At 42.4% G+C, this 60,948-nt stretch overlaps 1 protein-coding gene and 1 pseudogene across 1 annotated transcript; both read right to left on the reverse strand.

Moving 5' to 3' along the window:
• Positions 1 to 12,157: 12,157 nt before the first annotated feature.
• SEPTIN14 (septin 14) lies at positions 12,158 to 54,883 on the reverse strand. Its single transcript, XM_062179779.1, has 9 exons — positions 54,824 to 54,883; positions 44,937 to 45,057; positions 43,579 to 43,774; positions 33,144 to 33,330; positions 27,804 to 27,965; positions 18,389 to 18,485; positions 15,704 to 15,872; positions 14,380 to 14,512; positions 12,158 to 12,337 (listed from the first exon to the last, which is right to left on the reverse strand). Exons 1-9 carry the CDS (start codon positions 54,875 to 54,877, stop codon positions 12,158 to 12,160), a joined length of 1,299 nt encoding a protein of 432 aa, XP_062035763.1. The 5' UTR covers positions 54,878 to 54,883.
• LOC133751026 (serine/threonine-protein kinase LATS2-like) lies at positions 20,861 to 23,435 on the reverse strand (annotated as a pseudogene).
• Positions 54,884 to 60,948: the final 6,065 nt, after the last annotated feature.

Here is a 60,948-nt window from a genome sequence, read left to right on the forward strand (position 1 = left end):
TTATTTCCATACCCCTTGGAGACCTTAGTCATCAAAGTCAAAAAGCTAATCATATTCTTAAGAAAGTCCTGGTGAAGCTTTGCCAAGAGACCTCAGAAACATGCCTTAAATTCTTACCTATTGCCCTCAGGATCAAAGTGGCACCTAAGGCTGCTTTAAAACTGCCTGACTAAAATGCTATATAAAAGGTCTTCTTCACCTCTGACACCTTCTTTCACTCAGGGATACAGGATCAGATAAAAGTTTATTATTAATCTTTTTCCTATACAAGAGGCTAATGGACTGTGGTAATAAAATTCTCACAGTGCCAGGTTCCAAACGTCATGAACAGCCTGTCCCCAGGAGACCAAGGCTTAAGAGACACTTGGAGCAAAGACTCTTCCTCTGATCAATTGCAGCCTAGATGAAAGGGATCCTACCAGGTGCTACTCAGCACTCCTACTGAAGTCAAATTCAGGGCATCCCAAGCTGGGTACATTTGTCAAGGGTCTCAGTTCTACCTCTTTAGTCTTCACAGGTGCACACAGAGAACAAGTCTGCTCACTCTTGTGAATGCACCCAACATCTCGAATACATCTTCAAAGGGCAAAGGGGTGAGTAAAGTCTTTCCTTTTATCATATTGCACCTGCTACACTTAGTGGCACACATATTTTGCCTATCTTTTATTCTCTCAGGAGGCTGCTGTTGTGAGGAAAACTCCATAGTTCATAGTTCTTGTAGTATGATAGTAGGAGATCCTGCTAAGCCATAGAAAACCATTTAAAAATCTGTTTATTGTGTGGGCCAAACTAGAGCCTACACTTCAGGCCAGATTTTACAGCAATTACTTGAGTCTGTAGGTGCTCTAAGACAGTCATGGACAACTAGCTGGCCATAAAATGCATACTGGCAAAACCAGGAGTGTGTGCAGTGATTAATGGAATCTGTGGCACCTACTCTAACAGTTGTATATTCACTGAAAAGGATATTACCAGTCTTTATGGCTATGCTAGATGGTTTTATAATCTGGGCAAAGACAATCTATCAACGCCCATGTTTTGGGAAACAGTGGAATATACTCCTCCTATCTTGAAGGGGATTCAGCTTGCAATTTATCTGTTTTCCAATTATGCTCATCCTGATTGACAAACTTTTCTGTTTCAGAATTCAACAGCTTCTCAAAATGATGATGACCATGCAGGGGCAACAGCGATTGGCCGTGACAGATGAAAATTTCCCAGCTCATGAGATGGATCGATTAGATGAGCTAAGAAGAGGTTTCCGAACCCTGGATAGGTAGGGACAACGCCCCTGGCCAGCAGGAAGTAGCTACAGAAGACGGATCATCATCCTTCAGCACCCCCTTAAGATGAAGGGTCGGAAATCTCTGCGGGGGGATGAGATGGGATAAGGCAGGTAGCTAGGTTAGGGCCACAGAGCTGGAAGTCCCAAGTCCCAAGCCCTTGCCCCCATGTAATTCTATCCTACTTGTCCAATAAACTGCCCCTTCCTGGCGCATCTTTCCTTCTGGGTGGGGCACGTGCCATGTGAATAGCCACCACACTTCTACCTCAAAAGCAGCCAGCACTGGAAGAAGTGTGTCCTGCTCTTGGGAGACGGATGCTGAGGTGCTGTCTCTCCACTTCTCCTCTCACATCCGTTTTCTCCTGGCCCACTCCCCACCCATGCTCACGTTTCCTTTATGATCCCTTAAATAAATGTTATCGTTTTGTGTACTGTACATGTTTCTGTGCTTCAAATGCTTCTCTAGGTAGAAGGCAAAGACCTGGAATACAATTAGACCCTACTTCAGGGTTAAGGTTCTGTCTGCAACAGAAGGATCCCATATCAGAGGGCCAGTTCAAGTCCTGGCTACTCCACTTCCTACACAGTTCCCTATTTAATCACACCGTGGGAAGGTAGCAGGTGATGGCCAAAGAGCTTGGGCCCCTACCACATAGGAAAGACAGATTGAATTCTGGGATCTTAGCTTCATTTTGGCCAAGCTTGAGCCATTGTGTCCATGTGGGGAGTGAAACAGTGAATGGAAAATGTGTGTGTGTGTGTGTGTTAGAGAGAGAGAGAGAGAGAGAGAGAGAGAGAGAGACTCTGCCTTTCATATAAATAACAACAAATATTTTTAAAAAACAGATTGTACCAGGAGGTGGGGATCAACAGTGGCTATCTAAGAGCCTGCCTACACAATTCAGGCCATGAATGAACCTAGAATGTTCTGTGTGGCACCTGAAACATGTAAATCATACAAGCAGGAACAAACTCTATGGACAAGGTGCCCTCCAATAGGTTTTCTACCTAATTTAATGGGAATATTGAGGCTCAGTGGTGAAGAGAGTTGACAAAGTAAGATGCTACTACCAGTGAAGCAAAACTGAGAACCTGGGCCCATCTCACACTAAACACAGGCTTTTTCCTTTGCACTTCCCTTCTCTGATTCTCATTAGAGTGGTGTAAGATACACACTTGGGGGTGGGCATTTGGCTTAGAGGTTAAGACGCTCCTTGGGACATGCATGTCCCATATCGGAGTCCTTGGTTTGAAGCCTGGCTCTGCCTCAAATCCTAGGTTTCTGCTAGTGCACACCCCGGGCAAGCAGCAGATGATGCCTCAATGACATGGGAGACCCAGATAGAGTTCCAGGCTCCTGGGTGTTGCCTGTCATGGCCTGGCTCTTACAGGCATTGGAGATTGAGCCAGCAGTTGGAAGATATCTATGTCTCTCTTTCTTATAATAATAGTTATAATTATAATAATAAATGAATAACATAATAAAAAGCCTAAACCCTGACACTGAGCAGGTGTTGGCAAAAGTTCATTCCTAGAAATTCAGCAAACAGTTACCACAGATACAGGCAATGACACCTATGCTTACATTGTCATCTCTTCTAAAACCAGCCTGGAGGCTTCTGGGAAACATCCCAGCTCAGTGAGTGGAGGAAATGAGCACCCAGTTGAGCCCAGAAAAGCCAGCTGGGTGGTTAAAGTGAAGGCAAAGCCAGGATGTTGAAGCTGCCTCCTCCACTTCTATCACTTGTCATGTCACACATGGTGTAACCACACTGGCCCTGCCAACTCCACAGGCCATTTAGGTTTACCTATGGGGCAGGTGTTTAATTGGAGTTTAAGAAGACCATGTCCCACTCTGGATTGCTTGAGTAAAGTCCTGCAATTGGATCTTGACTCCAGCTTCCTGCCAATACACAGCCTGGGAACCAACAGTGATGGCTCAAGTGATTGGATCCTTGAACAGAGTTGTTGGCTCCCGGCTTTGGCCTGGCCGAGCTCTGGTCGTGGTGGGTATTTGGAGAGTGAACCATCAGATGAAAGCTTGCTGTCTCTCTGCTGTTCAAATAAATGCCTACATGCAAAATGTAAGTGAAATATAAATTTGCCCATAATATTGCTAGTAGGTACTTGCTTTAACCCAGGGATACAGTACCAAGCAAGATGTGTTTAATTAGGGACTTGTGTTGTGATGCAGCATGTTAAAGCACCACCTGTGATGCCAGCATCCCGTGTCAGAGCACTGGTTCAAGTTCTGATGCTCCGTGTCTGGTCCAGCTGGTGTATCTGGGAGAGCAATGGAGTATGGCCTGAGTGCGTGGCTCCCTACCACCCACATGGGAAACCCCAGTGAAGTTCCTGGCTCCAGGCCTAGTTCAGCCCTGTTTTAGCCATTTGAGGAGTGAACCAACAAATGGAAGATCTCTCTCTCTCTCTCTCTTGTGCGCGCTCTCTCTCTCTCTCCCCTCATCTCCTTCTTTCTCCCTCTCTCTCCATTTTAAATAATCTTTTTAAAAAAGATTCAGTGATCCAACCATCATCCCTAGATATGTATGTTGATTGCTAAGCACTCACCACCAACAACAGCTAGAGGAGCTGTGTGATTTGGCAAGCTTGCAGCCTTGCAAAATAAAAGTCGTCACCCCCATTTTACAGAGAGGGAAAAAAGACAGTCTGACACTTGCCATAGGTGAAATTGGCATAGAGAGGGCCCTGCATCCAAGTTTAGCCTGATAGGGCTGCCAGATTTAGCCAAGAAAAAAACAGAAGTACCAGAAACAATAACACCCAAATGCCCAGTTCCATTTGCATTCCAGATAAACATTGAATGACCCCTTAGTGTATCATATCCCAAATGTTCCATGGAATGAAATATATTTGTTATGGTTTTTTTCCAATCATCTGACATGTGAATTGATCTGGGTTGATCAGAAATGCAAATGCATCTAAATATTGCATAGAATGTTTAAAAAACTCACAAATTATGCATTGGTCACCTGTTGTGAAAATTCAGCTTGCAGTCCTGTATTTTCCTTTTTAAAAGATATTTTAAAGATCTATATATTTATTGGAAAAGCAGAGTGACAGCACAGGAGGGAGAGACAGAGATATGTTCCATCCACAGATAGACTCCTGAAATTCTTGCAACAGATGGGGAAGGGCCAGGCTAGAGCAGCAAGCCAGGGCCTCATTCCAGATCTCCCATGCGGGTGGCAGGAACCCAATTACTTGAGCCCTTGGCGTTGCCTCCCAGGGTCTGCAGTAGCAGGAGGCTGGAGTCAGGAGCAGAGCCGGGCATCAAACACAGGCACTCTGATGTGCAACAGAGGCAGGGAAACTCCACTTTTTGAATAAGTTATCCTTTCTTTTTTTGAATTCCCTGTGGTACTGAGTAAAAAAATTCAATTGAGCATATTTGTGTGTCTATTTGGGTTCTCTGTTCTGTTTGTCTATGTCCTTTTCCCAGTGTCACCAATTCTTGATTACTGTATCTACTTAGTGAGACTTGACATTGACTGCAGTGAATCTTCCCACTTTGTTCTTCCCACTCTCCCAAGACTGTCTTAACTATCCGTATGAATTCTAGAATAAGAGCACCTAGGCCTACAAAATCTTGCTGAGGTAGTGATGGAATTGCATTAGAGTTGTTTACTATTTTGGGGAAACCAGCACCTTTATTACATTTATCCTGTAATCCATGGGCACAGTATGGTTTCCAGTTCTTTAGATGTAATTCACCTTTTTTAAAATCAGTATTTTGTTATTTGGAGTGTACAATATTATACATATTTTGTTAATACTATACATAAGCATTTCATTTTCTCAGATTATATGAAAGTGGTATAGTTATTTTCAGGTTCTACATCCCCATTGTTAGTATTCAGAGAGAGAATCAAATTTTTCATGTTTTTAAGCTGGAAAACATGCGAGAGAGAGAGAGAGAGAGAGAGAGATTCAGGCAGCATGGCCCTTTGCAGTAGCCAGGAGAGGCCAGGCCCACACAGCTGGGACCACCTGTCCCCAAATCATCATGACATGAAGAGAGCAAGTCCCACTCACCTGGACCTGAATCCATCCACGTGTCCTGAACTTGCTTGCTGCCTAGAAAACAAACTCCAGCTCAGCCGGTCACCTGACACACAAGTGGCCTCTTACTGCTGTAGAATATGGAAGGAGCAGTGCTTGGCAATGGTGACATCATGGAGCACAGTCACAATGGCACCCTCCTAGATCAGCAGGTCTCAGGGTCAGGGTTCCCAACCCCCTGGGGAATAAGAATCCCCTAGCAGTGGGGCCTGTGGTCTCTATGGGATCAAGAGAAAAGGGCACATGTGTGGGAGGTATGTCATGGGCTCAGATATCCTGGTGCCCTCTGTCACCCAAAACACATAAAAATCCTACAGATATTATTTAGATATTTAAACCAAACTATGATTATAGTAAACACATTCATTGATCAAGTACAATACATCAGAATTGTGGCTTAGAGACACTACGAACACAAATATAGGTGCAGCTTCATCGATTTTTATTAATCTTCTACCATAGCCGCCCTAGCACTGTCTTTGTGCACCCATTCCACATATATGGTAGTGCAGCACACATCATACTGAAGACTGCTTCCCTTCATTACTTAGCCATTTATATATGTTACTGAAAAACAGGCCAAAATTTAATGCCAGTGAAGACAAAAATGTAAAATTAAAACAAAATCTTGAAAATACATTCTAATTTTTTTTTAACTTCATGAGTGCTATTTCATCTTAGGTAGCATCAAAATAAGCAATAAAAATTTAAATAACAAAAAAGATGATCAACTGTTCCTAAAATATTCATAAATATTTTCAATAAAAATAAAAGCACTTTGTCAGTAAAGAAATAATGTCATATCTATTGCCAGTTTTAGGTTGCCAGAGATTTGAAGATAAATGTGCAGCATAAAATATATATATATATATACACTATAATATAAAATGTGGTGTAAAAATTGTAAACAATATTTTAAAGGGATCATCTAGGTAAACATAGTATAAACAGCAATATATTTGAATGACTAAGGTTTGTTCACACTGTATAAACTACAGCCCGTACTCACACGGTTTACCTGGCACTGCTGCTCTTCATCATGATCGGTCCCTCCATTAGAGAGACTGCAGCACAGGATTCAATCATCTAAAACACTTTGAAGCATGCTAGTGAGATCCTTTAATCCATAAGCAGCACCCTCAGCTACTTCTTTGCTAGGAAACACACGACCAAAACCTGTGATTCCCTCGCAGACTTGTGCAATGGCAACCAGAAGGAAGATGGCAGAAAATCTTCTGGCAGGGAAAGATTCTGTGCTAGTCTTCCTGTGACATGCTTGCACGTTATGTGACCTAAACTATGACAACTGTGTTTTAAGGACATATTTTCTTTCTAGAGGAATGTTTAAAAGTGGAGTCTAGAATTAAAAATGTCATCCTATAATTCAGTAGTCTACCATCTGGGTTAAGTTTTCACACATGAGAGCGTGCCTTCCACAGGCAGAGCAAAAGTTAAACCGTCTCAATCAAACTCCTTAACTGGCTTCTCTCTTCCTGTTGATTTCTACTTCACTAGGCTGGAGGGGAAGAGAGGGGCACTCCTCCAATCCACCCCCACCAGCTCCGGCCAGGAGCAAGGGCTTTGTAAAGAGAAAGCTACACTCCACCCTGCAAACATGAACGTGCAGCAAGAATGTATCCTTTCTCTAGGGGAAGCCAGGCTGGGGACATCCGCAGGGAGGGAACCAGGTGCAAATGTACAGCCCTGCTCCTCCTGGATGGGGGCTCCCATTGGGATTGCTCAGTGCTCCTGAGATTATGGTGTCAGGCGCAAGCAAGTCAAAGCAGCTTCCAGAACACACATCTATCAGACCAGTGCTGGGGAAAGGCGTTTCAAAGGGTGCTTTTGTGAAAAGTCCAAGTAGTTGTCAAAATTCTACTCCAGGGGGCGTGGGTGCAGCAAGGGGAGGCACCGGACAAGGGCGGGGGCGTGGGGACAAAGCTACACAGCCGGGTCAGCAGGAGGGTCCAGTGGAAACTGGGGGGCGAGGGCGGCCCTGGACTCTGGAATGAGGATGCGCCCTGAAGAAGGCTGCGAAGCGCAGGGAGTGGAGAGGAAGGAAGGGGCTCGGGGCCGCTGCACCCTTCATGGCTACGAACGGAGCGCTCCATGGCCGTTGTCTGGCTGGGCGGCCCCTGTCTGAGCCCCTGGACCCGGTGCCCAGGCCTCGCCAGAAGGGTCTGCGGCCCTCGCTGCCCACAGGCCTGCCAGACCAGTCAGGATCCAGGCTCCTCATTGAGCCTCTGGGGTCAAACCTGCCCCCTGCAGATCTGAAAGCAAGGGATGCATCCCCAGCAGGGGGCACCATGGAGCTCGCTGCCCAGGAGTTGTCCCACCCCCTCCCCTGGTAAAGTGGAACTAAAGCCACCAGCTGTCACCCAAAGGCAGCCCTCGGCTGCCTCAACCACCCTAGTGTCCCCCAAACAGGCCCAGGTGAACTCTGCGGTGTGCAGCACTTCCTGTTGTTGCATGCTTGCTGAATTCCAAGCCATCTCTGACTATCAGGGAGGAAGCACCATCTTAGCAAGGTGAGCAGAGGCTGCTGTGGCTCATACCTGTGTGCAACCACATTACTATGTGAGAGGAATAAATCCGTGGTCCCCGCTGAATCTGAGCTGGCCTGGCCTGGAAGGTGCTCCCCGCCCCTCACTGTCTCACAGGTGCCAGGAATCAAACTGCCAGGGTGGAATACCAACAGGCAGCTGGCTCTGGGAACACCTTGTCTCTTTCTATAGAGGGGGCAAGTTCGTGGGCTGAGAGTGGATCCCCTGTTCCCTGTGAGTTTGGGAGCCATGTACACTATGAGTGTGGGAATTCTGTGACAGAGATGTGGAAATACGTAGAAAACAGCCAGTGTCATTATTCACTTAAAAAGAAATATTTGTATGGTGCCACAAAGGACCTCAGCCAAAACAGACATAAGTAAAAAGAACAAAGCAAGAGTTATTTTCCCATGGATTAGAAATATAAAGATACTTTCAATACATTCAGGAAGGCGTGCGAGCACACTCAAGAAAGAACTGTACAGGCCGGCGCCGTGGCTCAACAGGCTAATCCTCCGCCTTGCGGCGCCGGCACACCGGGTTCTAGTCCCGGTCGGGGCACCGATCCTGTCCCGGTTGCCCCTCTTCCAGGCCAGCTCTCTGCTGTGGCCAGGGAGTGCAGTGGAGGATGGCCCAAGTGTTTGGGCTCTGCACCCCATGGGAGACCAGGATAAGCACCTGGCTCCTGCCATCGGAACAGCGCGGTGCGCCGGCCGCAGCGCGCTACCGCGGCGGCCATTAGAGGGTGAACCAACGGCAAAGAAAGACCTTTCTCTCTGTCTCTCTCTCTCTCTCACTGTCCACTCTGCCTGTCAAAAATAAAAAAAAATAAAAAAATAATAAAAAAAAAGTTTAAAAAAAAAAAAGAAAGAAAGAAAGAACTGTACCAACAAGGTTTGAGTCCACCACTTTATGTGAACTGGAGGCATGGGGTGGTGTCTGGGGCAGAGCTTAATTAAATATTCAAAGGGAGCAGGGTTGGGGGAGGGACCTGAGTACCACTCATTTCCTTGACCTTTTTGGGAAATCTCAGAAGTGTTATGGCTTCAGGTGCATGATGGGAGTAGGGTGCCAACCATGGTGAGTTTATTACAACAACTTTATAATGAGCTGAAGGCCATCATGGAGACACAGTTGGCAGCCCTGTCGGTTATTTCCAGCTGGCACCTGTTGTAAGTGCCTAAACTGCAGGAGCTTCCATTTTCCACTGCATGGAATCTGGCGTGTTGGGTGCTGCAACACAGTCAATCTTCCTGCTAGCTATCCCCTACCCCGATACATCAGTGCTACCCCACACATAGGCACAATTTTACATGCCTTTTAGAATTTGTTTTAATTATTTTTATATATCTCTTCTCGGCCTTTAGGCTAAGATCAAGTGTAAAAACTTATTTTTGTAAAGAAAATTAATTTTTCCCTATGGAGTCCAGAAAGAACACGGCCCAGCTGACACCTTGATTTTGACCCAATGAGACCTTTGTTGGTCCTCTGACTTCCCAAATGCTAAGATCATACAATTTTACTGTTTTAAGCACTAAGTTACTGGTAATGTTTTAAAGCAGCAATAAAAAATTAATACAATCACTTAAAAAATACTGTCAGATAATGACTTAGACACAGATGTATAAACTAACAGAACAGGAAAAAAAAAAAAAAAACAGCTTTGGGGCAAAGAGCCCAAATACATATAGTGGGAAAAATACAATCTTTTCAGCAAATGGTCTGGGGGAAAGTTGTATCCACATTCAGAAGAATTAAGTTAGATCCTTATTTCATACCATAGACACACATAAACCCAAAATACATTAAAATCTTAAATATAAGACCTGAAGGTGTAAAACTACCAGATAAAAGCATAAGAGAAAAGCTCTACAACATAGGCATGGCTGATAATGTTTTTGATATTAACCTGAAAGGAACAAACCAGACAAATGTGACTGCACAAAATGAAAAAGGTTTTGCACAACAAAGGAAACAACAACGTAGAGACAAGACAGACAAAGGACCTCCACATACATATCTGAAATGAAAACATGCACGTGAACATCATGCACATGGGAAACTGCTGGATATCACCAACAATCAGGGAAATGCAAATTCACACCACAGTGAGCTGCCAGCATCACAGCTGTTAGAATGGCTTTTATCACGGGTGAAAGATAACATGTTTTTGTGGATACAGTCTAAAGAGAACTTGTGTATCACTGCTGGAAGTGTAAATTGTACAGACAGTGTGAGAAACACCATGGCCATCCCTCAACAAACCAAAACAGAATGACCACGACCAGGTGCATGCACAGAAGAAATGAAATAAAGAGTGTTGAAGAAATATTTGCTCCCATGTTCACTGCAGCAGTGTTCACAAGAGCCAAACTATGAAATTGACCTACGTTTCCATTTAGGATAAAGAAATAAAATGTAGTCAGTGGGATACCATTCAGCTGTTAGAAAGATAAGGCTGATATTTTGGACAACATGGATGAACCTGGAGGATATCAGGCTGACTTAACTGAGTCAGAGAAAGACAAATACCACACAGTCTCAGAACCGACATGGATGGCCTACAAAGGCTGGCATAGAGGAAAGGAAGGAATAGCAAGTTGTTACTCAAAGCATACACAGTTTCAGACATGCTGGATCAGTAAGTTTGAAATCTTTACACCTTGCAGTGATTGCAGTCAACAACAACATATCACCTATTGTGAAATTGCTAAGAGTTCATTTCAAATGTCTTATCCCAAAAAACAAATAAGTTGACAAGGTGATGGACATATTAATTCATTCAGTTTAATCATTCCACATTGTTTACAGATACAAAAGCATCAATTGTATCTCATAGTTGTATGCAATACAAAGATTCTATTAATATTGAAAGACATGTATTAAATTATTAATAGTGGAAATAATAAAGCAATTGAGAGCAGTACTATTTGGATGGATGGGCTGGTTCACAATACTGTGATATAGGTTTAAAAGTGTTTAAATACGCATACATAGTACACATTTGTAAGATTTCACTGGGTTGAGCAGTGCCATTTCAGTGACAGATGTGTGTTCATCACAGAAAATTCCACAAGCATAATTTAAAGACATATATATTAAAGACAGTACTGATAGGGCTACTTACAAGTTACTAATGGCACTATTTCTCTGGATTGTTATTTTCAAAAGTCAATAATGCTTGCACGGAAAATAATGTTTAAAGACATGAGAGGGTACTTTAAAAAGTTCATAGAAAATGGAATTAAAAGATAATTATGGTGCAAAAATGAAATTAATTGATAAATTTTCAGAATACATATTTGCATAAACTTTGAAGGCCCTTCATATTTCTTTGATCTTTTTCATTTTGAAAAATATTCACTAAGTACCACATTTATGGCTGGTCTATGTTCTAAGTGATAGTAATAAGGCATCTAACAAGACTGACAAAGTATCTGCTCACAAGGAGTTCACATTTTAGTTAGAGAAAACATACAAAATCCAAAAAATGTAAATATTAGAACTGTAATCAGAGTTAAATGCTATGAATACAATCTCCTAAGTAAATGGAATAGAGAATGGTGGAACTCTCCAACATATAGATGGTAAGAAAAGACTATTTTAAATTTGTATTCATTTATTTATTTAAAAGGCAGACAGAGACAGGTGCAGAGACAGGAAGAGAGAGATTTTCCATCTGCTCATTCACTCCTCAACTGCCTACAACCACTGGTGATGGGCCAAGCCAAAGCCTGGAACTCCAGCCAGGTTCTCTGACATGGGTTGACAGGGACCTAAGTACTGTAGCCATCACCCAGTGCCTACCAGGGTACCCATTACCAGGATGTGGAAATGAAAATGGAATTGGAGGGCTGGTGTTGTGGTGCAGTGAGTTAAGCCAACACTTGTGATGCCAGCATCCCATATCAAGTGATGCTTCAAGTCCCAGCTGTTCCACTTCCAAACCGGCTTCCTGTTAATGTGCCTGGGAAGTACTTGGACCTCTGCCACCCATGTGGGACCCCAGTATGAAACTCCTGGCTCCTGGCTTCAGCCTGACCCAGTCCTGGCCTTTGCAACCATTTAAGGGGTGAAGCAGCAGATGGAAGCTCATTTGCTCGCACTCTCTCTCTCTCTCTGCCTTTCAAATAAATAAATTAAGAAAGAAACTGATCTCAGACTCAAACCCAAGCACTCTGGTTTGGAATGCGAGTTTCCTAACTGATGTCTTAACTACTGTGCCAAATGCTCACCCCAGAGAAAACTATTTCTTACGATCTTTGTCCTTTTTTATGTTGGTGCACACAGGCGGCTGAAATGTTTCAGAAGTAGCCTTCATTTTATAAAAATCTACTATGTCTTCTTCCAGTTGTCTTTTCTCTTCTTCAAGCTTTATCATCTCCTCATGTTGAATCCTCTTCAGGTTCTCGAACTTGTCCTGTAACTGGGAAATCAGTGTGCAGTTGTGACTGAAAGCACAGTGTGGCAGAACAGCTGAAAGAATATATACCTGCCTTTTAGGGTTATCAAACAGCTCAAACATTCACAATAGAAGAAAATACTCAGATGTGGGGTATCCTTGATGTTAATTTTGACTATGTTCCCATGGAATCAAATGTAATAGAACTCACAACTGTGAACAAAAAAAAAAATCTAAATTTTTCATTTTCCCTAATAACCTATATTTTCTGAGTCAACATTTTCTCCTCAAAACATGTTCCAATAAAGTTTAATAAATCCATGCTCACTAAAAATACATGCACATTAAGATACAACATGGTTTGTGAAACAGCAGCTGAGACCTGAATTGGTAAAGATGCTTTGAAAGAAAGTCTTATAATTTCCTTGTTAAGTAAAATCAGCTCATATGGAAAACAACAAGAATTCACTTACGTTTTAGCTCCTCGGGAATTCTTATTAATCTATGGGGCTTAAAATCAATTTAATTAACCATACAAAAGAGGCAGAGCCACCTTGGATTTCATTAGAGGCAGGCCTACATCTTTGATATGATTTGTCAACAACATAAAGATTCTTATATGCATCAGAGAAGCTCTTTTTAATTCAAATTACTTATTCAAATTATGTACTTACTTAAACAGAGAGACATAGAGACCACTATCCACTGGCTCACTTCTCCAATGCCCACAAGCTGGGAACTACATCCAGGTCTAGCTTAGGGGGGCCTGGATCCAACCACATGGGGCATTGCCGGCTGCTTTCCAGGGTATGCATAGGCAGGAAGCTGGGACAGGGAGTAGGGCCAGGACTTGAACCCAGGCAATCTGACACAGGATGTGAGTTTCCTCACTGCTGTGCCAAATACCTGCTCTAGAGAAGGTGTGCTTTTTAAAGTTATCATTTGCATGGAATGATACGATGAAGGAGAGGTGTAATTGTGGCTTAAGTTTTAAAAAATATATATGCTGGGGACTTTTGCTACCACACTGATGGTCAGTAGGCTGAGATGACTGCCAAGGATGCAAGCAGTGTTGATTTCAGTGACTCTCAGTGCTGGGTGTTCATTAGTCATCCAGTGAGCCTGTAAGTCTCCCAGTGTGTCGACTGCATACAGATCAATTACATTACAATATCTGGGTTGAAATCCATGGGACAGTGCCTTTAAAAGTTCCCTACATGATGTTAGTGTGGGAGAGGGACATGAAAGGTCAGACAAAGGGTACAAAAACACACTAGCAGGGTACACACGAGCCTGGGTATCTGGCAGAAGGGAAATCTAAGGAGCAAAGCAGTGAAGGGTCTACACAACTTTTAACTACCTCCAGTAAAAAGAGGAGAGGAATTATTTAAAGATGGAATTTATAATTAAAATGGAAGGAGGAAGTAAAATTTTGAAAATCCTAAAGCTGGCCCTGTAAATAATTTTCATGTTCAGGAGAGAACACTAAAGATGAACCCAAGTGGCCGTTTGCCAGGGATTAATGTGGTTGTCAGTTACCCAGGTTCTATTCATGAAGACAAGGCTTTTCAGAGGGATCTGTGAGGCAAACCAGGGCCTTCACCGCAAGATTTCTGGAGAGGTCCCTTGGGGATCTCAGCATTCATTTCTCTGCTCCACCTCAGGACTCTGCTCCCCAGATTCTGGTACAGCATCCTGAACCACCACAGTCATCACCAAGTGAGCTCAGGTGTGGCCCGTCCCACTGCTACGTGAGGTACAAGCCAACATTTCTAGCAGCATCCACACGTTACTAATTCTGTGGCCATGCAGAATGCAAGAGCTGTGGAACAACAGATGTCTCTATCTAGACAAAGGATAGCATGTGGACAACCTGGGGCCCAGGTAAAGACTTGACACAGGGCACAGCCACTGCATAGAATTCCCACCACAGCAATGCCTCGTGGGATTCGTACTTTTTGAAGTCAAGCAGCCTCAAAAACATCAACTGATCTCTCGAGTTTACCCCCTAAGTTAGTAAGACCACTAAAAGTTGATGTAAAGTATATCAAACTGGCAGCACTTGCCTCTTTCTCAGCTTCTTTAAATGTTGCTTCTTTCTCCCTCACCCGTTGCATAAACCTCTGTTTCAGCTGGTCTTCTTCTCTGTGGTATTGATTATGGAATTCTTGCCTTTTAGCTTCATAGATCTCCTGAAAGCTAAAAAGCACATTTGTATTACTCTCTCATTAAAATGCCCACATAAATAAACATATAAAGATATATTTGTAGGCTAGGTTCTATAAAAGACCATTTACCAATATGCAAGTTATAGATCATGGGATATACAAACTGAGGTATAATATTTAACCTGAGTATATGTAGAGTATAAATAAAGAGTACTAAAAAGGGTACTACAATTTTTAACTACTTACAGTAGTAATTTCTTATTTCTGCCATTTTCTGTACTTCCTATATTTTGCAATAAAATTTGAGGAAAGTTCTAATGATTGAAACTACTTTCAAAATAGTTGAAATAGGAGCTGCTGTGTGGTACAGCAAGTTAAGCCTTCACCTGTGATGTCAACATCCCATATGAGCACCAGTTTGTGTCCTAGCTGCTCCACTTCCAATTAGTTCCCTGCTAATGCACCTGGGAAAGCAGTGGGAGATGTACCAAGTACTTGGGCCTGTGCTCCCATGTGGGAGACCCAAATGGAGTTCCAGCTCCTGTTCTTGGCCTGGCCTAACTCTAACCCCAGCCACTGTGGCCATCTGGGAAGTGAACCAGTGGATGAAAGATATCTCTCTCTCTCTTCCCAACCTGTCTTTCAAAAAAATAAATCTTTTTAAAGTAGTTGAAATAAAGCTAGGCATCTTTTAAAATATCATTCACTTAAGATAGTTCAATTTTGGTTGTCGTCAAGGAATCATAACCAATTGACTACTAAAGTACTATAAATACTGTTACAACACAAATACCATCCATCTTCAATAGCGCTAAATGCATCTGCTCTAAAACTTTGTCACTTGACTTCCAAGACATTGCATTAATGCTTTTCAACTCTTTCCTTCACCAAACCTTCTTAATTTATTTTGCCAATCTGTCAGTGTGTGCTTATATTCACCAATCTCTTCCCTGATTCTGTTTCACATAAATATAAAAGTCAAAACAAAATAACACCTTGGATACATTTTTCAATATGCACAAATATTTCACTTATAAATGAGCTCTTTGTATATTGCTTCTACTAGTTCCACCTAAGACTTAGGATGATTAAAAAACCCAAAATGAAGGATGGGTTGGGATGGGAGAAGTACAATTCTTTGCATGCCCAAATGACTACACTTTGTGGTTGTAAAGACTTTCTAAATTATTCATCTAGTTGTTCCAGCCGTGTCTGTACTCACCTAACTGGCTGGTTGTCCGGGCCCACATCAGTGAAACCCATTGACTGCAGTTTGAAGTACCTGAAACGTTCATAGTGCTGAGTGTGCGTCTGCTCTTTCAGGTCTTCCATATTGGTAGAAAGAAGCATATCCCGGAGCTTCACAAAGTCACAGTGATTTTCATTTTCCACTGGTCAGAAAAACAATACATCCACAACATTCACTGTCAATACCTGGTACTCAGTAAGCTTTCTCGAAAGAATGCAAGAATGGAAACCACGTTTAAAGGAAAGCCAACATTATCATCTGAATAACAGCAATAATTCTTTTAACAATTTAACTGTGTTCCTACTAATACATACCAACTATATGAAGTTTATTTCTAGATTAGCAAATTTTCTTTAAATTCAATACATAAATAAGAAATAGTAAAACAATGTGTCTCATTAGCATCCACTATAGGTTTTCATGGTCAGTGCGTTAGTACTTTACAAACTATCCTGAAGGTATGTCACAGACTTCTAACAAAGTATGGATTATAACATCACTGAAGGAAATACTTTTATTAAGTAAAATTCTACTAACAAAAATATAATATGCAAAAAATAGATTATGCATGCTTTTGTTATAAATCCCATTTATATTCCATACATGTGTTTCACTAACCAATATTCAATCAATAAATTGCATGATTCTTTTGAGGACACACATATACTGAAAGAAACCAAAAATGCAGAAGCAGCTATATTTCTATCAGATAAAGTAGGCTTTGAGGCAAAAATTGCAAACCAAGAATTAGGTCATTATATAAAGACAGAGGAGTCATTTAATCAAAAGGATATAGCAGGACTGGCATTTAGCCTAGTAGTTAACATGCCAATTAAGACCCATGCTTCACATATTGGAGTACCTGGATTCAATACCAACAGTCAGCTCCTGGCTCTGGCTTCCTGCTAAGGTAGCTCTGGGAGGCAGCAGTGATGGCTCAAGTACTTGGCTTCTGCATCCACAAGGGAGACCTGGACTGATCTTCCAGCTCCTGATTTTAGCCTCAGCCCAGTCCCAGTGACTGTGATCATCTAGGGATGATCTCTCTGTATATCTGTCTCTCTCTGTATATCTGTCTCTCTGCCTCTCAATTCAATAAATATATTCAAAATGACATAGCACTTATAAATATATTTGCATCTAAATCTATACTTGCACCTAAATATAAATATACTTATATATAAATATATCTTACCTAAATATATAAAGCAAATATTAATAAATCTTTAAGACAATATAGACTGTAATATCATAGTAGCATACTTAGAAATCCCTTTCAGAAACTGGCTGATTGGGACTGGCGTTGTGGCACAGTGAACTAAGCTGCTGCCTGCAATGTCAATATTCCATATGTGAGCACGAGTCCTGGTTGCTTTGCTTCCAAAATAACAATACGTCACCATCTTTTAAAAATAAATAAATAAAAAATAAAAGAAAAAATAGTCAGGATATGAAATCGACCCAAGTGTCCACCACTCAATGAGTGGATAAATAAAATGTAGCAAATAAGCACAACGGAATACCATTCAGCCTTAAAATGAAGGAAATGCTGTCATTTATAACAACATGGATGAACCTGGGGGCCACTTAGCTACGAAATAAGCCAGGCACACAGGCAAATATGGCATGCTTTCAGTTATTTAAGGAATATTAAAAAATTTAATTTACAAAAGTAGTGAATAAAATAGTGGTTATCAGGAGCTGGATAGAGTATTGGATAAGGGAGATTTTGGTCAAAACATACAATATTTTGTTAGATAAAAGTTCAAGACATCTACTGTACATCACAGTTACTATTGTTAACATACTGCATTCTTAAAAATTTCAATACTGAGTATATATTAATATTCTCACCACAAAGCTTATGTATATGGTGATTAGCTCAATTTAGCCTTTCAACAACAGACACATAGTTCAAAGTGTCGCGTTGTATATGAAAAGTACATACAATTTTGTCAATTAAAAATTCTTTATTAAAAAACCAACTCATGGCCGGCGCCGTGGCTCAACAGGCTAATCTTCCGCCTTGCGGTGCTGGCACACCGGGTTCTAGTCCCGGTTGGGGCACCGGATTCTATCCCAGTTGCCCCTCTTCCAGGCCAGCTCTCTGCTATGGCCCGGGAAGGCAGTGGAGGATGGCCCAAGTGCTTGGGCCCTATACCCGCATGGGAGACCAGGAAAAGCACCTGTCTCCAAGCTTCGGATCAGCGCGATGCACCTGCCGCAGCAGCCATTGGAGAGTGAACCAATGGCAAAAAGGAAGACCTTTCTCTCTGTCTCTCTCTCTCTCACTATCCACTGTGCCTGTCAAAAAAAAACAAAACAAAAACAAAAAAAAACAACTCACATGTCTTTCTCTTGTGTTGCCATTTCCAAAAGTCTCAGGATGACTTATTATGTATAGCACATGATAATTTTATGATATTTTATTTATATTTATTATATTTATATTTACTTTATATAATTTTACTATAGTTTATTTTACTTATATTTATTTATATTATACCCACATAATATTACATGTAGTATAATATATAGCAATATAGTAAAACATATTTGAATATTTCATAGCTTTGAAACTCTAAAAATCCTACAGGTGACATACATGGAATGTTTAACTCCGTATTTCCGGAGCCTGCGCTCTTTCATCACATTTACCTTGCAAAACTCCCCAGGGGTAGTCACGGCCTCTGACCATCCTTTTCCCAACTTTCACCTCATCCATGCTCCCTACCACAGCGAAAGGCAGAAGCGCCTGGAAAATAAGAGTGATATTAATTGAATTCTTTCATACTAATGTGATTGATGCTGTACAAAAATAAGAGACGAGAATGTCACAATATATCTAATTAAACAAATCTGCATCAAATCTCAATACTTCAAAACAAATGTGTGCTAACAGATTTTTTGCCAACATTGATCTCAGATTATGCACATAACTGAAAATTATCTACTGAGCAGGGCCTACAGCAGGGTATCATGCTGTGGGGAATAAAAAGAAAAAAGATTTTAGTGGACATATAATTCTTCCCTATATTTACCCTGAAACACAGAGACATTGTTGAGAAAATGACATTCATACCACTTTTAATTCAAGTATAAAAATTAAAAGAAAATCGTACTAAAAAATAACTAAAACAATGCTAATGGATAAACACGGCATTTGCTTATAAGCAATACTATATGCATCACAGTGAATTTGAAGTGCAATTTAGTGCAAAATGGGGTATGTATGGCTCATGACGGAGAGGTTCTCCAGGCCAAGGATGTCTGAAAAATGATAACCAAAAAACCAGTACACAGGATTTCTTTATAGATTAGGCATTGATAAACTTATAAGTGTTGTTTCTTAGATACATACTAAGTAATGCATACATTATGCCAAGAATTTCAAAGAAAAATATGGAGAATAATATAATGAAAACTGTGATCAGATTTTTTAAAAAGCAAAAGAATTTAAATAAATCACTTTAAATAGGCACCATACTAATTTGAAATAAGGAATATTTTGTTTGTTTACCTATGTTACACATACATCTATATGTCTAAGAAAATATGTATGGTTTATTTTTTCATCACACTGTCACTAAGAATCTTTGCTTGTTTACAAAGGTTAGAAAAATGTGCTGTTTAAACCAAGTTACAATTCAACACTTCAAAGCACACTAAAATTGTAAGGTTACTCAAAAACCATAAGATTACTCAATTTCATTATGGTAACATCTCAGCTGTTACAGCAGTGGGGGGAAGAAGCATTCCAGAGGTTAAGTAGCAGGGTTGGAGTTATTGAATTCCACATACCAGCTGCACCAAGAACCCAAGAGCATACTGACTACAGAAATGGACATGCGTCCACCAGTAACTTCAAAGTTCTGGCATATCTACATTAATCCCTTTTGATGTGTGTAAGTTTAGTATATGACAAATGTTTCACTTTACCCCCCAAAGAACCCAATCATACCCGACACACACAAATCACTTTCCAGTTACACTTCTGCATGTCTATAACAAAACAATAAGGGATACAATCATAGCGAAAAAGTCACCCACAGGATACCTTATCAGCACGCTGTCTAAAATGCCTCATTTAAAAACACTCGGTAAAAACATATTCACAGCAGCTGCTGTGAATGGCAAGATATAGTAATTTTATAATAGAAAAACCCTGCTCCAGCAGTACTTTCCCCAGCAGACGTCTGAAATCACAGCACATCATCACCCTGCTCACTTCCTATTATACTAATACACACAAAGCCAAAAAAAGCACCTTTTAACATTATATCACGATTTTGAAATGTGGGAAAAAATACAAACAAAATCCACCGTGTGGATAAAATGGTCTCCATGACATCTGGGCAGAGTGCTTTTATAAGTTTTTTATATTACTGCACAGACATCACATGTTTTTCAGTTTTTATGTCGGTTTTTTTTTTTTTTTTTTTTGACAGGCAGAGTGGACAGTGAGAGAGAGAGACAGAGAGAAAGGTCTTCCTTTTGCCGTTGGTTCACCCTCCAATGGCCGCCGTGGTAGGTGTGCTGCGGCCGGCGCACCGCGCTGATCCGATGGCAGGAGCCAGGTGCTTCTCCTGGTCTCCCATGGGGTGCAGGGCCATCCTCCACTGCACTCCCTGGCCACAGCAGAGAGCTGGCCTGGAAGAGGGGCAACCGGGACAGGATCGGTGCCCCGACCGGGACTATAACCCGGTGTGCCGGCACCGCAAGGCAGAGGATTAGCCTAGTGAGCCACTGCGCCGGCCAGTTTTTATGTCGTTTTTTAAATGTGAATAAGTGCTACAGATAAAATACAAATGTAGAAAATAACAGCAGCATGATTTGTTAATCGCTAATTTAGTAAGAAAAATGGATATAAATACAAAACGTACTCTTTCTAAACTGTACTAAATGTTTAAAAATATTGTTCTAATGCAGTGTTAAGTCCTCAAAAGCCAATTCAAAGTCACATCCACCCTCCCTGTGCAGCAAGCGGAACTGAGAAAGGCAGCTCAGCTGGAAGCGCGTCCCTTCAGCTTCCGTGTCGGGCGTCCGCAGTGAAGAACAATCTCGAGAGAAGTAGCCCACCTGGGCTGCTCCCCCGGTGACTGAGCACCTCATGGCCCCTGGCTGCACTGGCTACACATAGACCGGCTGGCACCCTCGGTTGGATCCACCAGATCGGAGTTTTCCAAATCCGAGTTCTAAGACTGTGAAGCCTCTGCTCCTGAAGGCTTGGGGCATCTACAGGGGTAGCCACTGTCGTCACAGGACCTTCGGAAAGTGAATTCACAGAAGGCAAGCTCGGGGTGCCTGTTTCCAGGACAGGCAAGCATGTCCCAGGCCTTGGTACTCCCTTTGCTGGCCTCCTTCCATGGGCTTTCTTCATCTATGGGGTCAAAATTTGAGGTGTCCAAGGGTGGCTGCTGGTGGGCAAGTAGGGGGCTGGCTGCTTCCGATGTCACTGGAGAAGTCTATGGTGTGAAGAAGGGGTGGGCCTTCAAGTCATCAGCCTGTCCCTCCCCCAGGCAGACTAGAGCAGCTCAGCTTGGTGATAAGGTTGACCTGGCCTCAGGCTCAGCTTGACCTGGGCGGGAATGTGGAGGTGTTCTCCAAGTTGACCACCTTCAGCTGGGTTTCCCTGAGTGTGGGCACCAGCCCCACAGCATCTCGAAGAGAATCACGCTGACACTCCACAAGGGTGTACCTTTGCAGAGGAGCAATGCAATGTGGCGACCCAACCAGGGGGTGCACCAGACACCGCTGGTGCTGCTTGCCGCCTGCTGTTCCAGGGTCTTCAGCCTGTCCTCACACCGACAGTTAGACACATCGTCCCAGAGGTTGCTGGGCTCCATGCTGTCCTGTCAGATGTGGTTTCCTTTCTGGTAGTATTAGGAATTGTGAGTCCACCTGCACCCCGTGAAGAGGCCGAAATCTGTCCCTTTGATGTGACCATCCAGCTCTATCCAAATGTTGTCAGGCTTGATGTCCCAGTGGATAAAGCCTATCTTGTGGATGCTCTCAATGGCCAACGTCAACTCTATGATGTAGAACCAGGCCAGGTGCTCAGGGAAGACCTCCATGCGGATCAGCAGGCTCATCACATCCCCACCAGGGACCAGTCCCTCACAAAGTACAGGCTGTCTTTGTCTTGGAAGGAGTAGTAGAGTTTCACCACATACTCATTGTCAGCCTCAGCCAGGATGTCCCTCTTGGCCGTGATATGGGCCATCTGATTCCGGCTCAGCACATCCTCCTTCCTCAGGGTCTTCATGGTGTACAGAGAGTGAGTGTCCACCTTACAAGTAAAGTGCACGTCTCCAAAGGCACCAACCCCCAGGGTTTTGATTTTCACAAACATGGGCTTGTTCACCTTGGCCCTCTTCAACCTGCTGTAATTAGACTCCTCCTGGAAGAGGATCTCCCTCTGTTCCTGCTCAGCTTCACAGCCAAGCTTTGGCCATCCCTTGCTCCAGCTGCATCCTCCAGTTCACCTTCTGGTAGGTTTTTATGACATTTTCCACGTGTTGCTCCATGAATTACTTACAGCGCGACCCTTGTGTCTCCTCCTCCTTGCTATTTTTGCGGACAAGGACTTAGATGTCTTGATCTGCTTTTTGTCCTTCCCGCATCTGTGCCCCTTGGTGCCCTGGTGGCTCTTGTCTGCCCTTTTGGGGGGCCCGGCCGCTGGACCCCGTCAGAGGCTCTGCTCCATGCCCACACACAGGCAGTCCAGGTCGTACTGCTCCGACTTGCTGGGCAGCAGCAGGTGCTTCGGGTAGGGTGTGTGGGCAGGCACCTGTGGTGGGGGCCGCCCAACTCCAGGTCCAGCGGGTAGGGGCTGCCAAGGGTGTTGGGGGCCAGCAAGGAGGGCTGGGCCTGGACCGGCGCTCCGGCCGGCAGCTGCTGGCTGTTGAAGGAGTTGGTCCTTCTGGGCGCGGGGCCGTCGGGCTGGCCCTTGGCTGTCAGGCATGGGTAGACCCCAGCCTTGGGCAACGCCTTGCTCTGGAACAAGTGCGAGGCTGTGCGGCACACCGCCTTAGGCCAGCGGCTCCCCGGGCACCAGCAAGAGCGCGGCCTTAGTGCGCGCCAGGCACCGGCAGCGCAGGGCCTGCAGCACGCCCCCCACCCCGCCTCCACGCCCGCTGTCCAGTAGCCTTAGGAGGGGTGCGCCGCCCCGGGAAGACCCGGCACCTCCTCCAGCGCCGCCCAGCAGGTGGTAGGGTGGGAAGGCGTCGCCCTGGAAGCGGGAAGCTGGGCCTCGGCGACATCGTCACCGGGATTGGCACCAGGCCCTTTCCTGGGGAGTCTGCTTAAGGGCTCGCACTGTCTGTTCGTTCCTGGGGCCCAGGCAGCCCGTCTTACTGATGTATTCCAGGGTGGTTTCTATACTCCTGCTGCCAGTCGGCTTGAGCGCTCTGCCCGCCCATCTGCTGGTCACACCCTGCATTCACCAGCCTCTGCAGCATCTGCCGGTTCCCAGCTGTGCAGGTGCCGGATTCCTTACAAAGACATCGAGGAGCATCTGATTTCCCGCAGCGCTTTCTGATAAAAGCGGTGGCCCTCTGCCGTCCAGGGAGGCATCATTGCTCCGTCCCTCGGGCAACCCCGGAGTGGAAGGCCTGGGCGGCTGTTTCAGCCCCTCGCGGGTCTCTTGCAGTCGCTGCCGGCTATTTCCAGAGTAAGTCGTGGCAGGAAAAGTCTTTGGCCTCATCGGTAGTCCAGTTTCCTTTCACCATAAATCTTCTTAAAGTGTTACATTATTTAAAAATATAAAAAGCTGTCAATATTGTAAATATATTTTCAAGACAACTTCCTTTTGAAAATTTGCCTTCCTTCAACTTTTGCAGTCCCTAGAGAATCTAAATGTCGCAAAGCCTCCATGGTGGAGTCGTCACTCTCCTGCAGCGCGGTCTACACCCTCCGAGGTGTCCTGGCCCAGGGCTCTGGGGGCAGAGACCTGATGACAGTGGCTGGAGCTGCTGCGGGCCCCACAGGGACGGGGGCGCCCCGGAGGCGGCTGCTCCATCTTCCGGGGGCGCTCACACCGCGGTTCCAAAGCGAAGATCTCCATGTTTCACAATTACAAACAACTTTGGGATCTTGCTAATTCTTCCCACTGTGAGCGCACCCCTTCCTCTTCCCTTTCTTATTCTCACTCTTATTCTTTACTAAGATCTATTTTAAATTAACTTTATATATATAATTAACTGTTAAGTATAGCACTCAATGAATTGTATGAAAGAGAAAAAGATAAGGAAAATATTATGCAGGAAAAGATAAAAAAATAGAATGAAAAGCTGTTCAACAGTCAAGAGAAGGGCTCCTGAAAATCATTGCTTCTCAAAGTGTGAATTTCATTTCTACATGTTGTCTTTTAGGTGCTTTATTAGTTATCACAGGTCAGGGAGAACATACAGAGTTTGTCCCTTTGGAACTGGCTATTTCACTAAGTATGAAGTTTTCCACTTTGATCCATTTTGTTGCAAATGACCGTTCTTCGTTTTTTCTTTTTTTTTTTTTTTTACTGCCTGCTGTGTTGTATCCCATGGTGTACATATCCCATAATTTCTTTATCCAGTCTTCAGCTGATGAGCATTTGGGTTGATTCCATGTCTTTGCTATTGTGAATTGAGCTGCAATAAATATGCATAATAGAAAGCTCTTTCATATGCTCCATCCTCCAGTTATAATGTCAAAGTGGAGAAATGTTGATTACCTTGTTTTGACCAGTACACTTTATACATCTATTGAAATGTCACAATGTAGCACATAAATATGCACAATTTTTGTTAATTTTTACATTATAAAAAGAACTAAAGGAAATTCTTCATACTGAAAGCAAGAAACTTCTGTAGATAATTCAAATAAATATTTTTAAATAGTAATTGTAATTATATAATTATAAAATGATGGTTTAAAAATGTATATCCTCCTTGTCCTTTTAATTTTTAAATAATATATAAAAATATTTATGTAATGTTTCTATAACCTAGAACACATAAAAAAAAAAAAGAAAGGTATTACATTTCTAACACATTTGCTAATAACCATGCAAAGACTATAGGTAGCACCAAAGCTTAACTGGAATGAGGAAATTACTAATGTATTACTAAGTTTGAAATATAAAAATATGTGTATAACAATAATGCCACAGAAAATATGAAAATAGAATACAGCTACATAATAACAAAGTTTCTATACGATTTAAATCAAAAGTGGAATATATGTGAAGTCAGTTCTGGTAAGTTAAGGTGTATGTATATGGTGAATCTTGAGCAACTACTATAATCAAAGCTAAAATGTTCAGTGAAGAGGCATTAGACAAATTAAAAGTCTACACATTTGCTTAATGGCAAAAAAAGAGAATAATAGAACAAATATAGCATGAGAAATTTAGAGAACAAAAAGTAAGATGGCAGTCACAAATCAAATTATAGAGGTAATAATATTACTTGTGAATGGATTAAACAAGTGAATAACAGCACAAATTGCCAGACTGAACATTTAAGCATGTCTCAGCTATATCTTTTCTACAGGAGACACAATTTGGTTCAAAGACACAAATATATTGAAAGTAAAAGGATTGAAAATGCATATCATGATAACAGCAACTACAAGAAAGCTGTGGTGGCTCTTCTAATATTAGATAAAATATTTTGAACTTTTCCACTAAAGTTATAAAGACTGTCTTACATATAATTTTACATGAAAGGGCCCACCCAATCCTTGATTTATGAATCCATATGCACCTAGTCACAAAGCACCAAAATCACACACAAGAAATGAAAACAGAAATGAAGAGGTAAACAGGCAATTTAATAATACTTACAGACTTCAACACCTCAACATGGAAAGTGGACAGAGCAAAGCGAAGTTCAACAGAGATTCAGACACCACTATAAACTAGAGTTAACACTCCAATGGATAACAGAATACACATTCTTTTTAAGTGTACATGGAAAATTCTCTAGCATAAACCACATGATAGGCCACAAAAACAAATATCAATACGTATTAAAGAATAGAAATAAGAAAAAATGTCTCTGGCTATTTAAAACTAATGATAATGTATCTAATGGGAGACACAGGCTCCAAAACAATAATAATAGGAGACTTAAACAACCCACTTTCATCAATGGACAGATCAACTAGGCTAAAAATGAGCACAGAAACAACAGAGCTAATCCACACTATGAGCTAAATGGACCTAACTGACACCTATAGAACATCTCATCCTATAGCTGCAGAATACACATTCTTTTCATCAGTGCTTGAACTTTCTCTAGTACAGACCATGTGCTAGGCCATAAAGCAAGATTCAACAAATTCAAACTGAAATCATACCATGTATCTCTTTGTCTACGATGGAATGAAGTTGGAAATTAACAACTTAACGGACTCTAGAAAATATGCAAAGTATGAACACTAACAACACATTCTTGAATGAGCAGTGTGCCAGGAAATAAAAAAAACTCCAGGAAACAAATGAAGATGACAACACAACATATCAAAACTTGTAGGATATAGCAAAAGCAGTGTTAAGAGAGAAGTTTATAGCAATTAGTAGATCAAAAAATTGCAAACACAGCAAATAAATGACTTAAAATGCATTGCAAAGACAGAAAAATAAGAACAAGCCAAATCAAATAGGAGGGAAAAATAATTAAAAGTAGAGAAGAAATAAAGTTGAAATAAACAAAACAAAAGAACAGTGAATTGCAGAGCTGGATTTTTGTAAAAATAAGCAAAATTGATACACCATTGGCCCAACTTATCAGAAAAAGGGAGAAGACCCAAATTAATAAAATCAGAGACAAAAAATAAGGTGTTAGATTGTGTAGCATTGAAACAAAATGAATCAACAAGAATTACTACAAACAGGTCTATGCCAACAAATCGGAAAATCTAGAAGAAATGGATAGATTTCTGGACACATTCAATCTACCAAGTTGAGTCATGAAGACATAGAAAACTTAAATAGACCAATAAACAAAACAAGAGACTGAATCAGCAATCAGATACTCACAAAAAAGAAAAGCCTTTGTATACACAAACAATGGCATGACTGAGAATTTGTAAGTTCAACACTATTCACAATATTTACAAAAAATGTAAACACCAGGAATAAATTCAGTAATGGGTGGGAAATATCTCTACAATGAAAATTATGAAACATTAATGAAACAAATATGACACCAAAAATGGAAAAAAAAATCTTCCATATTTGTGGATTAGAAGAATTAGTATCATAAAAATGTCCATATTATCATATGATGGTTACATGTATCTGTGAATATGTGAATTAAGACTAAATGAAGAGGCCGGCACCATGGCTCAACAGGCTAATCCTCTGCCTAGTGGCACCGGCACACTGGGTTCTACTCCCGGTTGGGGCGCCGGATTCTGTCCCGGTTGCCCCTCTTCCAGGCCAGCTCTCTGCTGTGACCAGGGACTGCAATGGAGGATGGCCCAAGTGCTTGGGCCCTGCACCCCATGGGAGACCAGGAGAAGCACCTGGCTCTTGCCTTAGGATCAGTGCAGTGTGCCAGCCACAGCAGCCATTGGGGGGTGAACCAATGGCAAAGGAAGACCTTTCTGTCTCTCTCTCTCTCTCACTGTCCACTCTGCCTGTCAAAAAAAAAAAAAAAAAAAAAAGACTAAATGAAGCCATAAAAAAGTGTGTGTGTGTGTGTGTGCGTGTCTGTAACTCTGCCTTTCAAATAAATAAAATCTTTTTGGAAAATGTTCTTGAAGATGGATTTGCTTGTTTCCCAAAAACCACATAAATGTAATAGACTTTTTTGGTTACCATAGTTTAATGACTGAGTGTGAGTGTGTGTGTGTATCTGTGTGTGTACATATGAGTACGTGTGAGTGTGCATGTGTGTGCATGTATGTGTGTGTGTGATTCTTGGAAAACATTTTTCAAGGTCAAGAAAATGTCTCCTCGCACTGGATTTTGGGGAAAACACATTATTAATCTTCTTTTTGTCAGATACAAATGAAACATATGACTAATATTGCTACTTATAAATCGTATCTTCATTCTCACATGTAAAACAATTAAACAGAAGCTTACATTCATGGAGGAGTTCACCTGAGCAGTAGTTTCATCATCTGTTGGGAAGCGGTATATTTGGATGCCATTGCTGCTCAACTCACTCATAATCCTACTCTTAAACTTCGGTAAATCACTCTTAGAAATCGTATCTGCTTTGGCAATCAATGGTATAATGTTCACCTATTAAGAAGAAAGACAAACAAATTTCACCTCTAATGATTTGTTGTTTATCTTGTAGTTTTCAAAAAGTCTCACAACCTCTGAAAATAAATTTGTGTAACTAGATGATCTCTGGTTCTGGTTATCATATCTTCCTTCACATATTTTTCAAAAATCCTTAGTACCTTTTAATATTCGTCTTTTATAATTTTTTAGAAGTCTCAATGTTGTTTTTATCCTACAAGTCTCTTTCACTTCCAACACATTTGGAAGTAAAATGTGTTATAGTAAAATGTAAGCTATACTATGAAACAGACCATCTATTTCATTATCAATTTTATTTCTTATTAGACTGAGTGACAAAAATCAGAATTGGAAACCTTTCAACACAGTTGTGGAAAAGGTCTCATTTGCTGTGCATCTCAGTCATGCACAGCACCTTCTCCATAAAGACATCCTAATCAGGGTCTCATCTTCACCTAACTGTGCCCGACCTAAATGTCCTTTCAGACAGAGGCCAATGGTACAATGGGTTAAGCTGATGCAGACATCCCATACTGGAGCACCAGTCCAGGCTGCTCTGCTTTCCATCCAGCTCCCAGACAGCCTGCCTGGGAAAGCAGCAGAGAACGGTCCAAGTACTTGGACCCCTGCCACCCATGCAGGAGACCCAGGCTCCTGGCTTCTGCCTGGCACAGCCCTGGTCGTTGAAGCCATTTGGGGAGTGAACCAGTGGATAGAAGTGTTCTCTTTCTTCCTGTCAAATAAATATAAATGTCCTTGAAGAGAGGCCAGCACTGTGGTGTAGCAGGTAGCCTCAACCTGTGAGGCTAGCATCCCATACAGGTGCTGGTGCTTGTCCTGGCTGCTCTACTTCTTTTTTTTTTTTTTTGACAGGCAGAGTGGACAGTGAGAGAGAGACAGAGAGAAAGGTCTTCCTTTTTGCCATTGGTTCACCCTCCAATGGCCGCCACGGTAGGCGCGCTGCGGCCGGCGCACCGCGCTGATCCGATGGCAGGAGCCAGGTGCTTCTCCTGGTCTCCCATGGGGTGCAGGGCCCAAGCACTTGGGCCATCCTCCACTGCACTCCCTGGCCACAGCAGAGAGCTGGCCTGGAAGAGGGGCAACCGGGACAGGATTGGTGCCCCGACCGGGACTATAACCCGGTGTGCCGGCGCCGCAAGGCGGAGGATTAGCCTAGTGAGGCGCGGCGCCGGCCATGGCTGCTCTACTTCTGATCCAGCTCCCTGCTAATGCACCTGGGAAAGCAGCAGAAGATGGCCCAAGTCCTTGGGCCCCTGCACCCACATGGAAGACCTGGAAGAAGCTTCTGGCTCCTGGCCTTGGACTGGCTCAGATCTGGCAATTTGGAGAGTGAACCAGCAAATGGAAGACCTGTGTGTGTGTGTGTGTGTCTGTAACTCTGCCTTTCAAATAAATAAAATCTTTTTGGAAAATGTTCTTGAAGATGGATTTGCTTGTTTCCCAAAAACCACATAAATGTAATAGACTTTTTTGGTTACCATAGTTTAATGACTGAGTGTGAGTGTGTGTGTGTATCTGTGTGTGTGTACATATGAGTACGTGTGAGTGTGCATGTGTGTGCATGTATGTGTGTGTGAAGGGCACCTTTCTAACAAATATGTTAACTTAAATTTGCAAAAGTGAATTATTTTCACATTTAAAGTTGAATATTTACATATTTTAGGTTGAAGCTTTACAAATAAGCTTTTTCCCAGTTCTACTATATGATCATTCTCACATTTGTGAATTTACACTGAAATAACTAAACTTGTAGAAAATAAAAATATCCAAAATTCTAAAATATGCCTTACTACTGTTATAATATTAAAATCATAGCTTCACAATGTCAAAATGTGACAACCATCAGTTTTATTGGATAATTTTTGTTTTAGATTTCTCAAATCACTTTAAAAAAAAAAAAACACTGCGTAAATACAAGGCTTCAAAATTAAAACACAGTTGTTCAAAATTTTGTCAGAATGGGCCATCAAAGGAGGTACCTTTCTCTGAAGGGAGGAGAGCACTTTCACTTTGATTATGGCCTTGTCTAAATAAGGCTGGAGTTTGTGAACTCAAGAGGCTTCCATAACCTTGGCAGCTCATGACAAGAGCCTCAGATGATTACTGACTCATAAATAAAAGTGTCAATTATTGCTGGCGCCACAGCTCACTAGGCTAATCCTCTGCCTGCGGCGCCAGCACCCTGGGTTCTAGTCCTGGGTGGGGCACTGGATTCTGTCCTGGTTGCTTCTCTTCCAGGCCAGCTCTTTGCTGTGGCCTGGGAGGGCAGTGGAGGATGGCCCAAGTGCTTGGGCCCTGCACCTGCATGGGAGACCAGGAGGAAGCACCTGGCTCCTGGCTTCGGATCGTCACAGTACGCTGGCCATAGCAGCCATTTGGGGAGTGAACCAACAGAAGGAAGACCTTTCTCTCTGTCTCTCTCTCTCACTATCTAACTCTGCCTGCCAAAAAAAAAAAAAAAGTGTCAACTATTAAATCAACAATAGGCATCACTGTGCACTTATACCCCATGTAGGATCTCTGTCCTTATTGTGTTGTACTATGCGAATTAACAGTAAAACCGGTCTTCAAACAGTACTTTATACTTTGTGTGTCTATGTGGGTGCAATTGTTGAAATCTTTACTTAGTATATACTGAGTTGATCTTCTGTATATAAAGATAATTAAAAATGACTCTTAATGAAGAATGGGATGGGAGAGGGAGTAGGAGATGGGACGGATTGCAGGTGGGAGGGTGGTTATGGGGGGAAAAGCTGCTATAATCCAAAAGTTGTACTTCCGAAATTTATATTTATTAAATAAAAGTTTTCTAAAAAAGTTGCCAAGTTTTGATATCTAAACCTAACATCTTCAATTGTAAAGGGCAGACAAATGCTAAGGTAGATTCAAGCCTAAAGCAAACATTTAGTATTGTATTGATGAGAAAGCTCAGTAAATACACCCCCCAATGGTGATAAATCATTCACATATAAAGAAACGGAAATTTCCTACATTAACAATTCCTTAGATGTTCATTTAAGAGAGGGAAAAGGCATTGATAGCAAGGATAACTAAACAATCTGGAAAAGATGACAACAGACACACTGGCTGGCCCCTTTCTATAATGTCCTTGTGAAAAGGAGGGCTTTCCTCTATTTGAAAAGTGGCTTGATGTTAGCAGACATTGCATCCTCAACTATGAGTATACTACTAATCGGGAAATTGAGGCAGTTCTTAACTGAACTTGAAATAGAATTTATTTCAACTTGATGTCATCTAAGATTACATACAAAGATTTTTTTTAAGCTTGAACAAATCATAGTTAAAGCTATGGCTTTTATGATAAAGGGAATCTAGCTTTAGAACTTTTATTCTTGTCTAATGAATAAAGTTGAAGACAAATATTTTATCAGGAATGAGTGCAGAAAAGAATCTGATGATGTACAGTTTTATTCATGGATATGTTGACTCTATACTGCAAATATAATTACATGTTTTGAACACCAACATTTTGGTGCAACAGGCTAAGCCTCCAACTGCGATGGCAGCATCCCATATCACAGTGCTAGGTCAAGTCCTGGCTGCTCTGCTTCCCATTGAGCTCCGCGTTAATAAGCCTGATAAAACAGCAGCAGATGAGTCAAGTACTTGGGCCCCTGACACCCACAGAAGAGGCCAGAATGCAGTCCATGGCCCCTGGCTCCTGACTCCTGGCTCCCTAGCATCAGCTTGGCCCAGCCTCATCCACTGCAGACATTTGGTGCATGAACTGCGAACCACTAGCTGGAAGCTCGCTCTCTTTCTTACTCACTCGCTCACTCTCCCTTTCTATCTTTTGAATAAATAAAAAATCTTTTGTATTTATATATATACACACTTAAACTTTTTATGTGAAGCCATTCTAGATTTATAAAGAATTGTATAAACAGTTCAGAGAAAAAAACTGAGACTTCATGGTCCCCAAGCTGTATAGCCTAGAAAGTGGCTGAAATCAGAAAGCTTAAACTCAATGCCCAAGCTTTAATCCCAGAAAGTTCAAGACATTTTTTCAAGGTCACAGAAGCATGTAATAATGCAAATATTCAAAAGCTACTTCCAGTGATAGCAAATCCTATATATTTTATATATACAACATTATATTCCTTCTGTAGGGATAAGACTAAGTTGAATGGTCTTGTTTTTCTATACATTCCATAAAATGATTTTCTATGCATTCAACCTGAAACATGAAAAATTCATAATCTGAAAATTTAATCAAATGAATAGGCCTCATAAATTTCCTCAAGAGTTTTCTAAAGCCATGAGAATCAGCATTTGGCAAAAAGAAGTCATCATGTGTCTCACACTTTCATGAGAAGGAACCATGCTTCCCCTGGCTGCTTCTACTCAACAAGGAATAGCTTCTTCAAGGTTCTTCTATTCTGAATCCTTGATAGACCCTGCAGCCACAATCAATAAAGTGTCATGTTCCACACTATCAGTGGCTTCAGATGAGCACAGACAGGATTCTTTACTGTATCATGTAATGAATCTAATGTTTAAAATATTGGTAAATGATCGTGACCTAAGTTCCCTTTTAGTGGATTTTTTACTTGAATTTTCATTTTCCCAGCTGATACAATATTTACTTTGCCTACAAAGAAGCTAAAATTAAAAGCAACCAAACACTGAGTTTTTGCCACCACAAAATTCCTATGCTAAAGCCCTAAGCCTCCATACCATCAGAATGTGTCTATAACTGGAGAGTCTTTAAACAGGTTATTAAATTTACATGATGCTGCTACAGTGGGGCCAAATCCAGTCTGACTGGCGTCCTTAGAAGAAGAAACTGGGATATACACAGAGACACAAGACGAAAGAGCCTATGATGAAGAACGGAGAGGAGTCATCTGCCAGCCAAGAAAACAGGTTCCAGAAGATATACAACCTACTGACACACTGATCTAGGACTTACAACTTCCGGGACCATGACACAATAATTTTTTATTGTTTAAACCATGCAGTTTATGATATTTCATTAAAGCAGCCTGAGAATGAATACAAACACTTTAACAGGAAAAAATTACATATGCACCTATTACAAAATAACAGGTATTCGTGTGCAAATGCTTTAATATACCTTATTATTGCAAAATAAATATTAAACTTTAAAAGCTGATGAATTATCACACACACCTTACTGTCAATGTTCTTCATTGTTATTATGTCAAGGGACTTCAGAGAATGTCCTGTAGGTGAAATGAAGTAAAGGCACACATGGACACGAGAGTCGTGGTACTCAAAGAAGGAACGTTTAATCTTCAGTTCTTCTTGAAGATAGGCCTCAAACTGAGCATCCAGGTAGTCAACGATTGGTTGGTAGCTAAAAAAATAATGAGCATAACAGATTAATAAAATATGAAGTTTGTTTCTCACCATTTAATAAACAATATATATGCTAAACAAGTTTCTATGGTGATTGAAAAGCTGACTAATATGTCCATAAAAAGGTAATTTCCGGATCCAAGATGGCTTAATAGGAAAAAGATGTGCTGACTTTGACCGTGGGAATATAACAGAAGAAAAGGGTGGAACTGCATTCTGCAGGGGACAGTTGGAGAGAAGTGTGCAGTGGAAAATCTACAGAAAGCAGAGAGACACCATGGAGCAGCGAGGACGGTACAATCACACAGCAGTGGCGGGGCATCACCAGCAACTCACACAGCTGCTGGCTGCAGGGGAAACCATCTATCTGCGTCCAGGTGCCCGGTGACCAGCAGGGAGAGGAGACACCTCAGTAAAGCAGGTAGAGACTGCTGCAGCCTGCACATGACAGGGAGTTTACAGAGGGATAAATCTGCGGTCCACACTGACTTTGAGCCTGGCATGAACAATTGGCGGGGAGCAGGGTACCCACTTAGGCCTGTGAAGTGCTCCCCTCCCATCACTCTACCAAAGCACCCAGACTCTGCTGAGGCAGAGCAGCACCAACTTCTATCCAGCAGGCATCTGGCTCTGGGAATGCAGCCGCTCCCTCCTCAGCCGGGGGAGGCTCACACTGCTAAGAGTGGACCCCCCCACACCCTGTGACTGTGGGAGCTATGTGGGCTGTGACTGTGGGAAATCTGTGACTGTTAGATAGGGCATGGATGTGGTTGTGTAATCACGTGTCTGGCTTCAGAGGCTCAGAGTTCCCTGAGTGTCTAGGGTGGGTCATTGCAGAGGGTTCTTCATGCACCTGAGTGGGTGAGGTGCATACAAACTGTGGGCTCACACTGAACAATTGGTTCTCTTGGTAGAGAGAAGCTGAGGCTGTGATCATGACAGCCAAAGTGATCATACCCACCCTCTGCTCACAACAGAGATCTACCATGCCCAACACGGGTGTCACCCCAGACTCTTACTCCACACTACAGTGTTAACCAGGGCTCCATGGCCACACCCAGCACACACTTCTGGATATCCACTGATGGCACAGACACTCCACTAAGCCACAGTGGCATATTTCAAAGACAAAAGCCCTCAGAGGAGAAAAGCAAGTGTTTCCACAAATGTCTAAAAATAAATGGAGAAATAAAACAAACATGAACATATATAACCTCACCACAGTTAGCACAGCTATCATCGAAAAATCAAAAAATAGGCCAGTGCCGCAGCTTACTTGGCTAATCCTCCGCCTGCAGCGCCAGCACCCCAGGTTCTAGTCCTGGTTGGGGCGCTGGGTTCTGTCCCAGTTACTTCTCTTCCAGGCCAGCTCTCTGCTGTGGCCCAGGAAGGCAGTGGAGGATGGCCCAAGTGATTGGGCCCTGCACCTGCATGGAGACCAGGAGGAAGCACCTGGCTCCTGGCTTTGGATCGGTGCAGTGCCGGCCGCGGTGGCCATTTGGGGGGTGAATCAACAGAAGGAAGACCTTTCTCTCTGTCTCTCTCTAACTCTGCCTGTCAAAAAACAAACAAACAAAAACAAAAAAAAAAACAAATGCTTGTGATTATATGGAGGAAAAGGTACCCTAATCCTATATTGGTGGGAATGTAAACTAGCCCAAACATTATGGAAGACAGTATGGAGATTCCTCAGAAATCTGAAAATAGATCTACAATAGAACCCAGCCATTCCACTTCTGGGAATTGACCCAAAGGAAATGAAATCATCATACAAAAGAGTTATCTTTACTCCTATGATTCTAGCAGTTCAACTGACAATAGCTAAGATATGGAATCAACCCTAGACTGAAGACTGGATAAAAAAATTAGGTATATATATATGGTGGAATACCACTCGGCCATAAAACAGTATGAAATTCTGTCTTTTGCCACAAAATGGATGCAACTGGAGAACATTATGCTTACTGAAATACACAAAAACTCAAAATATTATATATTTTCCCTGACTTGTGGTAACTAATATACACAGTACAAAAAAAATAATGTTTTGAGTGAAACTGATATTTTTAGATTTGATTATTGTTTATAGCCCTTGTCCTTATTCCTAAGGAACAGTGGTTTTCTACTTACTACTTGTCTTCACTACAAAGCAACAATAATAGCATGTGTATTCATTCATTTCACGTGTAAACCATCAAACTGGGAGAATTCTGTGGCAATTGGTGGAAAGTACTGGTGGGAATACCTAATTCCAACAATCACTCTAGAATTACTGGATGAACTGGCACATGAGTTTCCACAAATACAGGGGGAAATGCAGGGCAAGCTGAAAGGATTGAGACTGGAGTGTTAGTAAGGCAGATAAGAGGCCAAAAGTAAGGTGGACAAGTATTACAGGCACTGCTTCTGGGTTCATCTTTGGTCCAGAATTCCATCTTAATAGATGGTGTGATTGATGTGCCTACAAACTGAAGTTTTAGAAAAGCACCTACATCATCCTTCCCTAAACAACACCTCTAAAACAAGGAAATACTTTTGCTCAAAACAGCTACATATCTATTTCTTAATGTTTGGTTGTTTATTTTTATCCACCTGAAAAGCAGGGAAAGAGGTGGTGTAGAAATCATCCATCTGCTGGTTCCCCCCCAAATTCCAGGAACAGCTGGAGTTGGGCCATGTGAACCCAAAACCCCATCTGAGTCTCCCATATGGTGGTAGGGGCCCAAGCACTTGAACCATCATTTGCTGCCTCCCAGGATGCATTAGTAAGAAGTTAGGTAAGAAGCAGATTACCTGGACTTTGAACTAGCATCTGATATGGGCTGCAGGGGTTCAAGTGGCAGTTTAGCTTGCTGTGTCACAATACATACCCAAGGTCATATAGCTAATATCTTGTCAATGTTAGCAACAGGAAGACTAAGTGCCTCATATGATTTGTCACCACAATGAGAATGTCATCAACAAGAGTCAGCATGGGTAGAACAGACATAGTCACATAAACAAGAGAAATCTTTGTCTGCAGCAAGTGTAACATGGACTTCCAACAGGAATCTGCTAAAACATCACAGACCTGGAACATTTTCTGACCATCTTCTGTTAAGCAAAATACACACATGCAGCAGACAGCAGCAAACACCATGGCCCAATTTCTGCTATTCCTGAGATAATAAGTGTCTTTAGGTAAATACAAGAAATAGGAGAGGCCGGCGCCGTGGCTCAACAGGCTAATCCTCCGCCTTGCGGCGCCGGCACACCGGGTTCTACTCCCGGTTGGGGCACCGATCCTGTCCCGGTTGCCCCTCTTCCAGGCCAGCTCTCTGCTGTGGCCAGGGAGTGCAGTGGAGGATAGCCCAAGTGTTTGGGCTCTGCACCCCATGGGAGACCAGGATAAGCACCTGGCTCCTGCCAACGGAACAGCGTGGTGCGCCGGCCGCAGCGCGCTACCGCGGCGGCTATTGGAGGGTGAACCAACGGCAAAAGGAAGACCTTTCTCTCTGTCTCTCTCTCTCACTGTCCACTCTGCCTGTCAAAAAAAAAAAAAAATTAAAAAAAAAATAAAAAAAAAAAAAAAGAAAGAAATAGGAGAAAAACAAGGTTTGGGCCAGCACTGTGGCACAGTGGGTTAACACCCTGGCCTGAAGCGCTGGCATTGCCTATGGGTGGCAGTTCGAGACCTGGCTGCTCCACTTCCAATCCAGCTCTCTGCTATGGCCTGGGCAAGCAGTAGAAGATGGCCCAAATCCTTGGGCCCCTGCACCCACATGGGAGACCTGGAAGAACCTCCTGGCTCCTGCCTTTGGATCAGCGCAGCTCCAGCCATTGCAGCCAACTGGGGAGTGAACCATAAGATGGAAGACCTCTGCTTCTTCTCCCTCTGTGTAACTCCGACTTTTGAATAAGTAAATAAATCTTTAAAAAAAAAAAAAAAGGTAGGCACTCCAGGCCTTGACGTGTGGGAACATGATATCACCACAAAGTAGAAGAACAAGACAGACACATATCCAGTCACGGGCAGCCAGTCAGTAGCAATTCTGCAACTTCTCCTATTGAAATGAAAATTCCCATCACAAATACAAAAAAATACATGACATATAAATGGAAGAGTGGATCACTGAAATTATTCCAAGTTCTGAAAGGAAAGTACTGCCAACCAAGGATAGTTTGTTAAGTGAAACTATCTTTCATTAGTGAAGGAAAAACAAAAGCATGCAAAGACAGGAAAAATTTAAGGAATTCATCACCACCACGCCAGGCTTCCAGAAGATGCTTAAGGGACTCCTTCATACAAAAACAATGAAATAAACCTACCACTTAGAAGGACAATGCCCACAAAAAAGAACAAAGGATAATAAAAATAAGCAGAAACAACTTTTAAATTATAGGACTAAATCATTACTTATTAACAAGAACTTTAAATGTAAATGATCTAAATTCCTCACTTAAAAGAATCAGGCTGAATGGATAAAAGAAAAAGGCTCAACAATATGCTGCCAACAAAAATTTGCTTCTCCAGAAAGACACACAGAGACTGAAAGTAAAAGGATGAAAAAATACACTCCATGCAGGCAGAAACCAAAAGCTTTTTGAACAGGGGTGGCTATTAATATCCCAGACAAATTAGACTTTAATGTAAAACCAGACACAAGTGGTGACCATATAATGATCAATAGGTCAACTCAACAAGAAAATACAATGGTTTTAGATGAACATATACTTAAAGCTAAATTGCCCAAACATTAATAGACCAAAAGGGACAAATATGCTCCAGTACAACAATGGTAGCGGAATTCCACATTCCACTTTTATCTATGAACAGAACATCCAGACTAACATATCAACAAAAACATATTAGAGTTTGCTATATAATGATATAGGACCAATGAACACATCAGCTACTTAGAGAACATTCCATCAAACAGGTACAAAATGTACAATCTTTTCATCAGCACATGGAACATTCTGTAGTACAGACATACATTATGGCACAAAGCCAGCCTCATCAGATTAAAAAAAAGGCAAAGTAATATCATGTATCATTTCTTTTTTTTTTTTTAATTTTTTTTTTTTTTGACAGGCAGAGTGGATAGTGAGAGAGAGAGACAGAGAGAAAGGTCTTCCTTTTTGCCGTTGGTTCACCCTCCAATGGCCGCTGCGGCCGGCGCATCTCGCTGATCCGAAGCCAGGAGCCAGGTTCCTCTCCTGGTCTCCCATGCAGGTGCAGGGCCCAAGGACTTGGGCCATCCTCCACTGCACTCCCGGGCCATAGCAGAGAGCTGGCCTGGAAGAGGGGCAACCAGGATAGAATTCGGCGCCCCAACTGGGACTAGAACCCGGTGTGCCGGCGCCGCAAGGCAGAGGATTAGTCTGTTAAGCCACGGCGCCGGCCTCATGTATCATTTCTTACCACAATGGAATAAAACTAGGAATCAGCAACAAAAGAAACTCTAGTAATTTCACAAATATGTGGAAACTGACAATATGCTTCTCAATGAACAGCAGGGTCACTGAAGAAACCAAAAGGAACATTTTAAATTCCTTGAAACAAATAAAAATAGAAACACAACATACCAAAACTTCTGGGATACAGCAAAAGCAATACAAGAAGGGACATTTTTAACAAGAAGCATATACATAAAAAATAGAACACCAATTAAACACATTAACTGTGCATCTAAAACATCTAGAAAAACAGTAACAAAAATGAGAAGGAAAGAAATAAAAAAGCAGAATAAATGAAGTAGAAACTTAAAATGTAGTACAAAAGATCGATAAAATAAGAGTTTTGGTTTTTTGTTTTTGTTTTTTTTGTTTTTGTTTTTGTTTTTTGACAGGTAGAGTTATAGACAGTGAGAGAGAGAGACAGAGACAAAGGCCTTCCTTCCATTGGTTCACTCCCCAAATGGACGCTACGGCTGGCACACTGCGCTGATCCAAAGCCAGGAGCCAGGTACTTCATTCTGGTCTCCCATGTGGGTGCAGGGGCCCAAACACTTGGGCCATCCCCCACTTCCCTCCTGGGCCACAGCAGAGAGCTGGACTGGAAGAGGAGCAACCGGGATTAGAACCCGGTGCCCATATGGGGTGCCAGTGCCACAAGGCGAAAGATTAACCAAGTGAGGCACGGCACCAGCCCCGAGAGTTGGTTCTTTGACATAAGTAAAACTGACAAACTTTAGCTGTGGTAAACTAAGGAAAAAAGAAGATACAAATAAGTAAAACCAGGCCGGCGCCACGGCTCAATAGGCTAATCCTCCGCCTAGCGGCGCCGGCACACCAGGTTCTAGTCCCAGTCGGGGCACCGATCCTGTCCCGGTTGCCCCTCTTCCAGGCCAGCTCTCTGCTGTGGCCAGGGAGTGCAGTGGAGGATGGCCCAAGCCCTTGGGCCCTGCACCCCATGGGAGACCAGGATAAACACCTGGCTCCTGCCTTTGGATCAGCGCGGTGCGCCGGCCGCAGCGCGCTACCGCGGCGGCCATTGGAGGGTGAACCAACGGCAAAAGGAAGACCTTTCTCTCTGTCTCTGTCTCTCACTGTCCACTCTGCCTGTCAAAAATAAAAAATAAATAAATAAATAAAAAATAAAAAAATAAAAAATAAAAAAAAATAAAATAAGTAAAACCAGATGTGAAAAAGTAGATGGCACAACTGATAGAACAGAAATACAAGGATCATTCATGATCACTACGAGCAACTATATACCAGCAAATTGGAAAACAAAGAAGAAATGCACAAATCTCTGGATACAAATAACCTACCAAAATGTAACCATGAAGACATAGAAAACACAAACAAACCAATTAAATCAAATCAGTAATTAAAAGTCTCTAATCTAAGAAAAGCCAAGGACCCATGGGTTTCTTCACTGCTCAATTCTACCCAACTTTTAGGGAAAACTAACACCAATTCTTCTCAAACCAGCCCTCAAAACTGAAACATGAAACTCTGCAAGCTCAGCCTACGAATTCAGCATTACCTTGATTCCATAAGCAGAAAAGGACACAACAAATAAAATAGATAACAATACGCCCGATGAGCATAGATGCAAAAGCTTTCAACAAAATGCCAGCAAATCAAATCCAACAAAACATTGAAAAGATCATGCATCATAATCAACTGGGGCTTATGCCATGAAAGCTGGGATGGTTCACATTCCAGAGTCAGTAAGTGTACATTATAATGGCCCTAATCAGAAAGACAGAAAAGAACAAATGCTAGTAAGGATGTGGCCAACATGAAGCTTTCTTCTTGTTAATGGTCATTAACATTTGAAGTTTTCTGTATTAAAAATGACCCATCCTACTTCAAGCCACGTTTATATTAATAAAGTAAAGATGGGAGAAAGATTACAAATGATTAACCATCCTAGAAACACAATAGTAGTATTTTAATAAAACAAAACTTCACAAAGGCTCAGTAGAACTATGGAATTCATTTTATCCAGTGATTTGGATTGGAAACTGGGTGGGACATACTTCTAATGAATTCTGTGACTTTATGGTTTCATGGATAGTATAAGACTTCCAGCCTCACAGGAAACACAAGCCCTCACTCAGGGACGCGCTGTGCCGCAGCCTCCGGCCCGGGCCCCAGCTTCCACGCCCTTGACCTTTCTGCCTGGGCCGCCGGTCAGGCCCCGGGGTCCCGTGGCACTGCGGCCTGGGACCCTCTGCACGCCAGGACGCCGCGCGCCCAAGCGTTCCCAACTGCGGTTGGCGGGCGGGTTGTGGCCCCGGGCGGGCGTCGCCCGTGTGGAGGGATGAGCCGCCTTCTCCACGGGCCGCCGCCCTCCCGCTGCGGACCCCGCGGCATCCGTTTCCGGTCCGGCTGCGCCTGGCTGAGGGGCTCCTGCGGGAGAAGTCTCTGTGAGCGAGGGAGCAGGAGCTCCGGGAACCCCTGGGCTCTGAGGCAAAGCCTGCCCTCACTCTGAGCCGCCAACCCTCGTCCACCCGCAGCCAGGATGCGGTCTCCACAAACAGACCCGCCCTGGGACACACCCAGAGACACCCTGGGGCTCACAGGGGCCTCTGGCCCCTCACCCTCGTCCTCAGCTGCCCACCCGCACCGCGCCCCACAAGAACATTCGCATGCCAAGGCGGGCGCACACGCACATTCCAGCCCCAACACAGGCCTTAACCTCAACCTCAACCTCATTCCTCTCTGGGATCCCTGACATTTCTACAAAGCAGTGGGCAGCCCCTCCCAGGGCCACCTGTAGCTTCCTCCTTTGTTTCCTAACCCCATGGGACAGCCCAGGAAAGCGGGGCTAAGTGGGCTGTTGTGTGTCTTTTCCTTAAACGGGAGAGAAAAGATTGTCGCACTGGGGCACTGAGAGAGATTTGTTGCTATAGACCCAGAAAACTAATACAAGACACACTACCTATTGTAGATCTTATCCGTAATATAGTCAAATGTGTACAAAGTATTAATATTTTTAAAACTTACTTATTTAAAAGGGAAAGAGAGAATCTTCCACGGCTGGTTCACTCCCTCAATATTGGCTAGAATATACACGGCTGGCCAGGCTGAAGCCAGGAGCCCAGAACGCCCACCTGAATCCCCTTGTGGCTGGTAGAGACTAACATATTTAAACTGTCATCTGTTGCTTCCCAGGCAGGGCAGCAGAGAGGTGGCTCCAACCTGCACTCAGATATGAGATGCAGGTATCTTAGGCCTCTACTTAACCCACTGTGACACAATGTCCACCCTTATTAAGCCTATTGACCGAGTCCTAACCCTGTATTTCAAAAACATTTTCCAACAAAGTGACTAAAGCACTAAGGTGACATTCATTTTCTTTGATATTCATTTTCTTTTCTTAATAACTATTTAAAGCAATGCACCACTTGTGCCTGCCTTTGCTTCAAGCCTTTTTCTACTATATGCCTATTCCTGTCATAAGTTTCACACAAATCGTTTCTATATTTAAGTCATAATGAATTTTTTAAACACTTGTCTAACTGGTGAGGTGTTTGTGAATGTTTAAGAGGAAAAATGCCAACTCGCAGCATTCGCTCACATACAGGTTAACACTGGCCTGTTGTTAATTTCAAGCCACCTGCATAATGCCCTGGAATGCAGAGCTTTCACTAAGTGCTAAGTGCTAGGTGCCAGCCAGCTTAGGAGCACCACTGGAGCTAGGTCATCCCCCACAAAGCAATATGTGAATCACATTTTTTTTTAAACTTTTTTCAGTGCATCTTTTTTTTTTTTTTTTAATTTTTTACAGGCAGAGTGGATAGTGAGAGAGAGACAGAGAGAAAGGTCTTCCTTTTTGCCGTTGGTTCACCCTCCAATGGCTGCCATGTGCGGCCGGCGCACCACGCTGATCAGGTGCTTCTCCTGGTCTCCCATGGGGTGCAGGGCCCAAGCACTTGGGCCATCCTCCACTGCACTCCCTGGCCATAACAAAGAGCTGGCCTGGAAGAGGGGCAACCGGGACAGAATCTGGTGCCCCAACCAGAACTAGAACCCGGTGTGCCGGCGCTGCTAGGTGGAGGATTAGCCTGTTGAGCCATGGCGCCGGCTGTGAACCACATTTTGATTCAAAATCTAACTCAAAGTAGGATACTCACATTCGTATATCAAGAAAGAAAATGAATCTGAAAATATTGCTATGCCATCATTTATTTCCCTCATTCACAGTTTAAATACGGCACATGACGATAAAAAGTCTCCACAATAGCAAGAGAAACAAGGAAATAAATGAGAACATTAAAAACTATATTGCATTACTGCCGTCATTGTTTAATTCAAAATATAAGGAGAGTCCGATGTTGTGGCACGGTGGGTTAAACCACTACCACTGGGGATGCCTGCATTCCATATCAGAGTGCCTGGTTTGAATCCCAGCTAATCTGCTTCTAATCCAGCTCCCTGCTAGTGCACCTGAGAAGCCGCAGAAAACAGCTCAAATACTTGAGTCCCTCCCACTCACACAGGGACTGGATGGAGCTCTTGGCTACTGTCGTTGGCCTGGTCCAGTCTCAGCTGTTGCAGCCATTTGAGGAGTGAATCAGGGTATGGAATCTCTCTCTCTCTGTCTCCCAAATAAATAAATCTTTTAAAAAATATATTGTAAGGAAATCAGACAACAGGATAGAAAACTATGAATTTCATAAGAAGAGAATGTTACTTAATTAGAAAAGAATTAAAACATGGAAGCAAATGCATCAATCATCTTAGAAGAATATTACAATTTCATCTATGGGAAAATAAGGGAAAACTCTTAAAATAAGAAAACACCAACCTGGCTTCTTTGTTTATTTGATCTCCATATCCCACTGTTTTCACAACAGTCAATTTCAATTGAACATTGCTCTCCTGCAGCTCATGTGTCTGAATTTTAAGTCCAACATTTGGGTAAAAATGTGAGGATTTGTTATCTCTCAAATGGGTATTAAACAATGTTTCAATCAGCGTTGACTTTCCAATTCCAGTCTCCCCTGTAATAAACATGGCTGGATCACCATAGGAGCAGAAGATGGCTGAGAAGTAACACTAGATCTCTACAGTGCTTTAAAGGGCCCCAAAATCTAAAAATGTTTAACTCATAGGTTAGTGTAGAATGATGGTTACCAGGTGCTAGAGAGTGGGGATGAAGTAGGGACATAAATTTTCAAATAGATAAGGAGAATAAGTTGTATAACAGGAGCACCAGAATCAGTAATAATATACTTTATATTACAAAAGAACTAAAAGAGTAAAATCCAAATGTCTCACCATAAAAAAATGATAGGGAAAGGAGGTGATGAGTATGCTAATTATCTTGATTTAATAAGTCTACATCATATACACAGATCAAAACATTGTTTTAGCTAATAAGTGTATACAGTTAAGATTTGTTCACTGGAAAATATATTTTGGGTCCCAAATACATCAGAGACTAGGATGTCCTTGAAAACATACATGCTGACCAGGACTCCCTCAGTCATTAATGAGGTGTAGAAAGAAATTGGACACTAAGCTGCAATAGACTTTGAACACCACTGAAGTGTTTAAATTCAAATGTATTTAAATAATATAAGTAAGAAAATGAAACCCGGCCGGCGCCGTAGCTCACTGGGCTGGTCCTCCACCTTGCGGCGCCAGCACACCGGGTTCTAGTCCCGGTTGGGGCACCGATCCTGTCCCGGTTGCCCCTCTTCCAGGCCAGCTCTCTGCTGTGGCCAGGGAGTGCAGTGGAGGATGGCCCAAGTGCTTGGGCCCTGCACACCATGGGAGACCAGGATAAGCACCTGGCTCCTGCCATCGGATCAGCATGGTGCGCCGGCCGCAGCATGCTACCGCGGCGGCCATTGGAGGGTGAACCAACGGCAAAGGAAGACCTTTCTCTCTGTCTCTCTCTCTCACTGTCCACTCTGCCTGTCAAAAAATAAAAAAAAAAAAAATAAAAATGAAAATAAAAATAAAAATAGAAGATGAAACCCAATATAAGCATGAAAACATGGTCTTAAACTAACAGCACCAATGTTACAGGGCTTAAGATAAATTGAAATGTCTCTGTCTCCCTCTCTCACTCTCTATAACTCTACCTGTCAAATAAAAAAAAGAAAAATTGAAATGAGCATAACATTGAAAAATTCAGATGAGATGTTTGGCGCTTACCCACACAGAGAATATTAAAAGAGAATCCTTGATGGAGAGCCCTGTTTACCAACTGGTAGGGCAAACATTCAAAACCAAAATGGCCAAGTGTGGTTAAGCAACGGATATTCTCTTCTTTTTGCTTAAAGGAAAGAAAGGGAAAAGGTTTTATTAGAATAGGGGGTGGAGTCATTTGAAAAGACAATGATAATATGCCGAAGAAATTAGAGTTATCATACCTCAGACAAGATGCAAATGTAGTAAGCACAGTTTTTACAAAAAGAAGTTTGGGACCAGATATATACATTATGTGATCATTGTTTATAAACAAAAATGAATCGATCTCATCACATTCAAAGAGATTATGTTACTAGCATTTTTTAAATTATTTTTAAGAAATACAAATTTCATAAGTACAACTTTAGGAATATAGTTATTCTCCCACCATACCTACCCTTCCAGCCACACTCCCACCCCTCCTCCTTCTCCTTGTCCCATTCTCCATTAAGATTCATTTTCAATTAACTTTGTACACAGAAGATCAACTCTATACTAAATAAAGATTTCAACAATTTGCACACACACACACACACAAAGAACTGTTTGAGAACTGGTTTTACAGTTAAGTCTCATAGGCTGGTGCTGTGGCTCACTAGGCTAACCCTCTGCCTGCGCTGCCAGAACCCCAGGTTCTAGTCCTGGTTGGGGCACCAGATTCTGTCTCGGTTGCTCCTCTTCCAGTCCAGCTCTCTGCTATGGCCTGGGAAGCAATGGAGGATAGCCCAAGTGCTTGGGCCCTGCACCCACATTGGGGACCAGGAGGAAGCACCTGGCTCCTGGCTTCGGATCAGCACAGTGCAGTGCCCATTTGGGGAGTGAAACAATGGAAGGAAGACCTTTCTCTCTCTCTCTCTCTCTCTCTCTCTGTCTCTCTCTCTCTCGCTGTCTAACTCTGCCTGTCAAAAAAAAAAAAAAAAAAGAAAGAAAGAAAGAAACCGTTAAGTCCCATAACTCATTGAGAACAGAGGTCCTGCATGGGGAGTAAATGCCCAAGGATTTGGGCCATCTTCCACTGCATTCCCAGGCCATAGCAGAGAGCTGGATTGGAAGTGAAGCAGCCAGGACTCGAACCAGCACCCATATAGGAAGCCAGAACTGCAGGTGGTGGCTTTACCTGCTACACCACAGTGCCAGCCTGTACCCACTTTTGATTCCACCTTCCTGCTTATGAGCCCCTTAGGAGTCAGCAGGTGATATCCCAAGTAGTGGGGTCCCTGTCACCCATGTGAGAGACCAGGGTTGAGTTCTGAGCTTCTGACTTCACCCTGGTCCAATTCCAGCTGTTGTGGGCATTTGGGGAGTGAACCAACAGGAGGGAGGAGCCCCTCCCCTTTCAAAGATATAAATTATAAAAATGAAGCATAAAAGAGCTAAACATTAAGGAAATACTATAAGAAATTGCGAAGTATAAACTATTCTTCAGTTAAAAAAAAAAAAAAAAGGCCGGCGCCGTGGCTTAACAGGCTAATCCTCCGCCGGCACACCAGGTTCTAGTCCCGGGTGGGGCGCCGGATTCTATCCCGGTTGCCCCTCTTCCAGGCCAGCTCTCTGCTATGGCCCGGGAAGGCAGTGGAGGATGGCCCAAGTCCTTGGGCCCTGCACCGGCATGGGAGACCAGGAGAAGCACCTGGCTCCTGCCTTCGGATCAGCGAGATGCGCCGGCTGCAGTGGCCATTGGAGGGTGAACCAACGGCAAAAAGGAAGACCTTTCTCTCTGTCTCTCTCTCTCTCACTATCCACTCTGTCTGTCAAAAAGAAAAAAAAAAAAACATAAAAAAAAAGGAAAGATGGTTGCGGTGTTGTGTCAAAGCAGGTAAAGCTGCCACCTGCAACTGGTGCCGTATTGGCACCAGTTCAAGTCCCTGCTGTTTCACTTCCACTCCAGATCCCTGTTAGTGTGCCTGGGAAAGCAGCGGAAGATGGCCCAAGTGCTTAGGCCCCTACACCCATGTGAGAGACCCGGAAGAAGCTCCTGGCTCCTGGCTCCTGGCTCCTGCCTGGCCCAGCCTTGGCCATTGTGGCCATTTGGGAAGTGAACCAGTGGATAGAAGACCTCTCTCTCTCTTTCTGTCTCTCCCTTTCTGTAACTATGCCTTTCAAATAAATAAAGTAAATCTTTAAAAAAAAAAAACTCATTCGGTTTCAATGCGTTAATATATTGAGAAAACCCAGTGAATGATAATACATGTGAAGTAACCAAAGTCAATTTGAAATTTTCTTAAAAAAGCAAATAATTTTACTTCAAATTTGTCATAGACCATGAGAATTTTTGCTATAATAAATTATTAACTGAAACAACTACCTGCAAAACCACCCTAGAAAACTAGAAACCCATCAATATTACACATAAAACTCATCATAGATTTTTTTAAAACGTGAAAAAGTAATGCAAAAAAAGCTTAACAATAGATATTAATTTCACCCCTGGAAGTCTTTTCCAAGCACCTAGAAAGTTGTGAAAAAGATTGATACAGACATGTTCAGTGTAGCTCTCGACTTAACATCCAAATATCTGACTTCCTGAAATAGGTGAGTACCCCAATTAATGTTGGTCTATTCGCTCACATAATGGGAGGGTCGTGGCCGGCGCCGTGACTCAACAGGCTAATCCTCCACCTAGCAAGGCCGGCACACTGGGTTCTAGTCCCGGTCAGGGTGCCGGATTCTGTCCCCGTTGCCCCTCTTCCAGGCCAGCTCTCTGCTATGGCCAGGGAGTGCAGTGGAGGATGGCCCAAGTGCTTGTGCCCTGCACCCACATGGGAGACCAGGAGAAGCACCTGGCTCCTGCCTTCGGATCAGCGCGGTGCGCCGGCAGCAGCACGCCGGCCGCGGCGGCCATTGGAGGGTGAGACAACAGCAAAAAAGGAAGACCTTTCTTTCTGTCTCTCTCTCTGTCCACTCTGCCTGCCCAAAAAAAAAAAAAAAAAAAATACATAATGGGAGGGTCTTAGGTCATTCAAGGTATTTATGAAGAATCCTTTAAGGAGTTGGGAAATACATGCTAGAAATATGAAGTAAAATGAATCAAGATACAAAGTTGTGAATATCTGTCTAACTTCTGGTAATATCTGAAGAACTTGGAGCATCCCATGTCTTCTCACAGTAATGATAGAAACAACTGTTTGAAGGTACTGGATGGGAAATAAAAGCAGACAGGAACAGGAAGGGGGTCAATCCCTGTAAGTAAGAGAAGTATACTGAGTGGAATCACATTTATCTACATAGTCTCCTGTGGCCAGTCACTAGAAAGGATGTGTTTGGGGCATAGGGCACAGAGAGAGACCATAGACCAGGGAGTAGAAGGTCAGAGATTAGAGTGCCAAAATTCTCTAAGACAACACAATAGATAGAGTCTCAGATCTTCAAACTTAAAAGCTCCTGGTTGACCTTTGAATTCTGTGTGTTCTCAGTGGCAATTTAGAGAAGAGCTAGCATTCTGAATGTGTCAAACAAATATTTCAGCAGTGGTCCTGGGGAGATAGAGTTTGGAGATTAGTTTTATCCCAAGTTATGGTTAATACACTGGGTTTCCATTTAAACCCTGTAAAGGGCATATAATAGGAGTAAGGATGGTGAACCCAAAGGGTTACCCTCAATTTGAAAGTTCTAACTGGAACTGGTATTGTATTGTAGTGGTTAAAGCCACCACCTGCAATGCCAGCATCCCATATGGATGCTGCCAGCTACCCCACTTCTGACCCTGCTCCCTGCTAGTACCCTGGGCAACATCAGCAGAAGATGGTCCAAGTGTTTGAGCCCCTGCTACCCATATAGGGGACCTGAGAGAAGCTCTTGGCTCCTGGCTTGGGCCTGGCCCAGTCTCAGCCATTGTGGACACCTGGGGAGTGAGCCAGTGAATGGAAGATCTATCTCTCTATCTATCTTTTACTAAAGCTGAAGAAACCATAGGGAGACTATACTAAGGTGCCCAACTGGAACCAAAACCAACATAGCCTGCCAAACCAACACCTTATCACATATCTTTGAAATATTCCACTCAGATAAAAAGAAAAAGAAAAAAATGTACAACCTCCAAGATTCTGGGAATACCATTAAATTATCAAACATATGAGTTTGAGGATACCTGAAGAGTACAAAAGAGAGAAAGGAGTAGAAATAACCGTGCAAAAAAAAAATAATAATCATAGCTGAAAATGGCCACCATCTTGGGGAAGATACAAACATCCAGGTACATGATGCCCCAAATAGACATGGCCAGAAAAGATCCTCATTATAGTCAAATGACCAAAATACAAAGCAAAGAAAATTCTAAAAACTGCCTGAGAAAAGTGCCAACTCATGTTTAAGGGATGGTGTATTAGAATAAACTGAAGCTTCCTCAGCAGAAACCTTCCAGGCCCTCAGGGAATGGAAGGACACGTTCCAAGTTCTGAAAGAAGAAAACTTCCAAACAAGAATAATATATCCAGCAAAGACGTCCTCCGACTTTGCAAGAAAAAACAGAACATTTATCACCACCAGACCACCCTTACAAAGGCTGCAGACACAAAGGGAAGAAAACTACCACAATGCAAGCATGAACATGTAAACCCCACAAGAAGTAGAAAATAATCAACAGAATAGGGATTGCTAGAAGGGGGGGGAGTACCAAAATACAGTTAGATATGAGGAATAAATTCTAGTGTTCTATATTACTGTAGTATTTAAAATATGTAAAACCTCTTATAGGTCTTATAAAGCACTAGAAGAGAAGAACTTGTTGACTACAAGGACAAAGAAATGATAAGTGCATTAGGAGATGGAAATGTTGCTTACCCTGATTTTATCACTAAAATCATATAAATGCATCAGATTATCACACAATATCCCACAAGTGTATAAAAGGCATGATTACTCAATTACAAATTTTTAAAAAGAATGTTCACTACTAAACTGAAAATACAACCAGTAATAAATAAGTAAAAAGCATTCAGTTCCTTACTGATTGTTCTCTTAGAAGATGGAGTTTCATAACAATGGAAAATGCTGAGCTCTTCTCATTTATGAAAAGAACATGCTGGAGATTTCCGATATACTCTGGAGATTATGTTAATGGAGCAACAAGAGATTCAAACACTCTTCTGTCCTCTCTGGCCTAGATTCCTTTCTCTTATTTTTAAAACTGTAGCCTAGGGAGGTACATGATAAAGTGCTTCCTGTGCCCACTGTCTTAGCAGGAAAGAGCAGAAACCTTGGCCTCATCAGCACTCAGTTCTCACCCACAGAGTGATTGTTAGAGCAAGCAGAAGTTTCAATAGTATCACTATCATTATTTCATAATATCTTCTGGTGGATCAAAATTCTTTCACATAAATGCCAGTGTTCACGTAGAAAGCATACATATTTCAAATTCTAATGACTTGGAATTTGTGATCATTCAAATATTGCTCTTAAATTTGCCTTTGTAACATCTACAAATAAAGCAAATTTTTTAAAGATTTATTTTTTATTTATTTGAAAGAGTTACAGAGAGAAAGGGAGAGAGAGAGAGAGAGAGAGAGAGAGAGAGAGAGAATCTTCCAACCACTGGTTCACTCCCCAAATGGCTTGCAATGGCCAGGGCTCAGCCAGGCCAAAACCAGGAGCCAGGAGCTTCCTCCAGGTCTCTCACATGGGTGCAGGGGTCCAAAGATTTGGACCATCTTCTACTGCTTTCCCAAGGTGCATTAGCAGGGAGCAGGATTGGAAGTGGGGCAGCCAGGATTTGAACTGGCACCCATATAGGATGCCGTCATTGCCAGTGGCAGCTTAACCCTTCATGCCATGGCCCCAAATAAAGCAAATTAAGAAGCAAAGATGGATAGATGTGAAAAATCAGTTTTAACCTACAATAATAAGTTAAAGGATCATTTCAGAAGTATTCACATGAAACCTAAGTGCTAATCACGGTTGATTTTAATATCTATGATACCAAGTACATGTAGACTGCACTAGAAAATGGAATAGTGTACATTATAAAGGCTGTAAATTATAAAGGACTCCACACACCCTGATAAGCCCTGATGTGTAGTCTGCACTCACTGATGCCTGTTTGCCAGTGGCACTGGGCAAAGGTAGGTGAAAAAGACAAGATACCAGCCTTGGGAAGTCATAGGAACAGTTGCTGGTGCTTTTGTTTTCTGTAGAGCATTTGGTCAGATGATCCTAAAAGTCAAGGATAATATACACAATGGAAGAAAATGCTAACAATAGCTTATTATTGCACTAATTACCAAAATTGTAGGTAAACCCATATAGTGGAATGAATGCCCTGAAGATAGGGCAACATGTGCATGGAGGAGATGAGTATTGTCAATAACAGGCAAATAGGACAATGGGCTCAGAGCTAGAATTGTGGGCCCTATGTCCTTGAGCAGTGAGTAAATTGCCTAGCTTATGGATTTAAAGAATTAAATTTGCAAGTGAAAGAAGAAGAAAATTGGAAAGGTAAGATAGATCCCAACAACAGGGAGCTGAGACTATGAAGCTAAAGAATATGGATTTTGTCTATGTGGTAATGGTCAGGGACTGCAGCCTTTTATGTGAAGAACAGTAGGAGTGTGGAGGCACTGCCCTAATAAGACGTAGGAGTAACAAATATGATCTTGCGAATGGAAGGAAAAGGAGACAGATTTTCTGGGAAATAAAAAGTCAAAAAAAACTTAACAGCCAACTAAATGTTGGGGTCAGTAATAAAAGGTCAGAAGAAGCAGGGTATTTTTGGTGTGAGAGAAAAATCAGCTTGAGTTTCAAATTTTAAGGAAATTACAGAAACACCCTAAAGACAACTGAGCACAATGAAGGCTTGAGTGCCTATTCAAATCCTGCCTGCTCTGCTTCCCATCCAGCTCCCTGCTAGTGCTCCTGGGAAAGCAGCAGAGGGCAGCCTGAGTGCTTGGGCCCCCTGACACCAACATGGGAGACCCAGTTTGGCCCAGCCCCGGCCATCTGGGGAGTGAACCAGTTGATGGAAGATTCTCTTCTTTCTCTCTCTCACTCTCTCCCTCTCTCTCCCCTCTTCTCAAATAAATAATTTTAAAAATCTTAAATTTACAAATTAAGTGTGTCCACTTAAGCCTTAAATTCACATAGGAAAGGAATGAAAAACGGGATTGTCACTAATGATGAGAGTATATCTTGGCATAGTATCTACAATGATTACCCAATTTTAAAACTTTGTACACTTTCTGACCCAACAATTCCATTTATAAGAAAATAGCATAAAATATACATGAAAAGATAGGTATGTTCAGTGCCGCAGCATTATAAGAAATAGAGAAAATATCTCCTTACAACTACCCAGAGGGGACTGGCTACTGAAGAACAAGACATCTATGCACTGAGAAAGTACAGAACTTAAAAGGAATAGGTTGCCAGTGCCGCGGCTCACTAGGCTAATCCTCCGCCTTGTGACGCCGGCACACCGGGTTCTAGTCCCGGTCAGGGCACCGGATTCTGTCCCGGTTGCCCCTCTTCCAGGCCAGCTCTCTGCTGTGGCCAGGGAGTGCAGTGGAGGATGGCCCAAGTGCTTGGGCCCTGCACCCCATGGGAGACCAGGATAAAGCACCTGGCTCCTGCCATTGGATCAGCGCGGTGCGCCGGCTGCAGCGCACCAGCCGCGGCGGCCATTGGAGGGTGAACCAACGGCAAAGGAAGACCTTTCTCTCTGTGTCTCTCTCTCTCACTGTCCACTCTGCCTGTCAAAAAAAAAAAAGGAATAGGTTGACCTGTATTTGCTGATACAAAAAGTCATCCAAAGATTAGCTATTGCTGAGTTGAAAACATGTTTTATCCTTCATATTGTTTTAAATTCTTTAGTAATGTGAGAATGGTATTTTTTTAATACTTAAAACTATGTTTTCCAGTTGTAAAAGCATTCAATAAAAGGTTGGAAGATTACTCACTGCTGTGGTCTGAAATATTGGGTTCCCCTAAAAATTTGTATGTTGAACCCCAATCACCAAAGCAAGGTGTCAGAGGGTAGGCCACTGGGAGGTGATTAGACTGTGAGAGTTCTGCCCTCATGAAAAAGGCTTGATGGAAACCATTTCTTCTGCCATGTAAGGATACACTGAGGGGCCTGGCGCTGTGGCACAGCAGGTTAATGCCCCGGCCTGAAGCACTGGCATCCCGTATGGCCGCCGGTTCAAGACCCGGCTGCTCCACTTCCAACCCAGCTCTCTGCTGTGGCCCGGGAAAGCAGTGGAAGATGGCTCAAGTCCTTGGGCCCCTGTATCCACTTGGGAGACCCAGAGGAAGCTCCTGACTCCTGCCTTCGGATCGGTGCAGTTCTAGCCATTGCAGCCAATTGGGGAAAGAACCAGCCAATGGAAGATATCTCTCTCTCTCTCTCTCTCTCTCTCTCTCTCTCTCTCTCTCTCTCTGCCTCTCCTCTCTCTGTGTAACTCTGACTGGAAAAATAAATAAATAAATCTTTTTTTTAAAAAAAAGAAAAAGTGTGGCTGGTAGAAAAATAAAGGTGAAACAGATCATTCTCTCAGAGAGAAGGAACAGGGGAAAAAATTTGTAGTTTGGCAGCTCAAACTTAGATATAGAATTTGAAAAAAGAGCCGGCGCCGCGGCTCACTAGGCTAATCCTCCGCCTTGCGGCGCCGGCACACCGGGTTCTAGTCCCGGTCGGGGCACCGATCCTGTCCCGGTTGCCCCTCTTCCAGGCCAGCTCTCTGCTGTGGCCAGGGAGTGCAGTGGAGGATGGCCCAAGTCCTTGGGCCCTGCACCCCATGGGAGACTAGGATAAGCACCTGGCTCCTGCCATCGGATCAGCGCGGTGCGCCGGCCGCAGCGCGCTACCGCGGCGGCCATTGGAGGGTGAACCAACGGCAAAAGGAAGACCTTTCTCTCTGTCTCTCTCTCACTATCCACTCTGCCTGTCAAAAATAAAAAAAATTTAAAAAAAAAAGAATTTGAAAAAAAGAGAAAATACCAACAGGAATGCCATTAGTAATTAAGACACAAACAAACACTATATAACATAACTGAATATCCATGTATAAATTTGACATTCTCCATCATAAAGAGTTCTGAAACTCAAGTTTCACTCTTTTGGACATTCTACTCTATTTTTAATATAAATTTTAATATGAATTACTTGATTCAAACTGACACTCAATAAAGCAATCAGCACTTCCTAACATAATTTCCTAACATAATTTCCTAACCACTTCCTAACATAATTTCACTTAAAAAGTTCTCATTGGCATGGGCATCATGGCACAGTGAGGTAAGCTGCTGGTTAGGGTGCTCACATCTTATATGGAAATGCCAGTTCTAGTCCCTACAGCACTTTTTCAGATCCAGCTTCCTGCTAACGCACCTGGTAAGGCATCAGGTAGTGGCTTCAGTCGCTGGGTCCCTGCCACCCAAGTGGGGAGATGGAATTCCTGGCTCCTGATTTTGGCCTGGCCCAGCTCTGGCTGTTGTGGTCATTTGGGAAGTGAACCAGCTATGAGTAAAATATCTCTCTCTCTTTTCTCTCACTTCCTCTTTTTCTCTTTCTACCATTCTTTCAGATAAATAAAATAAAGCTTTAAAAATAAAAGGTATTCATTTTCAGTACATAAACTGTACAAATATACTCATCAAGATAGCATTTTTCTTCTCACTTATGGTTAAGTTCTGGAATTTTAGTATGTTTTCCTTTGCTGTTAAATAGGAATAGTCTTCTGAACTACTAACAAAGACTCAAAAAATGTAATCATGATTAAAGCTGTCACTAATATTTAATTCATGTGCAACCATAAAAAGCAAGTCTTTAACATCTGGGTCTATACCAGCGTACTCAGTCAATATTTGGAAACCATGTAATCTTACTGAAGTCCAGAGAGTTCTATTGGGAAGATATACTTAACTGTTTCTTCATCATTAGGTTTCTTTGTAGGCATACATGTTGGTTTTTCTGCCATGTCAGACTGAAAAAAACTGAAAATGAAGAAATAAAGTCCTTAAAATATTCTTACAAAGGTTACATTCCGACTTTATAACACCACGGACCTGTTTTGAGTTGTAGCTGTCTTGCTACAGAGGCTTCTACACAAAAAATAATATACATTCAAGATACAAGGTAATGCATGTAACCATAACACAAAAGCATTCCAGGAAATCAAAAGGACAAAGAGCACTCACTCTTCATTAAAGGACTCTACAGTCATGAGAAACTAGAGACTTTTGCTTTAAACCATGCTAAACCAACCAAGAAGCCTGTGTAATTGCTTAACTTTCCAGAACAGCTTACCTGGGGAGTCTGAGGCATTAGAATACAATAACTGAAGGAGAATTAGAAAGACAGAGCTTATAGAATATAAACGAGTCCCTTGGACACTGAACTAACACAATGATAATTCTCACAATGCATCCAACATTGTGCCCAGCGCCTTGTGCTTTACCTCGTTAGTGCTTGTAGGAGCCCTGAGGGGGACAGATTTTCATTGCCATCAGCCAGGTGGAAAAAAGACACAGAAAGCTGAAGGAACTTACTTGCCCAGAGGTCCAGCAGATCTGAACTGATCCCAAAGCTGGTGTTCTTCCTAATGGCCACATTTGTGGACCAAATCACCATTTCCTATGTTTGCAACAGTTGCAAAAAAGGTGGGGGGAGGATACAAGGGAGTCCTGTGTGCTGATTTCCCCGCAGGATTGCCTGGGATGGCCCTGCTACCCTACTTTTGAGAACAATAGCACAAAGATATGAAGAATAGGAAGCATATTTTCAAAGGAAATATTATATATGGGTAACGTAAAAAAAGAAAAATTAACTAAATCAAAAAATGACTCTTTGTGGTGGTCTCTTCTCTGGATCTAATCTGAAAATTGCCACCCTTTAGAATATGTAAGTTCTCTCATTTTCCCTAGCATTAGATGGGTTCTCTTCTATAGATAACATTCTGTTCTATGGCATGGTTTACTCTAGCATAGACTATATGACGATGCTATATTTGCTGACGTTGGACATCACAGTAACTTCTAGTCTTTTAATTACAATTGGTAATAAACATTTAAATTACTGGGAAAAGGTTGCTCCCTAACTTCTTATTCACTAAGAATGTAAGTAAGTTACTACAAATTCAAATCTGTTTCTGTATAACTGCTGATATTTTGGCACATCTGCCCAAGTCTAGTTTGAAAACCAGAGACATTGGTTGGTGTGTATTTCAAAACCCAATTATAAATGAATTGCAGGAGACCAGCATTGGGGCATAGCAGGAAAAGCCGCCACCTGCAATGCCAGCACCCCAGCCCCTGCCTATGTGATCATCTGGGGAGTGGAGCAGCAGACAGAATATCTCTCTCTATCTCTCCCTCTCTCGGTAACTCAGACCTTTTGGCCTTGCAGTTAAGAGACTGGTTGGGGAGCCAGCGCTGTGCCAGAGTAGGTAAAGCTGCCACCTGTGGCACCAGCATCCCAAATGGGTGCTGGTTCAAGTCCCAGCTGCTCCACTTCTGATCCAGCTCTCTGCTATGGCCTGGGAAAGCAGAAGATGGTTCAAGTCCTTGGGCCCCTGCACCCGCATGGGAGACTCTGAAGAAACTCCTGGCTCCTGGCATCGGATCTGCCCAGCTCCAGCCATTACAGCCACTTGGGGAGTGAACCAGCGGATGGAAGACCTTTCTCTTTGTCACTCCCTCTCTCTGTAACTCTATGTCTCAAGTAAATAAATAAATTAGAAAAAAAAAAAAGACTACAGCAAAATTTCTCAAAATATGGTCCCTGAGCCCCTGGGAATCCCTGAGACTTTTTGATGGGGCCCAGGAGGTAAAAATGGTTTTTTTTTGTTTGTTTTTAAACAATATCAAGGTGTAATTTGCCTATCCCACTGTGTTAACATTTACAATGATGGTTCAAAAGCAATGGTGGATAAAAACACCTGCTGATCTTCAGCACGGCAGTGCCACGAAATTGCATTATTGCTCATTGTGCTATTTCCCACACACCTTCACAATAGCAACAGCAATAAAATGTAGAACGAGCCCTCATAAAGCACTTATGTTGTACATAGATGTGTTGGTTGCCTTGAGAACAACAGATTCTGTGAGTTGCAAGAGATAGTTATTTCTTTTTTATGAAACATTGTCAATTGTAAGAAAAATTGATGAACACTGGTATTTGAGTTTGGATATCTCTAAAACAATTTCTAGGAAATAAATAAAGTGTGATATATAACATCAAGAAAAATAACCAAGGGGTCGACTTCTGGCCCAGTGGTTAAGATGCCAGTTAAGATACCCATATGCTATGTCAGAGTACCTGAGTTCTATACCCAGTTCTGGCTCCTGACTCCAGCTTCCTGCTAATGAGAACCCTGAAATACAGTGGAGGTGACTGAAATAATTAGCTTCCTGCCATTCACATGAGAGACTCAAATCTGAATTCCTGGCTCATGGCTTTGGACCAGTCTAGCCTCAGCCATTGTAAGCATTTGGAGAGTGCACCATTAGATGGGAAACTCTCTCTCTCTCTCTCTCTCTCTCTCTCTCTCCAAATCTCTCCAGATCTCTCTCCTGCTCTCAAATAAATAAAAAAGTAATAAAATAACTGAAAATATATTCTGTAACTGATTAAATTTGAGCTTTAAAGCTAAAGTTTGAGTTTTTGGAGAATTTCTATCCATCATTATAATCGTGACAGCTTCCCAATACTTAAAAACTTTTCCAAAGATATTGGTGATTATAACAAATATAAACATTTAATATTACATAATTAAATGTGTCAACAAATAATTAAAGTTTCCTAACTCAGCACCATTGACATTCTGGTCTGGATAAATTGCTTCGCAATGCTGTCTAGGAAGTTTAGCTGTATCTCCAGCCTCAAATCACTAGATGTCAGTAGTGATCCCCACATGTAACAACCAACCGTACCTCCAAACCCTGCCAAATATTTTCTGGTGGTCAAAATAATTCTAGGGGTCCACGCTGTATTGTAGTGGGCCGCCGCCTGCAATGCCGGCATTCCATATGGGCACCAATTCATGTCTAAGCTGTTCCACTTCCTATCCAGCTCTCTGCTATGGCCTGGAAAGCAGTAGAAGATGGTCCAAGTACTTGGGCCCCTGCACCCATGTTGGAGACCCAGAAGAAGCTCCTGGCTCCTGGCTTCAGATCAGCACAGTTTCGGCCATTGTGACCATCTGGGGATTGAACCATGCAGATGGAAGACCTCTCTCTCTGTGTCTCCACCTCTCTCTGTAACTCTGTCTTTCAAATAAATGAAATAAATCTTTAAAAAAATCAATACACAAAAATCAACAGTCTTTGTATACACAGACAATGCCATGGCTGAGAAAGAACTTTGAAGATCAATCCCATTCACAATAACTACAGAAAAATTCAAATACCTTGGAATAAATTTAACCAAGGATGTCAAAGATCTCTAGGTTGAGAATTATAAAACATTAAAGAAAGAAATAGAAGACACAAAAAAATGGAAAAACCTTCTATGTTCAAGGATTGGAAGAATCAATATCATCAAAATGTCCATACTACCAAAAGTAACTTACAGATTCAATGCCATACCTATCAAAATACAAGAACATTCTTCCTAGATATAGAAAAAATGATGCTGAAATTCATATGGACACACAGGAGACCCCAAATAGCTAAACCAATCTTATACAACAAGAACAATGCCAGAGACACCACAATACCAGATTTTAAGACATACTACAGGGCAATTATAATCAAAACGTCCTGATGCTGGTACAAAAGCAGATGGATAGACCAATGCAACAGAATAGAAACACCAGAAATCAACCCATACATCTACAACCAACTTATCTTTGACAAAGGAGCTAAAATCAACCCCTGGAGCAAGGATAATTTCTTCAACAAATGGTTCTGGGAAAAATGGATCTCCACATGCAGAATTATAAAGCAAGACCCCTACCTTACACCTTAAACAAAAATCAACTCAAAATGGATTAAAGACCTAAATCTATGACCCAATACCATCAAATTGCTAGAGAACATTGGAGAAACTCTGCAGGACATTGGCATAGGCAAGGAGCTCTTGGAAAAGATCCAAGAAGCACAGGTAATCAAAGCCAAACTTGGTAAATGGGATTACATCAAGCTGAAAGCTTCTGCTCTGCAAGAAAACACTCAGGAAAGTGAATAGGCAGCCAACAGAGTGGGAGAAAATATTTGCAAACTATGCCACTGATAAAGGCTGACCATCCAGAATCTATAAAGAGCTCATGAAATTCAGTAACAACAAAACAAACAATCCAGTTAAGAAATGGATTTTTCAAGAAAGGAAATTCAAATGGCCAACAGCCATTTGAGAAAATGCTCAGGATCACTAGCCATCAGGGAAATGTAAATCAAAGTCATGGTGAGGTGTCACCTCACTCCAGTGAGAATAGCTCTCATACAGAAATCAACAAATGACAAATTCTGGCAAGGATGTGGGGAAAAAGGTAACCTGGTCCACCGTTGGTGGGAATGTAAACTGGAGCAGCCACTGTGGAAGATAGTATGGAGGTACCTCAGAAATCTGAATATAGACTTACCATATAATCCTGCCATCCTACTCCTGGAAGTTTACCCAAATCAAAACAAATCACCATAAAGAGTCATCTATACCCTCATGTTCACTGCAGCACAATTCACAATAGTGAATCTGGAATCAACCCAGAGTCCATCAAATGTTGGCTGGATAAAGAAATTATGGTATATATACACTGTGGGGTACTACTCAGCTGTGAAAAAAATGAAGTCCTGTCTTTTACAATAAGATGGATGCAACTGGAAGCCATTATACTCAGTGAAATAAGCCAGTCCCTAAAAGACAGACACTATATGGTTTTGTTTTGCTTTGTTTTGTTTTTGACAGGCAGAGTGGACAGTGAGAGAGAGAGAGAGAGAGAGAGAGAGAGAGAGAGAAAGGTCTTCCTTTGCTGTTGGTTCACCCTCCAATGGCCGCCACGGCCAGCGCACTGCAGCCGGTGCACCACGCTGATCCGAAGGCAGGAGCCAGGTGCTTCTCCTGGTCTCCCACGGGGTGCAGGGCCCAAGCACTTGGGCCATCCTCCACTGCACTCCTGAGCCATGGCAGAGAGCTGGCCTGGAAGGGGGGCAACCGGGACAGAATCCGGTGCCCCGCCAGCTTATTTAAAAGACTTCTTAAGGGACTTAAAGGGAGACTTAGACCCCAATACAATAGTACTGGGGGACTTCAATACTCCACTCTCAGAGATAGACAGATCAACAGGACAGAAGATCAACAAGGAGACAGCAGATTTAAATGACACTATAGCCCAAATGGATCTAACAGATATCTACAGAACATTTTATCCTACATCTAAGGACTTTACATTCTTCTCAGCAGTACATGGAACCTTCTCTAGGATTGACCACATACTAGGCCATAAAGCAAGTCTCAGCAAATTCAAGAGAATTAGAATCATACCATGCAGCTTCTCAGACCACAAAGGAATGAAGTTGGAAATTAGCAACTCGGGAATCCCCAGAGCACGTGCAAACACATGGAGATTGAACAACATGCTCCTGAATGAACAATGGGTCATAGAAGAAATTAAAAGAGAAATTAAAAATTTTCTGGAAGTAAATGGGGATAACAGCACAACATACCAAAACCTATGGGATACAACAAAAGCAGTGTTAAGAGGAAAATTTATATCAATAGGTGCCTACATCAAGAAATTGGAGAGGCACCAAAGAGATGAGCTTTCAAGTCATCTCAAGGATCTAGAAAATCTGCAGCAAACCAAACCCAAACCCAGTAGGAGAAGAGAAATAATTAAAATCAAAGAAGAAATCAACTGGATTGAATCCAAAAAAACATTACAAAAAATCAGCCAAATGAGGAGCTGGTTTTTTGAAAAAATAAACAAATTTGACACCCCATTGGCCCAACTAACTAAAAAAAGAAGAGAAAAGACCCAAATCAATAGGATCAGAGATGAAAAAGGAAACATAACAACAGACACCACAGAAATAAAAAGAATCATCAGAAATT

The sequence above is a fragment of the Lepus europaeus genome, chromosome 21, assembly GCF_033115175.1.
Source record: "Lepus europaeus isolate LE1 chromosome 21, mLepTim1.pri, whole genome shotgun sequence".
Taxonomy (NCBI): domain Eukaryota; kingdom Metazoa; phylum Chordata; class Mammalia; order Lagomorpha; family Leporidae; genus Lepus; species Lepus europaeus.

What these genes read in the sequence shown, in the direction of transcription:
- SEPTIN14 (XM_062179779.1), bottom strand. Translation starts at nt 54,877, where the DNA reads ATGGCAGAAAAACCAACATGTATGCCTACAAAGAAACCTAATGATGAA. An exon ending in TTTTAATATTCTCTGTGTGG is followed by an intron (nt 43,775 to 44,936) that starts GTAAGCGCCAAA and finishes TGTTTATTACAG; the next exon opens with GGGAGACTGGAATTGGAAAG. An exon ending in CCCCTGGGGAGTTTTGCAAG is followed by an intron (nt 15,873 to 18,388) that starts GTAAATGTGATG and finishes TTTTCTGACCAG; the next exon opens with TGGAAAATGAAAATCACTGT.